The sequence below is a fragment of the Silene latifolia genome, chromosome Y, assembly GCF_048544455.1.
Source record: "Silene latifolia isolate original U9 population chromosome Y, ASM4854445v1, whole genome shotgun sequence".
Classification (NCBI taxonomy): Eukaryota; Viridiplantae; Streptophyta; class Magnoliopsida; order Caryophyllales; family Caryophyllaceae; genus Silene; species Silene latifolia.
Window position 1 is genome coordinate 65,877,075 of NC_133538.1, and position 72,089 is coordinate 65,949,163.

The 72,089-nt window shown below is 40.1% G+C and overlaps 1 protein-coding gene and 1 non-coding gene across 2 annotated transcripts; one reads left to right on the forward strand and one right to left on the reverse strand.

The window, feature by feature from the left end:
* Window positions 1-10,925: 10,925 nt before the first annotated feature.
* LOC141628245 (uncharacterized) lies at window positions 10,926-13,741 on the forward strand. Its single transcript, XM_074441410.1, has 2 exons — window positions 10,926-11,459; window positions 13,703-13,741. Exons 1-2 carry the CDS (start codon window positions 10,926-10,928, stop codon window positions 13,739-13,741), a joined length of 573 nt encoding a protein of 190 aa, XP_074297511.1.
* A 19,233-nt stretch (window positions 13,742-32,974) lies between these two features.
* Window positions 32,975-33,081, reverse strand: LOC141636801 (small nucleolar RNA R71). Its single transcript, XR_012541386.1, has one exon. It is a non-coding gene; the product is annotated as a small nucleolar RNA R71 (small nucleolar RNA).
* Between the last annotated feature and the right edge of the window lie 39,008 nt (window positions 33,082-72,089).

Below are 72,089 nucleotides of genomic sequence, written 5' to 3' on the forward strand. Positions count from 1 at the left end.
GTATTGACAACACTTAGGTAATTTATATGGTTAATGAGGTCTTTCTAATTCTTAATGCGGCTAGTCAATTTGCGGAACCTTGAAACTTGCGTGTAATTTGTTAGTTAATATTGGTAGTCGAGCAGCTCGCTACCGATTAAAAGTAAAGAAAGATAGGGAGTTTTTAGCGGCTAAATTCTCTACAGTTGACCTATTGTTAAACTGAATATTTGCTAGACAATCGACTCGTAACTAGAATATTATGAGCTTAAGTGAGTTGCTTGTTTCACTCCTACATATTAGAATAGAATTAGTTAATCATAGGTTACTTAAAATCACCGATTGAAACCCCCCCAATTTCATAAATATGTTAATAGCATGTGAATATGTAAGTTAGTTTGTAAATATTACTCCATAGTTAATTAGTTTTCCAATCTCTCTGTGGGATCGACCCTACTTATCCTTTACTATGTTAATATTTTTGAGATTAAGATAGGATTATAAATTATTAATTTGTATACGCTTAACGACACGTACCAAATTTTGGCGCCGTTGCCGGGGAGATTGATTAATTATTAATTTTCTATGTTTTGTATTAAATATCTATCTCTCTTTTGGTTGGATTTTATATTTGTGGAAATCATAAGTAGACGACATGTTTTGTTAATACTTTGTACATGTTGTTTTCTTATGTTCTTTCTACTTGTTTTTTGAATCCAGCTAGACTAGTCTGCAACCCCCTTATTTTGATCAATTTTAATTTGTTAAACTAATCCATGCTGGCATATATATATTGATCCCGAATAGAAAATTTCTCACTATTATGGACTCTTTGTTATAGTTACCAAATTAGCACCTCCTATTCCTTGAACTTAATTTTTATTTACAGAGTTGTTGGTGTCCTTGATTAACTATAAACGTAAGCCTTAATATTTTGTGGTTGATATGTTAATTAGGTTATGATTAGAATAATGAGTAAATACTGGGATGATCAAAGAGCTTGATTTGGGAATATAGTTAAGGATGCTTAGGGGACTATAGTCTGCTTTAGTTGTTGAAATTTTTGTAATCAATGGTTTGGTAGCAGTATAATGTTAATATTATTCAGAATCGGCTAAGCTGAAAGTATTGAGATGCGTTTGGGTTAAATGGTTCATCTTATCTTGGAGATGGTATGCTGGCTGATATTGTTGGTTTTGTTAGGCTGATGCAGTGACATGGTATTTTATGGTAGTTTGAATTGAGCAGAGTATGATATAAAAGAGTGTACATGAACTTGGGCAGTGAGTACAGGAATAAATTGTGGGTGAGTGACGTTTTTTTTAGGAAGCTTGGTAGTCTAGCTAACTACTTGTCTTCTGTTTTACGTTTGCTTAGCCCTTATCATCTCTCACTAATTGCTTATCGTCTGAATCACCCTTCTCTCTTATATGCTCACTTACTTTAATCAAAGTGTGGGGGAAGAAATATTTGAAGGTGTGGACAACGGGGGCCCACGGGGGCGCTTGGGAGGAAGAGAACAAGCGTTTGCATTTGTTGGAGTCGCCGCCAATTTTTATGGGAAATTGGAACCGTTCGAATACCTCATGTCATGTCAAGACACAAAGTAGAGACATGAACACTAAGCAATCGTTACCCTTAGCATTCTATGTCGAGAATGACTCTCGTGGATGCCAATGAACACGGATGTTCACAGAGATCTGGAGTAAGGGGTGAGGGTACGTATTAGGAAGCTCTTTTGATCGAACACCTAATCCCGCCCGCCTCGATAGCGGCCTCTACTAATGATTAGGGATATCATCTATACTCGATATATCGTCGATTATATGCATGCAATGCAACATCCAAGTTTTAATCCTAACATGTGAGGATTAGACTAAGTCGGTTGACAATTAGTTTAGCATACAATTGGGTCAAAGTAGGATTTAAGTTCAATTACATGTGAAAACATACAATGGATACGAAATACAATGATAAAAACAATAAATAAAATTACAATAATGAAAACTACAATAATTACATCGGGTTTAATGATTTATGTCGAAAATACCTTTAAAACGGATGATTTGAGAAAAAGAATAAAAGAAAGAATTAACGAACAGATCAGTAGGCGATAATACGATTAATAGTCAATTATACATAAGCTAATTAAACTGGGTCAAGCAACAATGGAGTTCAGAGGCAGAACTCAACCTCGACAGCGCGGCAGCAGATCGCGCCCTTTGGAAGAGGCGCGGCGATTCTTTGCGTCTCATTCTAAGGGTGAGTTCTGGCTGTGAAGCCGGAACTGCAAATTGTTAATATTCGTTGGTGATTTTAATTGTTGATTAATATATTTACTCGGATGAAAGTGATTAATAGGTTATTTACATGTGATTAACGGTCATAAAAGAAATAAAACATGGATGAGACGGATTAAAGACGGATTATTTACATGAATGAACGATTGATTAATGACATGGGTGAACAAAATAGGTTAAATATGACAAATTAACGACAAATTAATGACGAATATGGACAATGACAGATGAAAATATATCAAAGATCGAATTCCAGAAACCCGATATGAACAAATCGAATTCCTACAACCCGGATTGAGTTTAATGACGAAAACCCGCAAATATGAGATTATAAGGGATTTAAGCCGAATTTAAGTGACGAATTATACATATGACTGAATGATAAATAACATACATGAAATTATTAGACGATTATATCGAAGAATTAAAGAAAACAAACGAAACAAACAAAAGACAAACGAATTACAGAGGACGAAGGAAGAAGAAAGGAAGCAGGAACTGCGGCAGCCTCACGAAGAGGCGCAGCAGGAACTGTGCTCCTTCGAAAAGACGCATCAGTTGCTGCGTCCTTTCTCGACGGTTTGTCTTCTAGAAATCCGTAAAAAGAGGTTTTAAACACGGTTTTAAAAAATCGGTTTTAAAGAGCTGTTTTCGACATAAACTTTACAATAATGATGATACAAAAAGGTAAATAAACAATAAATAAAAGAAGGATTTACACCCTCAGACTTACATGTTTGACGAAACGAGGAGAAATAAGTTATCGATTAGTGATGCTCGACTCGAATGTAACGAAAGTGCCCTCGTAAGAGGAAAAAACGATTAGATTAATTAAGTTGATTGATGTGGAGTTGGTCAAATTGGTCGGTCATGCAAACGAGGCTGGTACTCAAAAGGATCCGAGCTTACGTGGTCGAATGTTCAAGCATGTAGACGCCAAAAAGTAAGAACAAAGGTCTAGAATGCAAAGGGAGAAGAGAAGGGCGGATACTCACGTGAGAAATATGAGGAGCGAAGGCTCCTATTTATACTAATCACGTGAAGGAATTAGGGTTTCGGAGAGACTTTGGAAGTGAATCTCGGAAAGATATGAAAAAAATACGAAAAATACGCAGAAAAGGACCTGGGAAGAGGCGTAGCAGTCACTGCCTCTCTTGGAAGAGGCGCAACACCTGCTGCGTCTGTTCCCAAGTGGTTTCCTCCTACGGAAGAAAGATTTCCGTGTTTAAGTTATAGAAGGACGGAATAATTTGGTTTTACTTAATATCTTGTATGAATATTACGGGAAATTATTTACTAAAGAATAAAGATTGTGAAATAATTATAAATATGGAATAGAAATATCCGGAACATTCCAGATCATTCTGACTCGGGATTTAATGATTATCAGAAAATGGAGACGGTTTTAGGCCCAGACTCCAAATGTACTTTAATTACTGTCAAAACGACCGTATCGGCACGTAGATGACAACTAAGAGGTAGAAATTAATATTTTAGCAATCACTTGACGACAAAATTACGAACTGTCACAAATCGTTCCGCGTAGCAAACATGCGGCCCAATCATCACCTGGTGGTTTGCGAGAGGTGCAGAAATGAGGAATCTACAGAGCACCCACTTTGACTGAGGCTTGGACAAGGCGAAAGTCAAAGTATAGCCATCAGGTCAATCGAAGATTACAACCTGACGACTATGGCGACGCGAGGCGGCTCAAGGGGTCTGAGCCAAGGACTTGTCGTCGGGAACATTTTAGAGTCTGTCGACTATTGGGGAGGGTCGTTTAAAGTCCATTAGACTACGTAAGGAATCTCGCCAGCCTTAATAAGAGATCATACCTGAGACTTCTGGACGAAACGGGACTGAAGGCGCTTCGGCAAAACTCTTTGGGCTTGAATATAACTTGGTGTCTGAAAATACGAAGGCTTATTCCTGAAGAAGGGCATCTGAATGATATGAGGAAACAATGATTCTGAGGAAAGACAACAGGACACAGTCTGGAATTGTTGGGAGAAATCTGTTGGTGTTCAGCTTCAAACAAACTTCGGAAGAATTAGGGGTCGATGTCTCGAGCGGGAAAGTCTATCCGCTTTCTCTCGTTGGGAAATATAATGAAGGCGTGTCGAAACACCTGTGAAGAAATAAATGCTCGCTGTAACAAGCAAGGTCTTGGAAGCGATAAATAACGTATGATAGTCTGCTGTTGGCTTAGAAATACGGGTCTGAACGAAAGATAATCGTCAAATGGACCAAAAAGATAAAATAGCATTGGGGAAGAGGCGCACCAAAGATGGGCCCACAAATAACGAACTCATAATGAATTTTTGAAAACTCGTATGGAGGGAACACCAGGAAGAGGTGCAGCAAGAGCTACGTCTCTTGGAATAGGCGCAGCGCCTGCTGCGTCTGTTCCCAAGGGTGCATTTTCTGCGTAAAAACGCGATAAACAGAGGGTTTGCAATTCATTTGTTTCGAAACACAAATCACACAATACTCTTTCAAATCTCAACCATTTCCGCCAAGGTTTGATCCATAAGCTTGCATTAATCATGACTAATGGAGGTATGTGTCTCATTCTTGCATTAATCTTCTATATTTGCTCAATTTGGATCGAAAAAATTAGGGTTTTCAACCCAATTATTTCGAAAATTTGGGGCTTTTTCCCCAAATACATTTGCCTTGTAAAATTGATACTAGAAATGGATAATTGGTAGTATAAGGAACATAACCACGTATTTGTTTCGAATTTTCGTTGAGTTTTGAGAATTTGAGTGAAATTGAGACGGTTTCACAGCTAGATCGTAAATTGCTTCGAAAATAGCCTTTGGATTGCCCATTTGCAATGAAACTTGATATTTGGGATCCTTGGATGATGGTTAAACTTCCTACAATCTCGGAATTTTGGTTTGTGACGGCTTTTTCAGGACACTTTTCTAGGGCATAATCGTCGTTATAACGAAATGCTGCCGAAATTTCGACTCGAACCCGGAACTAGGATTCAAATTAGGCTTGACTTCACCCTAACTACCACATGAGTGATCGTGTTTGTGAGAATATGGCCAAAGATGGCGAGAGAGGAGCGATTTCAGGACTTCCAAAGGCTCGAAAATCCCTTAACCAAGGCTCGTCGTCACGTGACGCGGCCTAAATTTGCTTTAATGTCGCAGGTGATGAGGCTTCTATTTCTGGGAGGGCTCTCATGGAGATAGACACTGCTGTTGTCGAGGAGGCTTTGGAGCAGGCCTTCACCGCCGCGGTGATGGCTGATGAGGACGAGGTCCACGAGGAGGAGGCTGTTGAGGAGGAGGAGGCCCCGAGGCGGGCCAACGTTGGACGAGGAGGTCGTCAGCTGAGGGAGCGCCCGCGTGGGATGAGACCTGGGAGAGTAGGCACCTGCTTGGGCTGCAGAGGGTTCTATCATTTCATTTGCTCATATCTTTTCCAACTTTCATTCAAAACTAAAGATAGCTTTTGTTTTAAATCACAATAGGAGGCCGGGAACATCAGGTCGTTCTCGGGTTACACGACAGCGATGGAGTGCTACGAGCGGCTGTCGGTGGAGGAGCGCGCCATGATCGAGCGTGGAGCGTTCGGTGCCTTAATGCAGGCTTGTAGGGATATCGCGAAGAGGAAGTTGCGGGCTAACCTTAGCCTGGTCCGCGCTTTCTTGGACCGATTCTGGGACACGACTTCTACTTTTCACATGCCTTTCGGTGAGGTGGGAGTCACTCTGGAGGACTACGACAAGATTTCTGGTCTGCCGTGTAGGACTGAGGCGGTGGAGTGGCTGGAGACTGCCATGAGGGTGGACTCGGCCGAGGCGAGGAGGTTGATCGGCTGAAACTTGTCGCCGAAGGCTGTTACAGTGCCGAGCTTAGTGCCCAGCTCCTACGTTCGAGACTACTTTGCGGGGAAGACCCCGGCGCTGGTGACGATTGACGGGAGGGAGTCGACTCCTCCTCCCTGTACTGCTGAGCAGAGGGCTTGCTTGTGGCTTTGGTGGTTTCTGTCTTCGATTTACCTCGGAGACAAGGGAGAGAGGCTGTCGACGAAACTTCTTCCCTTCACTTCTGACCTGAGCTCCCTAGGGCATTGGGACTGGGTCACTGCTGGATTTGCGGTCCTCATCCGCTTCATGGGAGCCATGGTTCGTCGTGAGTTGATGGAGAAGGGAACTTCTCCTGGTGCTGTCGGACCTGGACTGCTGCTGGAGGTATGAACCTTCATTTAGACTAAAATCAATTCTTTTCCTTATCAAATTATGAAAGATCGTTATTGACTGTCTTGTTTTACAGGCGTGGGTGTACTCTTACTTTCCGAGCCTCTCGCCCAAGAGGACGGAGCCGCTGGAGAGGGCCTATCCCGTCGTGAGGGATTGGGTGATGTGCAGGACGAGGAGCAAGCGTTCCTCTCTCGGTGTGTACCGGCGGGACGTGAACGCTCTTCAGCTGGACAGCGTGAGCATCTCACTTATATTCATTTTGCTTCTTTGTTGCTTTTAATCGATCATAAGAATGATTCCTTGTTTGTCTTGTCCCAGTGGGTGCTTAGGCCTTGGGCGGAGTACGCTGGAGCGCCCCCTTTTGTGGCTGAGGTCCTTCGTCCTAGGAGCTCAAGTCGGCTGTTGTTGAGGACGTCGATGGGTCCTGTGTGGTACTTGGGCGAGCGCTTGGCTCGTCAGTGCTCTCGGGACGTGTTGACGGTTCCCATCGATCCTCCTAGGACAATGTTCAGGGAGCCTTCTGAGGCAGAGAGGGAGGCCGACTTGGCTGGCGTTGGTGGTGTCGCCCTCCTTCTTCCTGGCGAGGACTACTCGGCGTTCCTCTACGGGAGGTTCACGTACTGGCCGGTAGTGGTGAGTATCTTTACTCTTCTTCTTTACTTGATTCTAAAACTACGATGAAAGATTATCGATTAATGAGAAATATTTGACTTTGCAGGAGGTTGAGGCGGCGGGCATCGAGCTCCCAGAGTATCCCGACACCCTCGAGTACACTGACGCGACTGGGAGGACGACGATCTCCGAGCTACGTGACTTTGACGTGGCTGTGACGGATGCTGGCCTGGATGACAAGCAGCATCTGATTCGGAGGGTGAGCCTCTGATTTGCATAATATTTGTGTAATAACAAATTTGATTGAATTTATTCAATTATTGAGAACTTCTTTCTGAAAATGCAGGTTGCGCCTTTTCGGTTCGTGGCGTTATGGAGGGTGGCCAACCGGCTGCGAGCTACTGCCGTCGAGGCACTTGTCGGCGGTCGAGGTCGTCAGGTATGAACCTTGTGCCTATTTCATTTTTGAATTTTAATTTCCCTTGTAATTGCTTGAAATGATTGACATGAGCCAATGTTGTTGTTTACAGGGGGACCGTGAGCTGGAGCGAGAGTTGGCCCAGTCTCGGGAGGAGACAACTCGCTTGTTGAGGGAGCTCGAGGTTCAGGACGCCGAGATTGCTGCTCTCGCGGCAAGAGTTATGGAGCTGGAGGGCGACCGGTAGTAGTCTTGTTTTGTTTTGTTTGTACATTGCACATTTTGTACATTTTGACCTTCATTTTGGACATTTTGGACTTTGCTTGGGGCTCGAGCCCCCAGTTTGCTGTACATTTCCCTTTTTTGATTGTATATATGACGGCCTGAGTGCCTTTGCTGCTGGGTTGTATTGCTTGTACCTGCAGGTTAGCTTTGAACAGGTTTGGTAGATGATGGTTTACGCCGTCATGCTGCCGAAATTTACATAGAAATCACACAAAACGTACATTTGTATATACATATGGCCTGAATTAGCGCAAAACGAATGACTCAACGGAATGCAAAAATGCAAAAAGTAAATGCAAAAATGCAAAAATTTGCTGGAAATGACCGGACGGTAGGGAGGGTTACCCCCTAAAAAAAGAAAAATAGAACCCTATAAGTTAGAAATGAAATGAAAAAGACGTAAAAGAAATATATAAATGAAATAAATATATAAACTTTGAAATGAATTAAATTGGAGTTGAAAATTATTTCCTAAAATGAAAATGTACAAGTGTGATAAAATGACGAAAATGTCGATATTGCCTCGAGATGCGTCCCCGCGGAATTAGGAAACACAAAGTATGGTAATTTCCTCGTGTTTACCAAAACAATAACCCGTAGGAATTGGAAATTATTCGTCACGGAATTAGGAAAGATCCAACGCGGAAAATCACAGAAACCTTGGTGAGGAAGAGGCGCAGCATGAGCTGCGTCCCTTTGAAGAGGCGCAACAGGTGCTGCGCCTGTTCCCAGGTGCGTCTGCTCTGGCAGATTTTAGGAAACAGAAATTAGTATAAATAGAGACGTCGATAGAGCTTTTATTCACATAATTCTTCCGTCTCTTCTTCATCTTATTACATAAAATTCTCAAAACAAGCACTCATCATGAATACTTTGGAGATTCGCCTAAAAGAGTGGACTAATGAGTTTTCCAACATGGAGAAACACGACATGGGCGCCTATAATCTTGGATCATTGTTGAGTTTTAAGCTCATCAAGGTTGTCAAACCGTTCTTGGATGCTTGTCTTGATTACTGGGACCCGAATTATCATGTGCTTGCGTTCCCTGGAGGCGATATTTGCCCATTTCCTGAAGAAATTGCTGCGATTGGTGGGTGGGACCCGAAACACTTGCCCGCTATTCCTTCTACTTCGCAAGGGTATAAAAGCAAATTTAGAGATTTGCTTGGATTGACTAGGCTTGAGGTGGACCGTCTAGTGACCTCGAAAGGACTGCGAATGTTGGAATTCATTGACCGATTCATTAACAGGGCCGACCCCACCGTTTCTTATGTTGCTAGGCGAAGGGCATTTGGATTTTGCTTGTTGCATGTATATGTCCTCCAAGGGCATGTTGATGAAGACTTGAGGGGTGATCCTCGTCTTTTGGGCCTAGTTGAGCAAATGGAGCTGCGCAGGAGCCCAGCTTGTTTATGCTTAGGAGAGATCTTGTTGGGCTTGGATAATAGGAAATCCAACCGTGACCTAACGTATTTGGGAAGTCCCGTTATCTTGCAGGTAAAAGAACATTTTATTCTTTTTTTGTTTTTTTTTTCCCGTTTATTTTGTTCTTTTCGGCTTTTTGTTTTTTTTTTTTTGATGTCTAATACCCGTTTTTGGTAGGTCTGGCTTATGGAACGGCTTCGATTGATCGAGCCCCCAGTTCATGTTCTTTCTTATCATGCTCGCTCGATTGCAATGAGGACCAGGTTGTACATGGTGGACTTCACTCGAGTCTGCGATTACTGGAAGAATAAACTGAAGAGTGATGATGGCCCCTTGATTAGGTGGATTGTACCATGGTGGCACCTCAAATTTGTCACTGGAGTGTCGTCTTTGGATCCTACCCGATCTGTCCGCATTCCTGGCTTGGAATTCATGGTGTGCATCTTCCCGGAAAGGCTAATGAGACAGGTTGGACTAAAACAGACGATCCCGAAGCTTAATACCGTCCCGCAGACCGCTGTGGTGCTTACTACTGACAGTCGGAGGGAGTGGGCCATTAAATGGGCCCAAAGAAACATGTGGTTCTTGAACTCTTCTGCTAATGCCTTATGGGTGTCGGATTCTTATCTGCGATGGAGGAAAGCTACTACTCCGAAAGAGTGCGAGAGATTGAGGAAACACGAGCCCGTTGATTACAAGGTGCGCAAGGTGGAAAAGGAGAAAGAGAAGCATCTGACCGAGGGAGAGGAAGAAGCCGGGTTTCGAGTTGTTCATCCTTCGAAGAAACCGAAGACTTCTCCTGCCGTGGAGATGGTGATTGGCAAGAACGGTAAGGCTAGGCCTCGAGAAAGACCTTTGGTAATTAGGTCTGAAGTGGCGCAAGAGCGTCCGGCTTGAGGTCGTGACAAGAAATATGACAAGAATGACAAGGGCAAGGGGAAAATGGAGGAATAGCCCTAGTTTTTTTATTATTTATTATTATTATTATTGTTGTAATAAAAAGGTGGGGTTTTTAGAATCCTAGCCTATTTTATTTTATTATGTGGCGTATTATTATTAGAAAATGAATGAAATAAAAAAGGTTAAATGGTTATGAAACCGTTGTCATTTTCTATTTATTATTCTTGTTGAATTCCAAATGCAATGCAAATGTCCTTCTATTTACATTTTAAAATAATGGGTTATATCCGGTGAAGGATTGCCTACGTATTCATTAAATAAATGAAATAAAAGCTTTGCGCGTAGTTCGAGTAAATGTAAAAGAATAATTGTTTTAAGCAAGAGCTTGTAATGAACTTAGAAAATAAGCATGAGCTTTTTACTTACTCTGAAGGTGCAAATTTAGTTTATTTGATGATATGAGGATGACAAATTTGTCAAAATGCAAGAGCAGAGTGACATTAGCTTATTTCAGCTTGGCCAGGGGCCGTTTATTTAGTGTTTTTAGGGTTCTAATTCAGATTTTTGAGGTGGGTTTTGCTTAATTGATCATATTATTGTTGGGTGGATTTTCCGGGGTCGTAATTGTTGTCTAAATTCAGATTTCTGATTAGGGTTTGCTTCAATTTAGCAGATTGTTTTCTGGGGGGTGTAAAGAGAGGTACTGCAAGCTTCTGTAGTTATGCTGCTTAGATTAAGGGCATTTACCTGTTGATTCAAGTTTTTGATTGATGAATATTATATAGAAATGTTTGATGGAAGCATGTCTGTGTCGATTCATACATTGAATTTTCAGGCAAATGTATTCAGGAATAGATCTTTTTCTAAGCATGGAACATTAAGGAAGACAAGAGTAACTCTAGCTATTGCTAATTCACCCTCTTCAATTCTGGTGCACATTGATGAAAGTGACAGTTCCCAGAAATGTGGAAGAAACACGGTGCCAAGCCCAAATATGTCGTTGCCAAGCAAAGATTTTAGTACTAGTTCCATGCTTAACCAATCGAATGCGATTGGTATAATAGGAGGCGTATGTGTTGGTTCTACTTTGAATTTCTTGCAGAAACTCGTGCAATGGGGATCAAAGGAGGGGAAAGAATGTCCTCCGTTTGTTCTTTGTTCCGATCCAAAATTGGGAGAGGATCTACTGATGTATGAGAGAAGTTCTTTTCCTTCACTTTACGCAAAAGTGGGGCCCTCTAATGTGGATCATACTCCGATTGTAGAGAATGTGGATCTACTGATGTATGAGAGAAGTTCTTTTCCTTCACAAGAGCGACACGTGAGGTTACGCGAGGCGCGTTTTTGTTCCTATTCTAGGCATAGTACCGTTTCAATTGGTCAAGGTTTGTCGGGTTGGAAAACTCATTCCCATCTAGATCTGTGATTCTAACCGCACCCCCTGGAACTATGGATTTGACTAGGAATGGTCCAGCCCAATTAGGTTTGAATTTTCCCCGTGGATCAACAGGCAAAAGAGCTCTAACCGATTTAAGTACTAAGTCTGCTTCTTTGATGTTCCTGGGCCTAACCCTTTTGTTGAAAGCGCGTTTGATACGTGCTTGATATGTTTGGACATTGTGCAAGGCGCGTAGCCTACGTTCATCCAGGAGGATGAGTTCTTCATATCTATCCCTCTTCCAGTCAGCTTCTGGGATTTGACTTTCGAGCAAGATGCGCAAGGATGGTATCTCTAACTCGACTGGTTGTACAGCTTCCATGCCGTAAGTCAAATAGAAAGGAGTGGCCCCAGTGGGCGTCCTAACGGATGTGCGATATCCCCACAAAGCAAAGGGTATCTTGCTTGGTCAATCTTGATAGTTGTCAATCATTTTCTTGAGAATTGTGACAACATTCTTGTTTGCTGCCTCTACCGCGCCATTAGTCTATGGTCTATATGGCGAAGAGTGGTTGATGCGTATCTTTTATATGATGTTTTATACCTCATTTTACACGCATTTCAGAGCTCATTTGTGTAGTTTAAGCTACCATTTCCCCTGTTTCCGTCTACTTCCGTGTTTTGTACATTATTGCAGAAATGTAAAGAATTCAACGGAAATCGAGCTAAATCCGTCCCCGAGTATCCTGCATTGCATTTTGTCGAGGAGTATTCACTTAAGGAACGAGCTTGGTGCGCATTTCAAGGCCCGAAAGACAAATCCACGAGATCATAGAAGTCAAGTACCAGCTAGAGCAGTCGATCGACCACTACCTTCAGTCGATCGACCAACTCACGGGCTCCAGAAGCTACTGTACACTGCTAGTCAGTCGATCGACCGCCCTGCTTAGTCGATCGACCACATCGCTGCTTCAGACGAGAATTAAAAGATCGAGGAACTTGAAGCCCATTGTGTTTAGGTTTTAATAATAAGTGTTACGTATATTTGCTATATAACGTAACCTAGTTTCCAGAGATTAGAAGGGAGAAATTTACCTAGTTTTACATTCAGTTTAGTTTATCAATAATTAGGGTTTGGAAATATTGTTTTGCAAAGGATTTTCGTTCGAGCTTTTAATCATTCCTCTGCAATTTCGGTATTCTTTCAGTTCTATTTCAGTTTATCTTTATCGCATTGATAGTATAGAAATTGCTAGCTAGTTTCCCAAAGCCGATATTATTGTTTTATGTTGTCTATTTGCTCAATCGTCTTAATCATGAATTCCGTGGATTTAATGGTGAATCTTATTGTTGTTATCATTCTTAGTATGAATAGCTAAATTATTCGTGCTAGGATGTAGGGGAATTATAGTGTAGGCGGCGTAGAATAGTGTGGACTGAATCGCGTGTCAGTCGATCGACTGACATACTTGGTCGATCGACTGACCTCGTGGGGTTTTACTTTCGTTTTAATTGTTTTAATTCTTTATTCGACGAATCGAGTGCACACGACTAGTTGAATGTTTAGGATATGACTGACCCATTAGATCGAGAGATAGGGACAGTTGTTAGATCACCAATTAAAATGACTAAACTATGCTGAGATCGAAAGATAGGTAAAGTTTAGATTATAAGTCACTTTTCAGGACGAGAGTTAGTATTAGTGATATTAGGGACTTATAGCGAGATCGAAAGATGCTATCTGTTAAGAGTGGACCAAGAGGACCTCTTGTTTCCCGCCTCATGTGTTTGATTTAGACCGACTTAGTTTGCTGCCGCCGAAACTATAGTGAACCGACCATCCTAGTACCCCTTCTTTTATCTGTTTTATCCGTTTATTTAGTTTATTGTCTTTTATTGCTATTAGTATAGACCAAATCAATTCAACCCCCACTTTCGTTACCTTAGACTAAATTAGACAATTAGAAATTACATTCGCCTCCTTGTTGTTCGACCCTGTTACCACTAGCTTAGGTTAGTTTTAATAGGAAATTATAAATCTTATTTTTGGTACTCACAACGACGGGTATCAAATTTTGGCGCCGTTGCCGGGGAGGCAATTGTTCTAATTTTTAGTTGTTTTTATTTAGTCTTTCTTAGTTTAAGGGACACCTGTTCCTTAAACTTTTCTTATATTCTTTTTGTAGTTTCTTCTTATGCACACAGTCACGGTGGTGGTGAACTAGTACCGTTCAATCCCGAGATTGAGAAATCCTTGCGCGAGTTGAGACGATCACAAAGGGTATTACCGACAGAGGAAGAGCCGAGTACTGGCGTCAAGCTACTACGAGAACGCTCTGTTCGAGGAAGATCCACCCACATCTCCTGCTTCTATTTCTTCAGCTGAGACAGTCACTTCTCCAGAAATTCTAGTCATGGCTGAAGAAACAACTATAGCAAGCCATTCTGAGCCGACAGCCGAAAATCTTTACAAGGGATTCGAATTTCCTGGAGCTCATAGGAAATTCGAACCAAAGCCTTCCTATATCAACCTAGTTGAGAGGAACGAGTTCGGGGGAGCTGCAAATGAAGATGCAGCCAAGCATATGGAGATATTTATCGATTACTGCTGCTTTATACCCCCGCCGACCGGTGTGACCCAGGACCAGATAAAGGAGACCATGTTTATATTCTCACTCCGTGATGCTGCAAGGGAATGGTACAGAGATCTGGACCGAGTCGCTCAATGGATCACCGACTGGAATTCCTTAGCCCTGGCATTTTACAAAAAGTACTTCTCTGCCTCGAAGACTAACGCCATTAGAGCTCAGATCACGAGCTTTAAACAAGGGCCGGATGAGAAATTTCATGAAGTATGGGTTCGTTTCAAAAAGCTGGTGCGAACCATACCGCACCATGGGAAAAATGGAGTCTTTGCAATCAGTTCTATAACGGGCTGTATGATGACCAGAGGGCTATTTTGGATTCTGCGGCCAATGGCGGATTTGCTGAAAATATGGGAGAGACTAAGGGGTGGAAGATCATTGATGACTTAGCCACCCACAAGGCTGAGTATGGGAATTCCCGGGGGAATCAAAGGAGGAGTCTTGAATCTCCTTCGTAGCCGCACTTGAAGCTCTCACTGCGAGATTTGATAAGTATGAACTGGGAGGAGCTTCAAAAGGAGGTATTTACCAAGTAAATCTTTGTGTCAGGACGGTCCTTTCGTCTACGAAGGTGTGGAGCCGAGGGACATGTCTCGGAGAATTGTCCTAGTCCTTTCGAGTCTTGTGTCGCCTTTCAACACTATAGGCAGACAAACACCTACTATGAGCCTAATGTTCATCCCAACTTGAGGTGGAGTAGCCAGAATGTCCTAAATCCAACTCCACCTCCGCAGCAGCAGTAGCAAGCCTATGTACCCCCTCATCATAAGCAACAACAATATCAAAAACCTCCCTATGTGCCGAAGCAGTAACAATCTCAAAATTTCGAGTTTGCTGAGTTGAAGAATATGTTGCAAAAGGAGTCCCAAGCTAGAGAGGCTGGAATAAAACTTTTAGAAAGCCAAATTGCTCAGTTGGCTAGCAAGAGTACCACTCGAGCCCCGGGACACTTACCGACTCAAACTGACCAGAAAGAGACCCTAAATGCCATTACTTTGAGGAGTGGGTCTACCCTGGAGGGGCCTGCTATGGTCGAGGATGCCACTGCAAAAGATGAGGCGAAACCGAGTCAGGATAAAGCTGTAACGAGTAATACAAAGAAAAAGGCGTCTACCAGGTATATCGATCGATCGATATACCCGATCGATCGATCGAAGTGCGGGTTCTGAGGAGCTTCTGGAACTGTAGATCTCAGTCGATCGACTGAGCAAGGTGCTCGATCGACTGAGGCCACTGCTGATATTGAGAAATTTTGTCGTCCAATGCCCAATAATTTGAGAGACCATTTGTTTCGGGGTACGACAACTCCGAAAGTATTGGGGCAAGACCCGAGTGCTGATGGGTCCGTCCCGATTCCGAAGTTCGACCCAATGTCGATCAATGGCTCACATTTGAGACGGTCTGAAGAGGGTTCAAGCTTCGATAAAGAGAAGGTGGTGAACTTTCAGCCTAAGTCCAGGGATGCCGGCATGCGTGATTTAGAGGAAAGGGCTAAGGTGCTTCTTACAGCCCCGTATCCAGAGAAACTAGTGCCGACAAAGGAACAGGTATCTTTCAGTAAATTTGAAAATGTTGTTTGTAGTCTTAACGTACAAGTGCCTTTCCTTGAATTAGTGAATCAAGCGCCCGCTTATATGAAGTTAATGAAGCAATTGCTTTCTAAAAAGAGGTCACTTGAAACCGTGCATACTGTTGCACTAACTGAGGAAACTTGCTCTTACATGACTCACACTGCACCCCATAAGCTAGAGGACTCGGTTAGCTTTTCCGTTCCTTGTAATATAGGTACCTTCTCTATTGAGAAGGCATTATGTGACCTAGGAGCTAGCATTAGCGTCATGCCCTTAAGTCTTGCTAGGAAGCTAAAATTGACTAGGTTTGCAGTCACAGACATGACAGTTCAGATGGCTGACCGATCTGCGGTCCGGCCTATAGGCGTTCTAGAAGACATCCCTGTGCAAATAGGGAAGTTTTTCTTCCCCGTAGACTTTGTAGTCCTAGATATGCTTGAGGATGCCCACATACCTATCATTCTAGGTAGGCCATTTCTACACACTGCTGGTGCAGTTATTGATGTTGGTTCTGGGACCCTGACCTTCAAAGTGGGGAAGCATTCTATTGTCTTCGCCCAAATAGCTAGGAAGAAGGACCCTATGTGGCCTGTCACCTGTAATACGGTTTCTGAAAAGAAATCATACTTTGTGTTTCCTGATATGCCTGTCTCTACTCCTATTCCTGTCATAACCCCTCCGCCCCAGATTGGGAGCAAATTGGAGGAAGATTTGTCTATTTCTGATATTGCAGTAGCTGGTTTGGGGAAGGAAGAGCCGCAAGTCGCTCCAGCTGTAAAGAAGCCGATCATTCAAAGAGGAGGTCTTGGTTGCCTTAGCTATGGCACTGACGAGGAAGTTGATGACGAGCCGGTCAAAGTGAGAGAGTCCGATTTTGATTCTGATGAGTCCTAAGAGATCATTGACTGGGGAGGTATAGAAGCTGCTCACCCGTTGAGTTCGGCGGATGTTGAAGCTAAGAAGGGTGCGGCCAAGAAGATAAGCACCGTTGAGGCTACCTCTAGTAGCCAGAAGCCATCGAAGTGGGCCATACCATGGCCATTCTTGATCAACTATTAGTTGATCAAATGCTTTATCAAACATTTACTTTATTGCTTTTAAGACTATTTACCGTATTTTGTCTGCGCGAGACTTCGCATTTATTTTTGTTGCTTAGGATTTTTAAGTACTTTAGACTTTGGTTTGGGTTTTGCGCAATTTTGGGCGCGTATTATTGTGCACTTGCAGGTTTTTAGACCTCATTAGCTCAAGTAATTGAGCAAATATGAAGAAATAAGAAGTTACAGCAGTATCTTCAGTCGATCAACTGGCAACATTTTTCGATCGACTGCGTTGCAGTTTCCAGGAGCTACTGTTCCTTTCACCCTAGTCGATCGACTGGGCTATGTGGTCGATCGACTGCCCTGCACTGCTGTACTTGTTCACGACCTCTCCTCTGCTGTGTTTGGTCGATTTGCGGAATTGAGGGAGTTTTATACTCCACTTTATCTTCCGTCATTTTCTTTATTTCTTCAATTTTTCTCAATTATGCACATAATACCGCTTCATCATTGCTTTCTCGATTTTATGCGTGGTACTTTGTTTATCTTTTCAGGTACTTATTAGTAGCACTACTGGCTACTGAAACCTCCTAGCTCACGTTGGTTTGGGGATGTTTCCTTTACTGCGCTTTAAGTCTTGTGAGTTTCTAAGTCTTCACTTCATGTTTTATTTATTTATTTTTTCTCGCAAATTCCCGTTTATCTTCTCTTCATTACATGATTTTGCACAATGTGGACATTGTGCGATTTGGTTTGGGGAAGGGTTTTGCGTCGCATATCACTTGCTTGGATTCACGTTTACATTTTGTTTTGCTTGCTTTTTCATTTCCTATATATATACAAAATTCAAAAAAAAATTAAAAATTTCATCAAATTTTTTTAAAAAAAATGCACGTTTATTTTAGCATATAGGTCGAGTCGGAACGGTAGTATTTCAATGATGACATTGCATTTGCACCTGTTTTTGCCTAAGCCTTGCTTGATTAACATGTTATTAGTAGAATCATATAAGTGCATACCTACGAGTTTTCGTTAACTGTTTGCTGAACTTGATACTTGATGAAGAGTCTATCACACCCGAAATACTCGAGGGGGGGGGGGGTGAATTGAGTATTTAAAAATTATGCCTACTTTTTATTTTATATCAAGGTAATTAATTACTTAAAGTTTATTGATTAAACTTTAACTAATTAATTAATTGATTATGAACGTAATGAAATGACTGAAACGAAAGATGCAAAGACACACGATATTTGAAGTGGTTCAGCTTCACACGTCGAAGCCTACGTCCACTATTCTCAATTAATAATTTTAGTACCTTACTCCGGATTACAAAATTATCAACCCAACTCGTATAGTTAACTCTAACTATAACTCGATTTGAATATCACTAGATATTCAATTTGACTATCTTAAGTTACTAAGAAAGCACTTGATTGTTCTTCTAAGTGTTCACACAATTGAACGAGTAAGAAACAATATGAAGTACTATTATCTTATGACGTAACCTTTAAGAAAGATAAGCAATTTGAAGAGCACGACTATTCGTAAATATTTTCTAAAACAAAACAATAAGACAATTAAGAATTAAACTCGAATATGTTTCGCAAAGTTTGTTGTATTTCGAAAAGCTTGGATAAATGAAGAATGATCAATTGTATTTATAGTAGAAGTGGGTACTAGGGTTTGCACGAAACCCTAGGATGCCGTGAGATAGGCGGCAAGGCTATAAGAGATAAATTTTTATCTCTTTCCTAATTTTAATCCAAGATATTATAGTTTAAGTAAATAAGATAAAAGTAAATCTTATTTAACAAGTAAAACTATATCTTTAAGATGTTAGGATAAGTAAACAAATCAAATCATATATTATAAAGATAGGGAAATATCTTAAATAAATATAAGCTAGATTTGATTAGATAGATTACTTAAACACAACCACCTCACACGCCCTAACAGTTTGCAGCTCACGACTGAAACCCTAGGCCCGTGTCCAATCTTGGATAAAACCTATCTCCTTGGATTAGGGTTAGATTCGATAGACTAGCAAACCCTAGGTAGCATGACGACCCATAAGTCGTTTTACTAACCAATAGGAACATGCAAGTTACCAATGATAATAACCCATAATTCAACTCTACCATATACAAAAGATTTCGAAATATGTTTAAAAGAATTTTATCCTTTGAAAAATGATTTTAAAACTATTAAAATCGTGCCTTTAAAATGCTACCTAAAGTTATAGTAGAAACAGCTATAACTTTAAGTTTGGTAAGTAAAGTTATAGGTGAAATAGCTATAACTTTACTTCCCAATACTCTTATCTTAAGATACCGTCATTAGATGAAGACCTATACTAACTAATCTTCCCGGAGATCTTGAAAGGATCTTCTCTTTATCTTGACCAAAAGCTCTTCATCTTGAGCTTTGTTAAAGACTTGATCTAGCCTTTTGCTTGAATGATCATCAACTTGAAACTTGTTACGATTTGCTTATGATGCCTTAAGAACTTCTAATGTTATAGCCCAAGCTGCTATAACATGACTTGAATGACGCTTCACAAATCTTCAATGTTATAGCTAAGAGAGCTATAACATTACTTGCTAAGCTTGTAAACCTAAGTTAATCTAACAAAGACTAAACAAGCAAGAGTATATAAAATAAAGCACACACTTGTCATTATCAAAACTTAATCATATATCTATATGGTCCAACAAATTCCCCCTTTTTGATGATGACAAGTCTCTTAAGATTTGTGACTAAGTGTAAGTTCCCCCTCAACATAATACTATAAAAAGTCATAGACAGTTGAACGCAAGAACAATCACTTATATACAAAGTATAGCATCTAAGGACCTTAAGATATTAAAGATTCCGACAAGGAGCAAGCTTAGGCAAATACTTAAGTCACGAAGATTTCTTCCCCCTCTTGACATCATCGAAAAGACGAGAAAAAACATAAAACAACTAGAATAATATTAGTCGAGACACAATTTAAGCATGCAACGAGATATTAGAAAACGAGAAAGTAATCTACATTAACATGCCAAAATAGAAAATAAGCATACTCCAAACCAAATTAGTCTAATTTCCAACTGGGCCGAATGAGAACAAGAGTTTTAAGCCAAATGGGCCGAATGAGAAGTAAGCCAAAATGGGCCGAATTAGACAATTATTCAAAATATAAAGTTTAACAAAAGAAAAGGTAATGAAAAGAGGAGGACGGGTTCAAGGAATGTCACGTTTCACGACATTGGAGTTGACATAACCGGGACGGGTCCTAAACTCAAGAGAGTCGAGACGATCAAAGCATGAACGGACATGATTAGCTTGAGCCGTGAGACACCTCTCAAAATTAAGCACCTTCATTGACAAGGGTTGAGTAGCCTCGTACACAACCCGCATATCCTCATGCATAGCCTTCCCTTCCTTCCACAAAGCCCCACCTTGACTAGCCAAATTAGCTAACGAACTAGAATGACGAACACACTCCTTTGCCGCCCTAGCCGCATCCTTAGCCATAGCATCCACTCGTGCTTAAAGCCCATGTAAATAAGACAAGACTTCACCATGATCCGAACCCTTCGAACCCGAAGCCTCACCGTTGTCTTTTCCCAAACCCGAGACAAACTCCACAACCAACTTATTTTGTGCATCCAATTTCTCACAAATACATGCCATAAACACTTCCAATTTTTGTTCAATAACCGAGACCACATCAGATGATTTCTCCACCACATTCCCTTTTGACAAAAACACCAAGTCGGGTCCAATAGCACCAACTTTCATCAATTTAAGATGAGTGTCACACATCTCATCTTTCACCCTTACACCATAACTAGAAATCCCAATCACCCCTTTTTGTTCCAAAAGCCGAGAGACCCACATGCCATAAGGCAAATCCAAAGTTGTATAAAATTTTTCCTCAGTGACACAAACACTAGTTTGAATGATTTTATGAAACACAAGACGAGGAACAATAACTTTGGTTCCCTCGAGCCACCTAGACAACAACAACATCTCATAGCTAGACAACTTATCACGACCACCCCTTCTCGGAACAACCGTGTTCCAAATGAAATTAAGAAGGAATTTCAATTTTGGGGTAAACGGCCCCGCAAGCATGTTACTAGACCCCGTAGCATCAACATCAAACGACTTCTTAATTTTAAGCTTCTCTTCCTCCGTCACATCTCCCCATTCCGCACTCGGATTTATTTCGATCCCATCATCAGGGACCGAAAACAGAGTACAAAAATCGGCAAGGGAGATTTTGACTTCGGTATCATTCACCACCGCATGCAACACATTATTTTTGACAGAGACGGAAGTATAAAATTGGATTACCTCTATAGGATAAACCGGACCAACAAAGGAACAAACTTTCTTCCATTCTTGAAAATTCAAGAAATCCTTAAAGAATTGCAAAGCTTCGATTTTTCCATACCACTTTTCGGAATAGAGACGACCACCATGAATACTGTACCTCATAACATTGTTGACACGGGTTCTTTCATCCGCGGTGAGTCGAAGCGTATCAAGCCCCTTTGATGTTGCATTCGGCATATATTCCTGAAACATTGTCCTTTGGGGACCTTCTTGAGTAGCTACAACCTCAGTCTCTTCCACCGAATCTTCAAACCCCACGGCCTTCTTTTTCCCTTTATTCAACTTCCGTCTTTTCCCTTCTAAGTTAGGATCAACCCGGTTATGATCGGGGTTATTTGGTTTTTGGTTTGATGAAGGTGAGGGAGTTTTGATAGGGACATAGGTTTTAGTGCATGAAGGTTTGGAGGACCCGGTCCGAGTTGTGGACCGAGTTGAGGGCGAGTGAAAACGGGTTGAGGGAGGAGTCATGGTGGTGAAAGGATTTTGGAGGTTGAGTGTGTAGAAAAGTCTAATAAGTGATCTTTGGGTTTTGTGTTTGTGATGGTGATGGTGACGGTAGGAGGGAGTATTTATGGGAGTTGGAATCTTATTATGGTAAAGAGATTTAAGGGAAGTAGGATAGTGGAGGTGGCGTGTGGAGAGGAGTTAGGTAATTTTTTTTTTTTTATTAAAAGATTTACCAGAAGATAGACAAGTGGTTAGGGTAAAAGATATGGTAAGATATATAAGGATAACGTAAGATATGGTAAGAGATAGACTTATGGAAATTTCGGTTTTGGCAGGAAATACGAGCAGTTGGTTACGACTCTTGGCTCATAATAAACTTAAAATATATATGACTAGAAAATGGAATATTCTCATAATATAATATAAAGTTGACATAAATAAAAGTGCAACTAAAAATACGGACACAGTCATACAATCTCGTCAAATCTAGTCAGTCATATAGAAAATAAAATTTTTGTGACAAGTTTAGTTGCCACCAATTAAACCAATTTCCAATCGTACAATCTCAAAACGTTCTCTAGCCAATGCTTTGGTAAAAATGTCAGCCCATTGTTTTTCTGCACTATAAAATTCCAGTCTTATGTTGCCCTTATCTACATGATCCCGTAGAAAATGGTGTCTAATGTCTATATGCTTAGTTCGTGAGTGCTGTGCAGGATTTTTAGATATAATTATAGCACTTGTGTTGTCACATAAAATAGGTATACACCCTACATTAACACCGTAATCACATAGTTGTTGCTTAAGCCATAAAAGTTGAGAACATACCAGTCCAGCAGCAATGTATTCGGCTTCAGCAGTAGATAATGCAACGGAATTTTGCTTCTTGGATCCCCACGTGATGATACACGGTCCAACAAATGTGGCTATGCCGGAAGTACTTTTTCTGTCAAGTGAACATCCTGCATAATCTGCATCTGAATACCCTATTAGATCGAAATTACACTCAAGAGGATACCACAGATATAATTTAGATGTACCAATCAAATACTTCAAGATTCTCTTAACTGCAATCATATGCGATTCTTTGGGGCACGATTGAAATCGAGCACAAACGCATACACTAAACATAATATCCGGACGACTTGCAGTTAAATAAAGGAGTGAGCCAATCATACCTCGATAAGTTGTCTCATCGATGGACTTACCGATTTTTCATCCAAAGTCAACTTCTTCTCAGTTCCCATAGGAGTTGGTTTAGAGTTAGAATTTTCCATACCGAATTTCTTGATTAGCTCCTTGATGTATTTTTGTTGGTGTATCATAATCCATTCAGGAATTTGTTGGATTTGGAGTCCAAGGAAGAACTTGAGTTCTCCCATCATGCTCATCTCGAATTCTGAGGTCATTAAATTTGAAAAATACTTGCATAGACGATTATTAGTTGAACCAAAAATAATATCGTCAACGTAAATTTGTACGACTAATAAATCGGAAACCTCAGTTTTCAGGAATAGGGTTTTGTCGACAGATCCTCTTTTAAAACCACTTTCTAGAAGATATTTTGACAATGTCCGTACCACGATCTCGGAGCTTGTTTCAAACCATACAAAGCTTTATCTAATTTGAAAACGTGGTTTTGAAACTTGCTATCGAGAAATCCTGGGGGTTGTTCAACAAAAACCTCCTCATTCAAATAGCCGTTTAAGAAAAGCTGTTTTAACGTCCATTTGAAACAGTTTTATTCCTTTATGAGCAGCATATGCTATTAACAATCTAATAGCCTCGAGTCTGGCTACAGGAGCGAAGGTCTCATCGTAGTCAATTCCTTCTTGTTGATTATACCCTTGTACAACCAATCTAGCTTTGTTTCGAACAATAACTCCTGTATCGTCTAGCTTGTTTCTAAATACCCATCTTGTACCGATGACCGTTCGATCTTTAGGTCTTGGAACCAAATGCCACACTTTGTTTCGTTCAAACTGTTGAAGCTCTTCTTGCATTGCAACGATCCAATCTGGTTCGGCAAGTGCTTCTTTGATATTTGTTGGCTCAATGGTTGACAGAAAAGAGTAGAAAGAGCAAAAGTTGTTAAGTCTTCTCCGAGTTCGAACGCCTTCATTCAAACTTCCTAGGATGGTTTCCATCGGATGGGAATCCTTATATTTCCATTTCTTAGAAATACGAGGCACATCTTCATCTGAACTCGTCTCGCCTTCTTCGAATGATTGGGGTTCAAGCCTTGTTCCCCCTGAATCCAAGTCTGGGGTTATAACAGAATCAGTTATAACTTTGGACTTAGTTTGTTGATTAGAAGTTGAAGTTATAGCTTCATCAGTTATAACTTTATCCTTCAATTGCTTGGATTGAGAAGAGGTTTTAGTATCATCAACTAAACTCTCAGTACTCTTTCCTTTATCATTCGAAGGGGTTCCTTGTTCATCATTTGTGCCCTTAATTTCTTTATCTTCCTCATCCAATTCCGGAAGTTCATCCCTGGATAATCGAAAATCAGGTTCGTTCAAATCTTCTTCTTCATCCTGTTCAGCTTTGTCAAACATATTATTCTCATCAAAAACAACATGAACACTTTCTTCGATGCATAAGGTTCTTTTATTAAAAACCTTATATGCTTTACTATGATTAGAATAACCGACAAATACCGCCGTCACTACGGGATCGAATTTGCTTAATCTATTTTTGCCATTATTATGGACGAAACATTTACTCCCGAAGCAACGTAGATGTGATATGTTAGGTTTACGTCCCCTAAGAAGCTCATAAGGAGTCTTCTTGAGAATAGGTATAATCAAAGCTCGATTATGAACATAGCATGCAGTACTAATAGCTTCAGCCCAAAAATTCTGAGGTAGGCCACTACACAATAACATCGTGCGTGCCATATCCTCCAATGTTCTATTCATACGTTCCACAACACCGTTTTGCTGTGGGGTTCGTGGTGCTGAGAAGTTATGCCCAACACCATTCTCCCTACAATATTGTATGAAAGCTTGATTATCAAATTCGGTGCCATGATCGACGAATGGAAATTAATTTTGATTTATACTTATTTTGGGCAAGTTTCATTAGAACTGCAAACTCCTCGAAAGTCTCATCTTTTGAGTTTAGAAAGATTGGCCAAACAAATCTAGAATAGTCATCAACTAGAACGAAGACATACCTGGATCCACCTCTACTTCTTACCTTCATTGGGCCACAAAGATCCATGTGCACGAGTTCTAGTGGTTCTTTGGTACTTACTATTCTCTTTGGTTTGAACGAAGATCTAACGTGCTTGCAACGGGCACAAGAATCACATAGAGTTTCTTGATCGAATTTGATTGATGGAAGTCCTTCAACCAGATCCCATTTCTTTAGCTTATTCAAGGTTGTTGAATTTATGTGAGCAAATCTTTTGTGCCAAAGGCACGGATCATCTGTCGTTACTTTCATGCATGTGAATGAATTAGCAGGAATGTTATTTAAGTCAATCATATAGACTTTCCTTCTACGGTGTCCTTCAAGCACAACACTACTCGTTCCTTCAATTATTATTCGACCACTAACAAGATAAACATCACTAATTGCATGAGAAGATGATATTCCAACTTTATTTACACCGATGATCTTACCCTTCTTGTTGTTACCAAATGTGACCTTACCTCCATCGAAGGGTTCAAGTGAAAGAAATAAGTTTATATCTCCAGTCATGTGCCTTGAGCATCCACTGTCAAGGTACCATAGATTGTTTTCTTTCACCACAACCTGCAAAATGATTAGATACAATTTTTAGGTACCCAAGCTAAGTTGGGTCCTTTGACGTTAGTCACTCTAAAAACTAGGTCTTTTCTAACCCAAACCCTTTTTATGACTTTACGTTTTGGAGGCGAATGGGTTTGTTTAGGAACCGTCTTGGGTTGAGTTATGGGTTCCTTATGTCGTGGTCTTTCAGGTTGTTTGGGGGGAGCTTTGGTTTTGAAGGGCTCAGGTGTTTGTTTTGATTTGGTAGCTTTCTTGAAATCGAAGCTCATATCGTAAAACCAACGATGATCATTGTTGCGTTTTTCACTGGTACTTGGTTCAGATGGGGTATTGACGCTTTCCTCGAAGATAGTGTCAGATGCTTTGACAAAGTTAATCCCTTTTCTTAAATCCTGAGCATATTTGACACAATTTTCTTGAATATGTCCAGTATGACCACAGTAATTGCAAATCAAGTATTCAGGTAAATTTGTATATTTTCTCCTTCTGAAGTCTCGTTCGGAAGGGGTTGATTCGCATTTAGAGTGATCTCTACGACCGTAGCACTCGTGTCCTAATCCCATTTTCATGTTATTATCTGATTGCTCAGTTAGGAAATTTAGAACACGTGTGCTACCTTCCCATTTCTCATGAACTTTTCTAGCATGCAAAAGTAATTCCATTAGGGACTCTATTTCTTTGTTGCATTTGGAATGGTCTGACTCTACGACTTTGGGAGGATGAGTCTCTTCATAATTGTCACGAAAGTTCTGGAATCTATCATTAAGAACTCGTACCATCTCGGTATGCGTTCTTTTAGTATTTAAAAGAACAGTCTTAGATTCCTTTAATTGCTGAGTTAGAGATTCAATCTCCTTATTTTGATCTGAGATTACGGCCTCTCTAGCCGTAGCCTTGGACTCAAGAAGCTCTTTGACTTTCCTCAATTCCAATGTTATAGCTTCACTGGCTGTAACTTTGGCCTGAAGATGCTTAATGTTGAGTTTTAGGTCTGAGGTTATAGCTTCATTAGCCATAACTTTAGACTCAAGAACCTTTTTCTCAGCATTTTTCGAATCAAGTTGTAGCTATATTAATTTGTAACTTTAGATTTGAGCTTTTTGGCCTTTGCCTTAAGGAGTTGATTCTCTTCAGCAATATCGAGAATTTGTTCTTTCAAATCTTTCAATTCCATCTCTTGTTCATGACACTTATCAAGAGATTGTTCAAAATATTCTATTAAAGCATTCTTAGAAAGTTTCTTGACACTCTTCTTAAGTTCAAGATAGCTTACCTCTTCTTCTTCTTCTGAATCGGAATCTCCTAGGAAGCAGCAGTAGGAGTCCACACTATCTTTATCATCGTCTAAGAAGAGGTCAAGACTGACGTTGCTTAAGCATAGGTTAGCAACTTCTTCTTCTTGTGATGCTTCGTCGTCCTCGGGGTCTAGATCTCCCCAGCAAGATGCTATAATCACTTGCTTGAATTCCCTTTTAGTCTTGTTACGTTTTGCTTTGTCCTTAATTTTCTCCCATGTAGGACAATCCTTAATCATATGACCAGATTCTCCACACTTGAAGCATCCTCTATTAGCAAACGTATTCTTTGACTCTGAAACTTTCTTATTAGAGAACTTATTATTATTATTATTATTGAACGATTTTGCTTGCTTATTTCTGAATATGCGTTTGTTGAACCGTTTAGCAAACAAGACCGTTTTGTCCTCTATTTCTACATCTTCTTCTTCCTTAGCAGAAGCTTGTAGAGCCATGCTCTTCTTATTACTGGACTCGGCCTCATCGTCATCCAGGACGAGTTCATGAGCCATAACAGCACCAATGAGTTCTGCATAAGGGAGAGAAGTGAGATCTCTGACTTCTTCCATAACCGTGACCTTGGGACGCCATTTCTTGGTTAAACTCCTAAGTACTTTTCTAGCAATATCCTCGGAGTTAAAAGTTTTACCAAGATTTTTGAGCTCATTGACTATAGTAGAAAATCGTGCTGACATGCTATCAAGTGATTCATTATTTTCCATTCTAAAGAGTTCATATTTTTGAATCAGCAAATCAATGCGATATTTCCTTACAGCCGATGTTCCTTCATAGGCCAACTCAAGACCATCCCATATTTCCTTGGCCGAAGTGCAAGAAGAAAAACGATCGAATTCAGTCGATGTCATGCCGTTTTGTAACAGGCTTATCGCTTTCGAATTTTTCTCATCCTTCTTGTAATCAGCCTCAACATAGTCTTCTTCCTTTTTCTCATAGGTAGTGCCTTCTGAAGATGCGACCAAAATTTTATGTGGTCCGTTCTTTATAATCGTCCATCACTCCCAATCATGTCCTTTTATGTAGTGTGTCATCATGTTTTTCCAAAGTCCATAATTCTTCCCATCAAAGACGGGACACTTAAGATACTTGGAATCCATTTCACACGTGTAAGGCAAATGGAATAAAAATAAAATAAAAAGATAAAGAGATAGACGGATCTAGCCTCTTTGCGGTTAGGCAATCAAGAGCACGAGGCTCTGATACCAATTGAAGAGTCTATCACACCCGAAATACTCGAGAGGGGGGGGGGGGTGAATTGAGTATTTAAAAATTATGTCTACTTTTTATTTTATATCAAGGTAATTAATTACTTAAAGTTTATTGATTAAACTTTAACTAATTAATTAATTGATTATGAACGTTATGAAATGACTGAAACGAAAGATGCAAAGACACACGATATTTGAAGTGGTTCAGCTTCACACGTCGAAGCCTACGTCCACTATTCTCAATTAATAATTTTAGTACCTTACTCCGGATTACAAAATTATCAACCCAACTCGTATAGTTAACTCTAACTATAACTCGATTTGAATATCACTAGATATTCAATTTGACTATTTTAAGTTACTAAGAAAGCACTTGATTGTTCTTCTAAGTGTTCACACAATTGAACGAGTAAGAAACAATATGAAGTACTATTATCTTATGACGTAACCTTTAAGAAAGATAAGCAATTTGAAGAGCACGACTATTCGTAAATATTTTCTAAAACAAAACAATAAGACAATTAAGAATTAAACTCGAATATGTTTCGCAAAGTTTGTTGTATTTCGAAAAGCTTGGATAAATGAAGAATGATCAATTGTATTTATAGTAGAAGTGGGTACTAGGGTTTGCACGAAACCCTAGGATGCCGTGAGATAGGCGGCAAGGCTATAAGAGATAAATTTTTATCTCTTTCCTAATTTTAATCCAAGATATTATAGTTTAAGTAAATAAGATAAAAGTAAATCTTATTTAACAAGTAAAACTATATCTCTAAGATGTTAGGATAAGTAAACAAATCAAATCATATATTATAAAGAAAGGGAAATATCTTAAATAAATATAAGCTAGATTTGATTATATAGATTACTTAAACACAACCACCTCACACGCCCTAACAGTTTGCAGCTCACGGCTGAAACCCTAGGCCCGTGTCCAATCTTGGATAAAACCTATCTCCTTGGATTAGGGTTAGATTCGATTGACTAGCAAACCCTAGGTAGCATGATGACCCATAAGTCGTTTTACTAACCAATAGGAACATGCAAGTTACCAATGATAATAACCCATAATTCAACTCTACCATATACAAAAGATTTCGAAATATGTTTAAAAGAATTTTATCCTTTGAAAAATGATTTTAAAACTATTAAAATCGTACCTTTAAAATGCTACCTAAAGTTATAGTAGACACAGCTATAACTTTAAGTTTGGTTAGTAAAGTTATAGGTGAAATAGCTATAATTTTACTTCCCAATACTCTTATCTTAAGATACCGTCATTAGATGAAGACCTATACTAACTAATCTTCCTGGAGATCTTCAGTAAAGGATCTTCTCTTTATCTTGACCAAAAGCTCTTCATCTTGAGCTTTGTTAAAGACTTGATCTAGCCTTTTGCTTGAATGATCATCATACTTGAAACTTGTTACAGTTGCTTATGATGCCTTAAGAACTTCTAATGTTATAGCTCAAGCTGCTATAACATGACTTGAATGACGCTTCACAAATCTTCAATGTTATAGCTAAGAGAGCTATAACATTACTTGCTAAGCTTGTAAACCTAAGTTAATCTAACAAAGACTAAACAAACAATTACAAGCAAGAGTATATAAAATAAAGCACACACTTGTCATTATCAAAACTTAATCATATATCTATATGGTCCAACACTTGACTTAGAATTTTGGCAAGCTACATCATATTTCTAAGATTTAGAGCCTATAACTGGTGATATCTATGACCAGTTTACCTACGATGTGAGTAGTACTCCTTATGAGGCATGTTACATAAATGTGCATAAATATGAACTTAGTCTGCTTAATACCTGTATGCATTCGGTTTGTGGTCTGTCGACACGTGTGATAGAGGTTTCCCTTTATTCGTTTTACCCATGAACTCCACATTGCCAAAAATATCCTTTTTGTCGTATTTACTACATCCTATATTTAGCCTGTCCTTTGTCAAGCTAGTAGTCTATGTTCTTGGGATTATTACTTAGTTTTGGTAGCATTTGCTCTTATTTGAGATTTTGTTGGGAAGATGAAATGAAGGAGGAAAGAAGTTGAAAGGAAAGAAAAATAAACAAAAAGAAAAAAAATGAAAAAAAAATAGAGTTCTGTACTGTTCATAGCAGTCGATCGACTACCAATTCTGGTCGATCGACTGAGGTTCGAAAGAAAAGAAGAAATCAATTCGCAAAGTTCATAATCCTTATCTTTTGGCGATTTTTGCTCCCATGTTGCATTAGTATCCTATGGGGAGTTAGTTGATTACTTTTATACCTAGAGACTGTGAGATTTGTGCTTGCTATAGCACCGTTTCGTTTGATTTTTGAGCATGAAGTTGGATGCTGTCATATGGTTCCGTTTTGGTACTAGCTTGATCACCTGTGCCTCCACTTTTCCATAAATGTTTTGCCTCTTCTTACCCATACCTCACATATCCACATATATACCTCGGCATGTGTCATGGTCTTCTGTTGGTTGGAATGCATATGTACGGTTGTTTAGATTGTTTTCATATTATATTGCAGGCATGTTCTTATAGGTCATAGTTAGGTGAGAGTCTGTACAAAATGAATTCTTTCTATTCTCTTATATATTCACCTGTGCTTATGTGTGATATGAGCGACCCGTGAGAGTCCAATTTGATAAGTCTCTATAGTTGACAGTTCAGCAATTTTCTAACGACTTCATAACTCGTTTGCATGATTCACATTACTAATTGATTGTTGATTAATGCATTAAAATGGTTTAGGCTTTACATGTTGTAATTCGCTCTGAGATTGAACTCGTTCCATTAGGTTTTAGGATCGAGTCTAGTTCTTGCTTAGGGACAAGCAAGGGTTTGGTTTGGGGAAGTTTGATGCGTGTCTTTTATATGAAGTTTTATACCTCATTTTACACGCATTTTAGAGCTCATTTGTGTAGTTTAAGCTACCATTTCCCCTGTTTCCGTCTACTTCCGTGTCTTGTACATTATTGCAGAAATGTGAAGAATTCAACGGAAATCGAGCTAAATCCGTCCCCGAGTATCCTGCATTGCATTTTGACGAGGAGTATTCACTTAAGGAACGAGCTTGGTGCGCATTACAAGGCCCGAAAGACAAATCCACGAGATCATAGAAGTCAAGTACCAGCTAGAGCAGTCGATCGGCCACTACCTTCAGTCGATCGACCAACTCACGGGCTCCAGAAGCTACTGTACACTGCTAGTCAGTCGATCGACCGCCCTGCTTAGTTGATCGACCACATCGCTGCTTCAGACGAGAATTAAAATATCGAGGAACTTGAAGCCCATTGTGTTTAGGTTTTAATAATAAGTGTTACGTATATTTGCTATATAACGTAAGTAACCTAGTTTCCAGAGATTAGAAGGGAGAAATTTACCTAGTTTTACATTCAGTTTAGTTTATCAATAATTAGGGTTTGGAAATATTGTTTTGCAAAGGATTTTCGTTCGAGCTTTTAATCATTCCTCTGCAATTTCGGTATTCTTTATGTTCTATTTCAGTTTATCTTTATCGCATTTATAGTATAGAAATTGCTAGCTAGTTTCCCAAAGCCGATATTATTGTTTTATGTTGTCTATTGGCTCAATCGTCTTAATCATGAATTCCGTGGATTTAATGGTGAATCTTATTGTTGTTATCATTCTTAGTATGAGTAGCTAAATTATTCGTGCTAGGATGTAGAGGAATTATAGTGTAGGCGGCGTAGAATAGTGTGGACTGAATCGCGTGTCAGTCGATCGACTGACATACTTGGTCGATCGACTGACCTCGTGGGATTTTACTTTCGTTTTAATTGTTTTAATTCTTTATTCGACGAATCGAGTGCACACGACTAGTTGAATGTTTAGGATATGACTGACCCATTAGATCGAGAGATAGGGACAGTTGTTAGATCACCAATTAAAATGACTAAACTATGCTGAGATCGAAAGATAGGTAAAGTTTAGATTATAAGTCACTTTTCAGGACGAGAGTCAGTATTAGTGATATTAGGGACTTATAGCGAGATCGAAAGATGCTATCTGTTAAGAGTGGACCGAGAGGACCTCTTGTTTCCCGCCTCATGTGTTTGATTTAGACCGACTTAGTTTGCTGCCGCCGATACTATAGTGAACCGACCATCCTAGTACCCCTTCTTTTATCTGTTTTATCCGTTTATTTAGTTTATTGTCTTTTATTGCTATTAGTATAGACCAAATCAATTCAACCCCCACTTTCGTTACCTTAGACTAAATTAGACAATTAGAAATTACATTCGCCTCCTTGTGGTTCGACTCTGTTACCACTAGCCTAGGTTAGTTTTAATAGGAAATTATAAATCTTATTTTTGGAACTCACAACGACGGGTATCAAATTTTGGCGCCGTTGCCGGGGAGGCAATTGTTCTAATTTTTAGTTGTTTTTATTTAGTCTTTCTTAGTTTAAGGGACACCTGTTCCTTAAACTTTTCTTATATTCTTTTTGTATTTTCTTCTTATGCGCAGGTCACGGGGTGGTGAACTAGTACCGTTCAATCCCGAGATTGAGAAATCCTTGCGCGAGTTGAGACGATCATCAAGGGTATTACCGACGGAGGAAGAGCGAGTACTCTGTCAAGCTACTACGAGAACGCTGCATTCGAGGAAGATTCGCCCACATCTCCGCTTCTATTTCTTCAATTGAGACAATCACTTCTCCGAAATTCCAGTCATTGCTGAAGAAGCAACTATAGCAAGCCATTCTGAGCCGACAGCCAAAAATCTTTACAAGGGATTCAAATTATCTGGAGCTGATAGGAAATTCGAACCAAAGCCTTCCAATATCAACCTAGTTGAGAGGAACCAGTTCGGGGGAGCTGCAAATGAAGATGCAGCCAAGCATATGGAGATATTTATCGATTACTGCTGCTCTATACCCCCGCCGACCGGTGTGACCCAGGACCAGATAAAGGAGACCATGTTTATATTCTCACTCCATGATGCTGCAAGGGAATGGTATAGAGATCTGGACCGAGCCGCTCATGGGATCACCGACTGGAATTCCTTAGCCCTGGCATTTTACAAAGAGTACTTCTCTGCCTCGAAGACTAACGCCATTAGAGCTCAGATCACGAGCTTTAAACAAGGGCCAGATGAGAACTTTCATGAAGCATGGGTTCGTTTCAAGAAGCTGGTGCGAACCATACCGCACCATGGGTTCTCATCCGGCACTTATGTGAGGACCGCATTCTCCATCGTGTACTTCTTCCATCACTTTTCGTGCCTGTGAATGATCAAGGCAACGTAGAATTACACCAAGAGGTGTTCTTTTGTATAACTCTCCTTGCATGAGAACGTATTGGGAAGCTAGTAGGCGTATAGCACGTTGTCCCCTCTTGTCCATATCCGGTGGATAGGTACCGTTGAGCTTGAAATTTAGGATTGCTTGGAACCAGGGTTCCTATGCAATTTCCTCTTGATCGGTGATTTGATGGACATAAGCTGGCTGTGACCGTCGTTCGATACATAAAGGCATTTCCACCATGTCGTCTGGCATATTAATCAAAGATGCGAGTTTTGCAAGAGCATCCGCAAATTGATTTTCTTCTTGAGGTAGGTGTAGATATGTCACGTGATCAAAGAATCGAGCAACTTGGTCTATTCTGGCTTGATAAGGCGCTAGGCTTTTGCTTTGGATTTTCCAAGATCCCGTAACTTGGTTGATGATCAAGGATGAATCCCCATGTACTCGGAGGTTTTTAATGCCAAAGCTCTCTGCCGCTTGTAGTCCAATGAGACAAGCTTCGTATTCTGCAGCGTTATTTGTCACCTCGAAGTCAAGTTTGCCAGAGATTGGTGTATGCTCACCTTCAGGAGAAATGAGCAACACTCATATTCCAAATCCCCTTAAGTTTGATGCTCCATCAAAGTAAAGGTCTCAGGAGTCTACATCAGTTTGGAGTATATCCTCGTCTGGAAATGACCAAGTGTCTATTGTTTGTGCATCATTGATGGGATTCTCTACGAAGAATTCGGCGACGGCGCATCCTTTTATTACTTTCAGAGGCACATACTTGAGATCGAACTCTGAGAGCATCAAAGTCCATCTTGCTAGACGTCCGTTGAGGACGGGTTTTTCGAAGAGGTATTTGACTGGATCCATTTTGGAGTATATTTTGACGGAGTATCTAAGCATGTAATGACGTAGCTTCTTCGTTGCCCACACAAGAGCGAGGCATGTCTTTTCGAGTTGTGAGTATTTGCACTCGTACTCCAAGAACTTCTTACTAAGGTAGTAGATAGCCCTTTCTTCGTTTCCTACGGTTTGAGGTAGCATGGCACCCGTGGCTATTTCGGTTACTGTGAGATATAAACTAAGAGGTTGATCTCGTTGAGGTGGCATGAGCACTGGTGGTTTAGCCACTATCTCCTTTATTCGATCAAATGCCTTTTGACAATCATCATCCCACACGGTGTGATCCGTTTTCTTGAGCTTCTTGAAGATAGGCTCGCAAATCATGGTGAGTTTCGATATGAATCGACTTATATATTGCACTTTTCCCAGGAATCCTCTTACTTCTATTTTCAGTTTGAGGTTGTGGCATTTCGATCAGAGCCTTGATCTTGGAAGGGTCTATTTCTATACCTCGTTGACTAACGACGTATCCTTAGAGTTTGCCAGATGTTACTCTGAATGTGCATTTCTGAGGATTGAGCCTCATGTTATACTTTCGTAGCCTTGCGAAAAATTTGCGATGGTTCGCAATATGTCCTTCTCTATCCTTGGACTTGACAATCATGTCGTCTACGTATACCTCAACTTCTTTGTGCATCATGTCATGTAAAAGTGTAGTTGCGGTGCGTTGATATGTGGCTCCGGCGTTGATTAACCCAAACGGCATTACCGTATAGCAATAGGTTCCCCATTGAGTGACAAATGCGGTCTTATGCATGTCTTTTATGGCCATCTTGATTTGGTTATAACCCGCATACCCATCCATGAAGGATAGTAATGCGTGGTCTGCAGTATTATCCACCAATATGTCGATATGTGGTAGAGGGAAGTCATGTTTAGGACTTGCTTTGTTTAAGTCCCTAAAATCAACACAAACACGGATTCTCCCATCCTTTTTGGGTACAGGTACTATGTTGGCTACCCAGTCAGAATACTCAGAAACTTTGATGAACCCGGCTTTGAATTGCTTATCAACTTCTTCCTTAATCTTGAGAGCCCATTCCGTTCTCATTCGGCGAAGCTTCTGTTTCAATGGGTAGAAACCTGGCTTAATCGGAATTCTATGCTCGGAGATATCCCTGTCGATCCCTGGCATAGCTTTGTAGGACCAAGCGAAGACGTCTTTGAACTCGTTTAGGAGGTCTATGAAATCGGCCCTTTCGGTAGAACTCAAGGTAGTCCCTATCCTAAGTTCTTGGGGTTCTAGTTCGGTTCCTACGTTGATGGGTTCAGTGTCCTTTATTACTGGTCCCCCTTCCCCTTCCTATAGTATTTCTTTGGCTACGTAGGGAGGTATTTCAATTGAGTCTGGGTCTTGGTCATCCTCAGTATCATCGTAAACAGAATTGCACTCAAGATAACACAAAGAGTAAGTAGAACCTGATTTATTCATATTAAAGTTTGAGAAAAGTTGAAACAAAGAAGCCATCTGCTCTGCGGTCAGCGGCCGTAAAGGGACAGTGGTTGGGACATTTCCTGAACTACTGTTACTACTCGAGGCTAAGCTAGGAGAAACAAAGGGAATGGGGATGACGACAGGAGGAGACTCCTTAGTGACTTCTCTAGACCCTGAGTCTGACTCCGACTCCGACTCTGACTCGAATTCATCGTCTTCTGGTTCTCCTTTGAACATCTCTCCTTCTCCAGTGGTGAGCTTGAATAGTCTTCCTTGATTGTTGGTTCACTTGATTGATTTTCTCCATCCTTTCTGTTGATTCGCATTTGTTTCTGTGATTAACGCGGTAGGGTTGAAGTGATCGTCTTGAAGTATCATGGTAATGATCTCATCCTGCGCGGCTCTAACAAATCGATCCTCTCCAAACAATAAACTAACAACTTGTTCGTCTAAGCAAGGTGCTTGGCGGGCTTTGACGGTAGGAACCGTTTCTGGAGGGATGAAGTAGCAATCGTGAAAGATCTCGATTCCGGCTAGCTTCCTCTCGAGATAGTGCCAAGGTTCGGGAAATCCGTGAAAGAGTTCTAGGCTTCCTTCCTTAACTAAGTATCCGTTTAGGGTAGGGAGATAGGGTCGCATTTGGACTCCTACGTACTTACGGTTTTGAACTTGAGCAAGCATCTCGAGAACTTCCTCTTTGGTGGGTTTGTACCCTAGTCCAAGTGGTATCCTTTTTGAGTTGCCTTCCTTGTATGGTGTGAAGGTGTTTCTTCGGATGGGGTTTAAAGGCATTCCAGGGAAGTATCCCTGGGCTTTGAGTATGTGGTTGACCACCAAGTTGGAGTAGGGATCATAGTATAAGGGTGCCAATTCACTTTTTATGACACTTATGCTTTGGAAACCTCCAAGTTCATATACTGGGTCTACAAGGACTTGATTGTTTGACTTCTTTTTTATTATTGCCTTGATAGGTGATGAAGTGATCGTCACCACTTTGCCATTTAGTGGGATTTTGATCTTTTGATGAAGGGTGGATGTGACCGCTTTGGAAGCGTGAATGCAAGGTCTTCCTAGAAGTATGTTGAAGGAAGCCTCAATGTCCACTATTTGGAAGTTAACCTTTCGCTCAATTGGCCTTGTGGCTATGGTTAGGTTAACGAGTCCTACTACCTTTCGTCGTGTCCCATCATATGCGCGAACACCTTGATTGGTAGGGGTCCAATCCGACTCTTTCATGCCTAATTTGTATGCCGTTTTGAGGGGTATGACGTTGACCGCGGAGCCATCATCTACCAAGGTCATTGGCACGTTCTTCTTTAGACAAATGATGGTGATGTAAAGAGCCAAGTTGTGACTAGCGCCAAAAGGTGGCAAATCTTCGTCTGAGAAAGTAATAGGATTACTTAGCTTCGGTGATTCTTGGAAGACCAAGTTGACTACATCTTCGGGTGTGGAGTTATGTGCTACATTTAGCTTGGTCAAGGCTTGCAGTAAAGCTTGGCGATGTGGGAATGAGCTTGCTACCAATTGCCAGACTGAAAGATCAACCTTTGTCTTCTGTAATTGCTTGAGCAAATGATCAGTGGAGTCATCTTCGTTATCATTTGGTGTGACAACGTTGGTTGGACCATTTTGAGTAGTGCTTTGATATGGACGCTCCGAACGAGTTAGGTGGTACACATCTTGGTCTTCGCCATTTTGGACTATTTCTTTGACTAGGTAGTTTTCAATGAGGTACTCGTCCTCATCGTCATTGGCCCATACTCCATTGATTGTAGTTAGTTCTCTCATTCTCATGATCTCGTCTCCTAGTCGTGTGATTTGGTCGACTAGTTTATCAACCACGGCGACTATTTCTTGCATAGTAGCATTTTGAGAGAAGATTAGTGGCACATGCTCCTTAGGTGTTGCGTTATGTAAAGTTGTCACCATATTTTCTAATTCCCAAACTTGTCTATCCACACTTCTTGCCCATGTGATGAAATTGGAAATGGTAGGAGAGATAGTGGAGTAGAATCCTTCATTCTCAATTGCGTGGATCTCATCTTCAATTGGAGAAATGAGGTGTGAACGATCTAAGGTAGATTCTTCACTTGTGATCACTAGAATCCCAAGAGGGTTCTGAGTGTTGTTGGGTTTACCTCCCAGCGGTATTGGTAGTCGACCATCTTCAATCATGTCTTGAAGCACATTTTTCAATTTGTAGCATTTTTCTGTGTCATGCCCCTTGCCCCTATGGTATTCAGAGTACGAGTTCTCGTCCTAGAACTTGGATTTCTTTTCGGGTTCGGGAGTAGGTCCTATGGGTTGGAGTTTGCCTTGCTTCATTAACCTCTTAAGAGCGTTGGAGTAAGTATCCCCAAGGTTTGTGAATTTCCTTGGTGGGGTACTTTTCTTGGATGGCTCAAGAAGGTTAACTTCATTGGTCTTGCTAGTGGAGCCGTATGAACGACTTGTTGAGCCTTGATATCCTCAATCTACCGTTTTGGACAAGAGCCCTTTACAGATGTCATATTCTATCCTTGTTCCTAGTACGGTTAAGTCCTTGAAAGTTTTGATGTTTTGATATCTCAAATGATTGACATAGATGGGTTTAAGATTATCTACGAACTTCTCCACAAGGGTAGCCTCATCTGGGCGTTCAACTAGTTGGGTACTAGTCTTCCTCCACCTACTTAGGAAGTCGGTGAATCCTTTTTTGTCATTTTGGTTAAGAACCTCTAGAGTGCGCATGTTAACTTGGATCTCGGCATTATCCACATATTGTTTAGCAAACTCGATCGCGGCATCTTCCCAAGTAGCGATCTTCTTGTGTTCTAAAGAGTAGAACTATTGCTTTAGGATGGTGTCAAGAGATGAAGGAAAGATCCTTAAGAACATCTCGGGTTTGATGCCTTTGATAGACATGTAATCCTTGAAGGCACGGATGTGGTTCAAAGGGTTCTCGTGCCCCTTGAATTTAGGGATATCCGTCATATTGAAGTTGGTTGGCAATTTGGAATTGACGGCCTCATACTTGCGGTTGTTCTCCCTATAAATGTCATCCCCTTTAAGGTACATCAATTGCTCCTCTAAGTATTGGAGTCTTTTCTCGGCTACAGTCATTCCCATGAGAGGATTTTCGTCCTTGGATTCACTCGCGAAGTCACCCACTACTGCACTCTCGAGAGGAGGCAATCTCCCCTCTACGGCATAGATCCGGCCCTCGATGGTGTCAAGGCGATCGTACACTTGGTCTTGAGTAAATTGGATCTGTGCTAGTGCGGCTAGGATTCGATCATTACCATCTTGAAGTTGGTTGAGGTTCGTATCACTGGTTCTAGGCATCTTGAAAACTGGATAAGAGATCGATGACGAATCAAAACACGATCGACCATTCTAAGACACTTGCAAAGAGAATAAATGTTTTGACTCTTGAAGTGGGTGTGTGCTGATGCCCGTCGTTGTGTGCACCAAAGATAAAATTTATAATTCCTATTAAAACTAACAGAAGCTAGTGGTAACAGGGTCGAACCACAGGGAGGCGATGCAATTATTAGTCATCAAATTTTAAGTCCAAGGTAACAAAAGTGGGGGTTTGATTTGATTTGGTCTAAAGCTAAGGGCAATAAAAGAACAGTAAACTAAGGTAATTGATGAAAACAGATATTAAAAGGGTGCTAAGATGGTCGGTTCACTGTAGATTCGGCGACAGTATACTAGGTAGGTCCAAAACAAACACGTGAGACGGGAAAATAAGAGGTCCTCTCGGTCCACTCTCACAGGTAGCATCTTTCGATCTCGCTACAGGTCCCTAATATCACTAATACTGAATTTCGTCCTGAAAAATGACTAAAAAGGCTAAACTAACTTATCTTTCGATCCCGTTAATCTAGTCGTCTTAATTAGGTAAGCTATCTCCCTTCCCTATCTTTCGATCTTTATTGGGTCGGTCAAATCCTAAACATTCAACTAGTCGCGTGCAATCGATTCGTTAAACATAGCAATTACATTAATTAAAACGAAGGTAATCTCACGAGGCCAGTCGATCGACCAGGGTGTGCGGTCGATCGACCATGGCGCGATTAGGGTCTTCCTATTCTAATGCCGCCTAACCTACAGATTCCCTACATCCTAGCACAGGCTATTTAGCTACTCATACTGGAAATGATAACAATAATAAAATTGACTAATAAAACTACAGAATTCATGATTAATACGGCTAAATAAACAAATAACATAAGACGATAAATTGGCTTCGGGGGATCTAACCTAGCAACCCTATACTACGAATGGAAGCAACAAATTGAATAATAAAATAGAAGAATACCGTGTAGAGGAATTGTAAAGGGAAGATCAGAACCGAATGCAAAACAGAAACTTTATTAAAGAACGAACTAAACTATGAATGTTGAATTGTATTTCGAACTGACTGAAAAAAACTTGATAGAAAACTTGATGATTATTCTGAATGCTAAAGCTACGTTATATAGGAATACAACGTAGTTCTTATTCCTTAACCTAATATACAATGGGCTTTGAAACTCTCGATCTTTTAATTCACGTCTGGAATAGCAGCTTGGTCGATCCACCATACAAGGCAGTCGATCGACTGCTCTTCGCTGAAAAGTGGCTACTAGAACTCATGGGTTGGTCTATCGACTAAGGGCAGCGGTCGATCGACTGAAGTAGCTGATACTTGACTTCTAACTTCTCGTGGACTTGTCTTTCGGGCCTCGAAATGCGCACCAAGCTCGTTCCTTGAGTAAATACTTCATGTCAAATGCAATGCAAGATACTCGGGGACGGATTTAGCTCAATTTCTACTCATTTCCGCATAAATCTGTAATATTACATAAAAATACGGAAGTAGACGAAATGGGGCAAATAGTAGCATAAACTACACAAATGAGCTCTAAAATGCGTTTAAAATGGGGTGCAAAACATCATATTTAGGACACGCATCAAACTTCCCCAAACCAAACCCTTGCTTGTCCCCAAGCAAGAACTAGACTCGATCCTAAAACCTAATGGAACGAGTTCAATCTCAGAGCGAAATGCAGACCGAATAACCTAAACCAATTTAATGCAATAACCAACAATCAAGTAGCAATATGAATCATGCAAACGAGTTATGAAGTCGTCAAAAACTGCTGAACCGTCAACTGTAGAGACTTATCATTATGGACTCTCACGGGTCGCTCAAATCACTCAAATAAGCATAGGTGAAAATATTTAAAAGGTAGAAAGAATTCATCTTGTTAGTGACACTCACCTAACTACGACCTATAAGAACATGCCTGCAATATAATATGAAAGTAATCTCTACAACCGTACATATGCATTCCAACCAAACAGATGACCATGACACATGCCGAGGTAAATATGGATACGTGAGGCTATGGGCAAGAAGGGCTAAGACGAATTTGGATAAAAACAGAGTTAAAAGCCAAGCTAGTGACTAAGGGAACCAAATTAATAAACCATCCCAAATTCTTGCTCAAAATTCAATCGAAACGGTGCTGATAGCAAGCACAAATCCCACAATCTCCATAATTAAAGAACTCCCATAAGATATAAATGAAACATGGGAGCAAAAATCGCCATATAATAGAGACTTTGAATTATGCGAAATGATTTTTTTCTCTTTTCTTCTCGGGCTGCAGTCGATCAACCAGAATGGGTGATGCGTGTTATTTATATGATGTTTTACATCCCATTTTACACGCATTTCAGAGCTCATTCTTGTAGTTTATGCTACATTTCTCCCTATTTCCGTCTACTTCCGTATTTTGTACATTATTGCAGAAATGTGAAGAATTCAACGGGAAATCATGCCAAATCCGTCCCCGAGTAATCCGCATTGCAAATGACGTAAAGGAATCACTCAAGGAACGAGCTTGGTGCGCAATCCAAGGCCCAAAAGACAAGTCCACGTATTTTAAGAAGTCAATTAGCAGCTCAGCCAGTCGATCGACGACCACCTTCATCGATCGACCAATGCTCAGTTCGAAGCTACTTGTTTTTGAGGAGCGATCGATCGACCAGCATTACGAGTCGATCGACCAGATTTCGATTACAGACGTGAATTGAAAGACCGTGAATCTTGAAGCCCGTGAAGTTTAGGTTTAGGAAATAAGATGTTGCGTTGATTTCTATATAACGTAACATAAAACCATCAGTTTGGATATCAAAGTTTTTTTCTAAGTTTCTTTCACAATACAAGATTTTCGGTTTCGGTTTATTTCGAGTAACTAGGGTTTGGGATATCGATTTTAGCATTGGAATTCTGCCTTTGTTCTCAATCCTTCTCTTAAATCTCGGTATTAGATTCGCTCTAATTTTAGTTTATTGTTTTACTTTCATTATTAGTATAGGTTCGATAGTTAGTGCCCCAAAGCCAATTATCGTGTTATCATTATTGTTATTTACTTTAAGCATGAAATCAGTAATCATTATTAGCTTTGTTGTTGTTATTACTTTCATCATGAGTAGCTAATTCTATAGTGCTAGGATGTAGGCGATTTATGGCATAGGCGGCATTAGATTAGGGAAGGTCGTTTTTTCGCGTGTTGGTCGATCGATCGACCTTATCGATCGATCGACGACGACCTCGTAGGGTTTATATTCGTTTTAATTGAATTTAATCTTGTATTTAACGAATCGAATGCATGCGACCATTTAGATACCTATTTCTTGGTGACCCATTAGATCGAAAGGTAGGGGAGGTTATTAGACCATCAATTAATTCGACTAAACTGTGCTAAGATCGAAAGATAGGTATAGTTTAGACCGTTAGTCACTTTTCAGGACGAGAGTTAGTATTAGTGACATTAGGGACCTATAGCGAGATCGAGAGATGCTATTTGTTAAGAGAGGACCGAGAGGACCTCTTTATTTCTCGCCTTACCTGTGTTTGATTCAGACCGATTTAGTTGCTGCTGCCGAAGCTATAATGACCCGACCATCCTAGTACCCTTCTTTTATCTGTTTAAATCGTATTTTTAGTTATTATCTTTGTTTGCTTTTAGTCTTAGACCAATTCAAATCAACCCCCATAATAGTTACCTTAGACTGAACATAAATCAACTAAAGTTTACAACTGCCTCCTTGTGGTTCGACCCTGTTACCACTAGCCTAGGTTAGTCTTAATAGGAGATTATAAATTTTATCTTTGGTACTCACAGCGACGGGTATCAAATTTTGGCGCCGTTGCCGGGGAGGCAATAGTCCTAATTTTAGTTGTTTTTATTTTTAGTCTTTCTTAGTTTAAGGGACATCCGTTCCTTAAACTTTTCTTATATTCTTTTTGTAGTTTTTTCTTATGCGCAGGTCACAGGGTGGAGAATTAGTACCGTTGAACCCTGAGCTTGAGAGATCCCTGCACGAGTTGAGGCGAACACAAAGAGGATTACCGACAGAGGAAGAGCTGAGTACTCTGTCAAGCTATTACGAGAACGATCTGTTCGAAGAAGACCCCAGATCTTCACCGTTTCCACTTCTTCACCGAGACAGTTACTTCTCCAGAAATTCCAGTCATGGCCGAGGAAGCAAGTATAGCTAGTTATTCTGAGCCGACAGCCGATAACTTATATAAGGGGTTCGAGTTACCAGGAGATGCCAGGAAATTCGAACCAAAGCCTGCCTATATCACTATGGTTGAGAGAAACCAGTTTGGGGGAGCTGCAAATGAAGATGCAGCAAGGCATATGGAGACTTTTATTGACTACTGCTGCTCCATTCCCCCACCAGCTGGCGTGACCCAGGACCAAATCAAGGAGACCATGTTCATCTTCTCCCTTCGTGATGCTACAAGGTAATGGTATAGAGATTTGGACCGGACCGCTCAGGAGATCACTGATTGGAATACATTGGCATTGGCGTTCTACAAGAAGTACTTTTCTGCTTCAAGGAAGATCGCTATTAGAGCTCAAATCACGGGCTTTAAACAAGGGCCAGATGAGAATTTCCATGAGGCATGGGTCCGATTCAAGAAGTTGGTGCGAACCATACTGCACCATGGGTTTGAAAAGTGGAGCTTGTGCAACCATTTCTACAATGGGTTGTACGACGATCAGAGGGCCATTTTGGATGCTGCTGCCAATGGAAGATTCGCTGAAAATCTGGGAGCAACCAAGGGGTGGAAGATCATTGACGATCTAGCTACAAACAAGGCCGAATATGGGAATTCGAGAGGGAACCAGAGGAGAGCTGCTGAATCTTCCTCTGTTGCTGCACTTGAGGCTCTCACCGCGAGATTTGACAAGTATGAGCTAGGAGGAGCTTCTAAAGGTGGGATATACCAAGTCAATGCTGTGTCAGACGGTCCCTTCCTTTGTGAAAGGTGTGGAGTTGAGGGCCATGTCTCGAAAAACCGCCTAGCCCCTTTGAATCTTGTCTCGCCTTTCAACACTATAGGCGGACAAACACCTACTACGAGCCACCGCATCCAAACTTGAGTTGGAGAAGCCAGAATGTTTTGAATCCAACTCAACCTTCGCCACAGCAGCAGCCATATGTCCCGCCTCATCAAAAGCAACAGCAGTATCAAAAGCCCCCTTATGTGCCGCAAGAAGAACAATCACGTAACTCGAGTTCTCCGAGCTTAAGAATCTGTTGCTAAAAGAGTCCCAAGCAAGAGAGGCCGGGATGAAGTTACTTGAGAGCCAAATTGCTCAATTGGCTAGTAAAAATAACACTCGAGCTCCGGGACACTTACCCACTCAACCCGAACAAAAGGAGACCCTAAATGCCATCACTTTGAGGAGCGGGTCCACCCTTGATGGTCCTGCCATGGTTGAGGATGCTGTTGAGAAAGATGAGCCGGAAACAAGTCAAGAGAAAGCTTCAACGAACAAATCAAAGAAAAAGACGTCGCTGGGGTATTTGACGATCGATGAAGTACCTAGTCGATCGATCGAAACACGGGTTCTGAGGAGCTTCGAATCAGACATCTCGCCGATCGACCGAGGACAAGTGGTCGATCGATCGAGATCGCTCGCGATCTTTCAAGAATTTCGTCCTTTAATGCCAAATAATCTACGAGACCACTTGTTTCGGGGAACCACCGTCCCGAACATTTTGGGGGCAGACCCGAGTGCTGATGGGTTAGTCCCGGCTCCGAAGTTCGATCTAATGACGGTCAACGGTTCTCATTTGAGACGGTCTGAGGAGGGGTCTAGCTTCAACAAAGAAAAGGTGACGGACTTTCAGCCTAAGTCCAAGGATACCGGCACACGCGACTTAGAGGAGAGGGCTAAGGTACTCCTTACAGCCCCATATCCGGAGAGACTCGTGCCGACGAAGGAACAGGTATCTTTTAGTAAATTTGAGAAAGTTATTCGTAGCTTAAATGTTCAGGTACCCTTCCTTGAATTAGTTAACCAAGTGCCAGCATACACTAAATTTATGAAACAACTGATGTCCAAAAAGAGGTCACTTGAAACAGTGCACACTGTCGCACTTACTAAGGAGTCTTGTTCTTATCTGTCTCACACTGCGCCCTATAAGTTAGAGGATCCGGGTAGCTTTTCCGTTCCTTGCAAAATAGGTACCTTCTCAATTGAGAAGGCATTGTGTGACTTAGGGGCTAGTATAAGCGTCATGCCCTTGAGTTTAGCTAGGAAACTCAAGTTGACCCGGTTTGCTATCACAGACATGACATGATTCAGATGGTCGACCGATCTGCGGTCGAGCCTATAGGAGTCCTAGAGGACATACCCGTCCAGATAGGGAAGTTTTTCTTCCCTGTTGACTTTGTTGTCCTTGACATGCCTGAGGATGCCCATATACCGATCATCTTAGGTAGGCCATTTCTGCACACTGCTGGTGCAGTTATTGACGTCGGTTTAGGAACCTTGACCTTCAAAGTTGGGAAACATTCTATCATTTTTGCCCAACCTGCTAAAAAGAAGGATGCCATGTGGCCTGTTACTTGTAATACGGTCTCTGAAAAGAGATCGTACTTTGTGCTTCCTGAATCGACTGTCCCTATTACTACTGCTGTGTCAACCCCTCCGCCCCAGATTGGGAGCAAGAAGGAGGAAGAATTTGTTGTCTTAGATAATGCAGGAGCTGGTTTGGGGAAGGAAGTGCTACAAGTTGTGCCAGCTGTAAAGAAGCCTATCATTCAAAGAGGAGGTCTTGGATGCCTAAGCTATGGGACCGATGAGGAAGTGGAAGATGAGCCAGCCAAGGTGAGACGGTCTGATTTGGAGTCTGACGATCCCAAGGAAGTCCTTGATTGGGGAGGTGACGAAGCTGATCAGCTGAGCTCTCCGACTGTCGAAGCTAAGAAGGGTGCAACTGATAACATGAGCACCTATGAGGCTACCTCTAGTAGCCAGAAGCCGACGAAGTGGGCCATACCGTGGTCCTTCTTGATCAACTATTAGTTGATCAAGTTCGTTATAAACTTCATTTTATTTGCTTTCGAACAATTTTATTGCTTTTGTGTGCGCGAAACTTCGCTTTTATTCTTTTTGCTTAGGATTTTTAAGTACTTTAGACTTCGTTCTGGGTTTTTGCGCAATTTTGGCGCGTACTATTGTGTATTTGCAGGTATTTAGAGCTTGTTAGCTCAAATCATTGAGCAATTACGAAGAAATAAGACGCATTTGCAAAGAAGAGTGTTTTGATCGATCGACGGCACCATTGGTCGATCGATGAATTGCGATTTACAGAGCTACTGTTCACGCCCACCTGGTCGATCGACTGATCTCAGTGGTCGATCGACCACTGCTGCCGCTATATTCGTTCACGACCTCTCCCCTGCTGTGTTTGGTCGATACGCGGACCTAAGGGAGTCTTCTACTCCACTTTATTTTCCGTCGAATTATCTATTTCTTCTATTGTCTCACTTGTGCACAATTTTTACGCTTCAAAATTGTTTTCTTCGGTCTTATGTGTGGTTTTTAATTGCCTTTTCAGGTCTTTATTGGTAACACTGCTAGCTACTGAAACCTCCTAGCTCACGCTGGTTTGGGGAGGTTTCCTTTACTGCGCTTAAAGTCTTGTGAGTTCCATATCGTTCCTTTATGTCCTGCTTAGTTGTTTTCTCGCAAATTCCCGTTTCTCTTTTCTTTCATTACATGATTTTGCACAATGGGGACATTGTGCGATTTGGTTTGGGGAAGGGTTTTGCGTCGCATATCATTTGCTTGCATTCACGTTTATATTATGTTTTTGCATTATTGTTTCTTTATTCATATTTAAACAAAATTCAAAAAAAAAAAATTTGATAAAATTTCAAAAATTCAAAAAATGCACGTTTATTTTAGCATATAGGTCGAGTCGGAACGGTAGTATTTCAAGGATGATATTGCATTTTGCACCTGTTTCGCCTGAGCCTTGCTAGATCAACATGTTATTAGTAGAATCGTAAATGCATATCTACGAGTTTTCGTTACATTCTCGCTGAACTTGAGACTTGACTTTGAAAATTGGCAAACTACTTATATATTCTGAGGTTTAGAGCTTATAACTGGTGACATTCATGACCAGTTCATTTAGGAATGTGAGTAGTACTCCTTATGAGACATGTTTCCTTAATTTGCATGAATATGAATTTGATCTACTTAATACCTGTATGCATTCGGTTTGTGGTTTGTTGACACATGTGGTAGAGGTTTCCCTTTTCTCATTTTACGCATAAGCTTCACACTGCCAAAAATATCCTTTTTGTCCCATTTACTACATCCTACATTTAGCTGTCCCTTGTCAAGCTAGTAGTCTGTGTTTTCGGGATTGTCACTACGTTTTTGGTAGCATTTGCTCTTATGAGATTTTGTTGGGAGAATGAAAAGGAGGAAAGAAAAAAGTACAAAAAAAAGGGAAAGAAAGAAACAAAAGAAATCGAAAGAAAAAAATGAAAAAAAATGATTCGAAAAGAAAAAAAAAATGAGTTCTGTACTGTTCATGCAGTCGATCGACTCGACCTTTTGGTCGATCGACTGAGGTTCGAAAGAAAGAGAAAGAGATCAATTCGCATAATTTAATCCTTATCTTTTGGCGATTTTTGCTCCCATGTTTCATTTATATCCTATGGGGAGTTTGTTGATTTGAATAGTTTCGAGACTGTGAGATTTGTGCTTGATATAACACCGTTTCGTTTGATTATGAGCAAGAAGTTGGATGTTGCCATTTGGTTCCGTTTTGGTACTAGCTTGATCACCTGTACCTCCACTTTACCATAAAATGTTTTGCCTCTTATTACCCATACCTCACATATCCCATATATACCTCGGCATGTGTCATTGGTCATCTGTTCGGTTGGAATGCGTATGTACGGTCGTAGAGGTCATTTTCATATTTTATTGCTGGCATGTTTTCATAGGTCGTAGTTAGGTGAGAGTCACTACAAAATTAATTCTTTCTATCTTACATATATTCACCTGTACTTATTGAGTGATTTGAGCGACCCGCGAGAGTCCAATTTGATAAGTCTCTATAGTCAAAGGTGCAGAGATCTTTAACGACTTTATAACTCGTTTGCATGATTCACATTACCAATTGATTGTTGGTTGTGCATTAAATTGGCCTAGGCTTTACTTGTTGCATTTCGCTCTGAGATTGAACTCGTTCCATTAGGTCATTAGATCGAGTCTAGTTCTTGCTTGGGGACAAGCAAGGGTTTGGTTTGGGGAAGTTTGATGCGTGTTATTTATATGATGTTTTACATCCCATTTTACACGCATTTCAGAGCTCATTCTTGTAGTTTATGCTACATTTCTCCCTATTTCCGTCTACTTCCGTATTTTGTACATTATTGCAGAAATGTGAAGAATTCAACGGGAAATCATGCCAAATCCGTCCCCGATTAATCCGCATTGCAAATGACGTAAAGGAATCACTCAAGGAACGAGCTTGGTGCGCAATCCAAGGCCCAAAAGACAAGTCCACGTATTTTAAGAAGTCAATTAGCAAATTTCAACATGATCGATCGACGACCACCTTGATCGATCGACCAATGCTCGGGTTCCGAAGCTCAATTTTGAGGAGCAGATCGATCGACCAAAGATTACGGTCGATCGACGATTTCGATTCTGACGTGAATTGAAAGACCGTGAATCTTGAAGCCCGTGAAGTTTAGGTTTAGGAAATAAGATGTTGCGTTGATTTCTATATAACGTAACATAAAACCATCGATTTGGATATCTAAGTTTTTTTCTAAGTTTCTTTCACAATACAAGATTTTTTTTAGGTTTATTTCGAGTAACTAGGGTTTGGGATATCGATTTTAGCATTGGAATTCTGCCTTTGTTCTCAATCCTTCTCTTAAATCTCGGTATTCGTTTCGCTCTAATTTTAGTTTATTGTTTTACTTTCATTATTAGTATAGGTTCGATAGTTAGTGCCCCAAAGCCAATTATCGTCTTATCATTATTGTTATTTACTTTAAGCATGAAATCAGTAATCATTATTAGCTTTGTTGTTGTTATTACTTTCATCATGAGTAGCTAATTCTATAGTGCTAGGATGTAGGCGATTTATGGCATAGGCGGCATTAGATTAGGGAAGGCTGTTTCGCGTGTTGGTTGATCGATCGACCTTATCGGTCGATCGATCGACTCGTAGGGTTTATATTCGTTTTAATTGAATTTAATCTTGTATTTAACGAATCGAATGCATGCGACCAGTTAGATACCTATTTCTTGACTGACCCATTAGATCGAAAGGTAGGGGAGGTTATTAGACCATCAATTAATTCGACTAAACTGTGCTAAGATCGAAAGATAGGTATAGTTTAGACCGTTAGTCACTTTTCAGGACGAGAGTTATTATTAGTGACATTAGGGACCTATAGCGAGATCGAGAGATGCTATTTGTTAAGAGTGGACCGAGAGGACCTCTTTATTTCCCGCCTTACCTGTGTTTGATTCAGACCGATTTAGTTGCTGCTGCCGAAGCTATAATGACCCGACCATCCTAGTACCCTTCTTTTATCTGTTTAAATCGTATTTTTAGTTATTATCTTTGTTTGCTATTAGTCTTAGACCAATTCAAATCAACCCCCATAATAGTTACCTTAAACTGAACATAAATCAACTAAAGTTTACAACTGCCTCCTTGTGGTTCGACCCTGTTACCACTAGCCTAGGTTAGTCTTAATAGGAGATTATAAATTTTATCTTTGGTACTCACAGCGACGGGTATCAATGGGTAGTCGATCGACCGTCCTCTACAGTACAGACGCATCTTTTTTTCAAAACATCATTTTTTTTTCTCTTCTTTTTCTTTTTTCTTTCCTTTTCCATCTATTCCCAACTTTATCTCAAAATGAGCATTAGCTACCAAAAAAAATGAAGTAACAATCCCAAAACGTAAACTACTAGCTTGACAAAGGCAGGCTAAATGTAGGATGTAGTTAACGGGACAAAAAGGCTATTTTTGGCAGTGTGGAGCTTATGGGTAAAATGAGAAAAGGGGACCTCTACTAAATGTGTCAACTAACCACAGACCGAATGCATACAGGTATTAAGCAGATTAAGTTTATATTTATGCAAATTTATGTAACATGTCTCATAAGGAGTAACTAATCACAATCCTAGATAAACTGGTCATGAATGTCACCAGTTATAGGCTCTAAACCTCAAAAAATGATGTAGTTTGCCAAAATTCTAAGTCAAGTCTCAAGTTCAGCAAGTAATTTAACGAAAAACTCGTAGACTATGCATATATGACTTTACTAATAACATGTCAATTAGCAAGGCTTAGGCATAAACAGATGCAAAGGCAATGTCATCATTGAAATACTACCGTTCCGACTCGACCTATATGCTAAAATAAACGTGCAATTTTTTTGAATTTTTGATTTTTTTTGAATTTTTGGTATAGATAAGGGAAAATAAATAACAAATGCAAGACAAAAATGTAAACGTGAATGTAAGCAAATGAGATGCAACGGAAAACCCTTCCCCAAACCAAATCACACAATGTCCCCATTGTGCAAAATCATATAATGAAGTAAAAGGAAATGGGAATTTGCGAGAAAATTTAACTAAACAAAACATGAAGTAAGAACTTGGAAACTCACAAGACTTTAAGCGCAGCAAAAGAAAACCTCCCCAAACCAGCGTGAGCTAGGAGGTTTCAGTAGCCAGCGGTACTACCATAGGTACCTGAAAAGACAAACAATACCACGCACAAATCCGAGAAAGCAATGTGGAAGCGGTAATTATGTGCAAAAATTAAAAACGGAAGAAAATAGAAATATGGCGGAAATTAAAGAGCAGGGAAGACTCCCTCAATTCCGCAAAACGACCAAACACAGCAGGGGAAAAGTCGTGAACAGGAACAACAACGACAATGGTCGATCGACCATAGCAGGCAGTCGATCGACCGGAATGAACAGGAATAGAAGCTCCTGGAAGTCGCAGCTCAGTCGATCGACCATAGGGGGTAGTCGATCGACTGGAAAAAACTGCTGTAACTTTCTGATTTCATAGAATTAGCTCGATAACTTGAGCTATCAAGGTCTATAGACCTACAAACACACATAATAACGCGCCCAAAATTGCGCAAAACCCAAAGCAACAGTCTAAAGTATATAAAATCCTAAGCAAACTTATTAAAATGCGAAGTCTCGCGCACACAAAAGCAATAAATAAAAAGTTCAAAAGCACTAAAAATGTATAGTTTTTGAAAACGCCTTAATCAACTAATAGTTGATCAAGAATGGCCACGGAATGGCCCACTTGCTCGGCTTCTGGCTACTAGAGGTAGCCTCAATAGTGCTCATCTTCTCAGCTGCACTTTTCTTAGTTCCAACATCCGCAGAACTCAATGGATCAACATGTTGGACATCTTCTCACTCAATGACCTCCTCTTACTCGTCAGAATCCAAGTCGGACTCCGTCACTTTGACTGGCTTCTCATCAGGCTCCTCATCCGTGCCATAGCTAAGGCATCCTAGACCACCTCTTTGAACGATTGGCTCCTTCGCAGCTGGAGCAACATGTAGCTTTCCCTTCCCCAAACCAGCTTCTGCAATATTCAAAACAGAAGAATCTTCCTCCAATTTGCTCCCAGTCTGGGGCGGAGGTGTCACAACAGGATTAGGAACAGAGATAGGCATATCAGGAAGTACAAAATAAGATTTCTTTTCAGAAACCGTATTGCAAGTTATTGGCCACATGGGGTCTTTCTTCTTAGCGGTCTGAGCAAAGACGATGGAATGTTTCCCTACCTTAAAGGTCAAAGTCCCAGAGCCAACATTAATAACTGCACCAGCAGTGTGCAGAAATGGTCTACCTAGTATGATAGGTATGTGGGCATCTTCAGGCATATCTAGCACAACGAAGTCAACAGGGAAGAAGAACTTTCCTATTTGCACAGGAATGTCCTCTAAGACTCCTATAGGCTGGACCGCAGATCGATCGGCCATCTGTACGGTCATGTTGGTGACTGCAAACCTATTCAACTTCAGCTTCCTAGCAAGACTCAAAGGCATCACACTAATACTGGCTCCTAGGTCACATAAGGCCTTCTCAATAGAATAGGTGCCAATGTTACATGGGACTGAAAAGCTACCTGGGTCTTCTAGCTTATGAGGTGCAGTATGGGTCAAATAAGAACATGACTCCTCAGTTAGTGCGACAGTATGCACAGTTTCAAGTGACTTCTTCTTAGACAATAATTGCTTCATAAATTTCATGTAAGCAGGCACTTGATTAACTAATTAAAGAAAAGGAACTTGTATGTTTAAGCTACGAACAACATTTTCAAATTTATTAAACGATACCTGTTCCTTCGTCGGCACCAATCTCTCCAGATAGGGGGCTGAAAGTAGCAACTTAGCACTCTCCTCTAAATCTCTCTTGCCGGCGTCAGTGGATTTAGGTGAAAATCCACGATCTTCTCTTTGTTGAACCTCGAACCCTCTTCAGACCGTCTCAAAAATGAGCCATTAACCGTCATCAGATCGTACTTCGGAACAGGAACTGACCCGTCACCATTTGGGTCTTGAATCAATATTTTCGTAGTAGTCGTACCCCGAAACAAGTGGTCCCTCAAGTCGTTAGGCATTGGAGGATGAAAAGATTCACTATCAGCAGCGCTGTTAGTCGATCGACCAGGTTGGCCAGTCGATCGACTGACTTGAACAGGACCAGAAGCTACTATTTGTCGCGGACTGGTCGATTGACTGGGTATGTCAATATTTTCGTAGTAGTCGTACCCCGAAACAAGTGGTCCCTCAAGTCGTTAGGCATTGGAGGATGAAAAGATTCACTATCGCATTGTTACTGTTAGTCGATCGACCAGTTGGCGATCGATCGATCGACTTGAACAGACCGAAGTTTTGTTTGTCGCGGACTGGTCGATTGACTGGGTATGTCAGTCAATCGACTGACATACCCGGTAATCGTCTTTTTCTTTCCACTGTTCGTTCCAACTTTCTTCTGACTCGGTTCCGCCTCATTTTTTTCAGCAATGTCCTCGACCATAGCGGGCCCATCAAGGGTAGACCCACTCCTCAAAGTAATGGCATTAAGGGTCTCCTTTTGATCAGTCTGCGTCGGTAAATGTCCCGGAGCTCGAGTTGTATTCTTGCTAGCTAATTGGGCAATTTGGCTCTCCAACATCTTCATCCCGGCCTCTCTAGCTTGAGACTCTTTCAGCAACAAATTCTTCAATTCGGCAAATTCGGAACCTTGGGACTGCTGCTGCTGTTGAGGAACATATGGAGGCTTTTGGAACTGTTGTTGCTTATGAGGGGGCACATAATTTCCGCCGATCTTTCTTCTTTGTGGAGGTTGAGTCGGATTCAAGACATTTTGGCTACTCCACCTCAAGTTGGGATGGGTATTCGGCTTATAATAAGTGTTTGTCTGCCTATAATGTTGAAAGGCAGCACAAGACTCAAAGGGATTAGGACAATTGTCTGAAACATGTCCCTCAGCTCCACATCTTTTGCAGACGAAAGGACCGTCTGAAATAGCATTCACATGATAGATCCCTCCCTTTGAGGCTCCTCCCAACTCGTACTTATCAAACCTCGCCGTGAGAGCCTCTAGTGTAGCTACAGAAGGAGATTCAGCACTTCTCCTTTGATTTCCCCTGGAATTCCCATACTCAGCTTTATGGGTGGCCAAGTCATCGATTATTTTCCACCCCTTAGTCTCTCCATCATCCTCCTGGAACCTACCACTAGATGCAGCATCCAAGATAGCTCTCTGATCGTCATAGAGCCCATTATAGAACTGATTGCATAGGCTCCACTTCTCAAACCCATGGTGCGGAATGGTTCGCAGCAGTTTCTTGAAACGGACCCACGCCTCATAAAAATTCACATCCGGACCCTGTTTAAAGCTCGTGATCTGAGCTCTAATGGCATTCGTCTTCGAGGCAGAGAAATACTTCTTGTAGAATGCTAGGGCCAAAGAATTCCAGTCAGTGATCCCATTAGCAGCTCGATCCAGGTCTCTGTACCACTCCCTTGCAGTATCACGAAGGGAGAATATAAACATAGTCTCCTTCACCTGGTCCTGGGTCACACCGGTTGGTGGGGGTATGAAACTTCAATAATCAATGAATATCTCCATATGCTTGGCTGCATCTTCATTTGCAGCTCCCCCGAATTGGTTTCTCTCAACCAAGTTAATGTAAGAAGGCTTCGGCTGGAATTTTTTGTCTTCCCCTGGTAGTGCGAATCCTTTGTAAAGATTCGCAGCTGTCGGCTCAGAGTGACTGGCTATACTCGCTTCTTCAGCCATGACTGGAAAATCTGGAGATGTGACGGTCTCAGCTGAAGAAGTGGAAACGGGAGATGAATGTGGATCCTCCTCAAATAGCTTGTTCTTGTAGTAACTAGACAGAGTACTCAGCTCTTCCTCTGTCGGCAATACTCTAGCTGATCGTCTCAACTCACGTAAAGTTTTCTCAATCTCAGGATTGAACGATAGTAATTCACCACCCTGTGACCTGCGCATAAGAAGAAACTACAAAAAGAATATGAGAATAGTTTAAGGAACATATGTCCCTTAAACTAATATAAGGACTAAAAATAAAACAACTAAAAATTTTAAACAATGCCTCCCCGGCAACGGCGCCAAAATTTGTTGCCCGTCGTTGTGTGCACCAAAGATAAAATTTACAATTCCTATTAAAACTAACAGAAGCCAGTGGTAACATGGTCGAACCACAGGGAGGCGATGCAATTATTAGTCGTCAAATTTTAAGTCTAAGGTAACAAAAGTGGGGGTTTGATTTGATTTGGTCTAAAGCTAATGGCAATAAAAGAACAGTAAACTAAGGTAATTGATGAAAACAGATATTAAAAGGGTGCTAAGATGGCCGGTTCACTGTAGATTCAGCGGCAGTATACTAGGTAGGTCCAAAACAAACACGTGAGACGGGAAAATAAGAGGTTGTTGAGTTTATGGATTCAAGTACCTAAGAGGGGGAGGGGGTGAATTAGGTACTCTTTTAAAAAATTTAACTTCAACTTTATTGGATTAAAGTAAGTTAAGTAAACAAAAGAGATTAGATGATACTTTGAATAATATTGAAAGATTGAACAAGTATCACGATGAATGTTTGCTGAAGTATGAAAGCAACAATCGTTCTGACTGTATCTATTTGTCTCAGTTTGTGGAGTATTACTGCAGGCCAAATACGACAGTGTGATGAACTGTTACTTCTAAGTTTAAGCGAAACAAACAAACAAAGTGAAAAGGCAGCGGAAATAAAATAAGCACTTGAACACGAGATTTTTGAATTGGTTCGGCAAGAAACTCAAGTGCCTACGTCCAATCTACTTTTTATTACTTTCCTTTAGTGATCTACTCCGAAAACTAAAAGACCCTTGTAATAAAAGACGCCAACCTACTCCGGTTGCAAAGCTAGTACAAGAACTACTCCGTTCTAGACAAGCTAACTCGCAATCTACTCCGATTGCCAAGAGTTAAAGGACTACTCCGTCCTAGAACTCAATACTCACAACCTACTCCGGTTGCCAACTCACAACCTACTCCGGTTGTCAAGAGTTAAAGACTACTCCGTCCTAAACTCTACTAACACACTTAAAATGTAAAGGATCAAGTTTCCACTAACACATTCTTAACAAAGAATAGAGGTGGACAACTTTTACAAGATCAACACTTTTAAGCAAGAGAGTTTAGTATAGAGAAGCAACAGTGGCCACGACTGTAGAAACTGAAAGACACTTGAAGACTTTTAAAGGATTTTGCAAACAAACACGATTTTAAAGCTTTGAAAATGATTTGCAAAGTTGGAAGAATTAATTCAGAAAAGTCTTGGGGATTTAATGAGGAGGATGCACGGTTTATATAGAGGAGGTGAGTGAAGGGGTTGCTAGGGTTTTGAAGGGTCAAAGACCTCACATGTGAAGACCATTTGCAACCACCTAATAACTTGCACCAAAAAGGAGTCTTTTGCAAAGGTAAGAATAGAAAAAGAAGGTTTGAAAGACAACCTTAAATGCTCATGCTTTTTCAGAAAAACAAAGGATGTGAGACAAGTCACATGATGACAAGTTAGCACCAAAATGGCAAAAAGCAATTTTTGTTTTCTTAAAAACCAAAGGATTGAATTTGCATAAAGAGGAAACATTTTGAATAATTCAAACCACTCTTTAAAGAATACTACCTCCTTAATAAAATCAGATTTTTATCTTTGAAAATATAAGTCACGTGAAAGCATTTGAAAGAAAAAAGAAGCTTCAAGTTTCTACGAGTTGTGGCAAAGTCCACTCACCAGATGCGTGTTAAAGCAACAAGTCATCCTGGACTGTTTCTATTACTCGCTATACTTAACTTTCTCACTTGTACATTAGATGACACACGACTAATTACAATGGGATTAGTAACAACTTCAACACTTCTTAATCCAAGCTTGATTACATCATTAATCCTGAAAAGGTAAACTAAGATGACACAAATCAAATGGGCATGTTATCATCAACATAAGGAACCCAACAAATTCCCCCTTTGATGATGACAAGCCCCAAACGAATGTATAAGCAATGTAAACACCTTAATTCAAGATTTTAAGCAAGCAAGATCAAATGATAGAGAAGGGACAATATTACCTTACCTAAGGCAAAAGTTAGAATCAAACTACCATGACAATTTTACATTGCCCCAAAACAAGATTCAAGACTAAGAAGGTTAGACAAGACATTAGTTTAATCAATATGCAAAGAGATTAAGAGCATGAGTTTACCTTTTCCCCCTCTTGACATCATCAAACGGATAGGGATGTCAAAAGCATTAGAGTGCAGATATTTCACAAGAAAACACAAAAAGACACATGTAATTGTAACAAGGTAACAAGGTCAACATAAACAAAGATTAAACATAAGTTAATCAAAGTTCAACACGGCTAAATAAAGTTTAACATACACCACCAAGCATCAAAATAGCAAGTAAAGAAAAATAGTCTTAGAAGGGCACAACAAGGTGGGACAAAAGATGTAAGGCAAAAGACAAGTGTGATTATGGGCAAATTTAGGGGTGCGGAAGTTTGGTCATCATTTTGGAGGATAATGAAGAGGATTGAAAAAGGTGGAGGTTTGACAATGAAGGGCCGAGTCACGTCATCTCAATGTTGCATTGGATTTTGTTATATTGAAACCACCAAGGTATGCATCGATATACCTTCTCAACATATGATGAAAGAGCATCAACTTCTCATATTTTCCTTAGTACACGACATGTGATGGGGGAACATCAACTTCTTATATGTTGCTCTCATTTCATGAAAATTCTTGACAAATTTGATCTTGACCTTTGAGCATAGCAACAGTGGCATACACCGTGACTTCCTTTCTATTTCTTCCAAATTTTTGCTTTCCTTCTTTTCTCAAGACCGTCGCATTTTTCAATTTCATCTATCTCGTTTCCAATAATCACTTTGACATTTCACATATTGCCTTCCCTTTTTTTTTTTTTTTTTTTTTTTTTTTTTTTTTTTTTTTTTCAACCAACTTCAATTTTTAATTTCATCTATCTCCGTTTTCTAACCAACTTCCCGATCATCTCTTGATACATATGTAGAACATAGACCTTTGCGACGATGAAGAAGCTTTCTCCTTTCTTTTGTTAGCTTTTTTCCGGAATCGGTAGACTTAGTCAGATTCTCATTTAAATCAAACTCGGTTTCTTCTTCAATATCTTCAACAACTACCATAACCGGTTCAGAGGAAGAACTTGGGACAATAGAGCTTTTCTTCCGACCACCACGTGTGCGCCGTCCTACCATTGTGGAGATGGGAATGTCGTCGGATGATGGAGGGTCAGTGGGGTTCGGTGATGGTTGAGGGTTTGGTGGATCTGGGTTTGTTGAAGGAGTCGTGTTTGAGGTTTGAGGTGGGAATGCGTAGGAGATTTTGGTTGGGGTCATTGTTGGAGTTGTGGATGTCGGTGGGTGTGATGTGACAGGTGGTGAGGTCAAGTTTGTTGGTTTGATGGGTATGTGGGTATTGAAGGATGTCTTGACCATGGTGGGTTAATAGGTAGGTAAGATGAGGGAGTTTAGTGGATTTGGAGATGAAGGGTTTAGTGGATTGGGATGTTTGGACGGGTAGGCGTGGAAGGTGGGTTGAGATAGTAAATGGCCCATTAAATGTGGTAAGTGAGGTGGTTGGCCCAACTAGACAAATTTAATCACTCGAAATAAAAACGCAAGGTAGCATATAATAAACGTAAATTTAGATATGAGGTTGAGTGATTACCGACTCACAAATACGGTGTCAATTTTTGGTCCAAACATGATGTCAATGCACTTAGAACACTTAATAACATATATCCAAATTTAATTTAATCAATTAAGGAATTTTGTAATACTCACACTAAAAATCACAAGCTATTAATTAACCCAATTTCTAGTCTAAATTTCTCAAAATGTTCTCTTGCAAGTGGCTTAGTAAAAATATCGGCAATTTGATTTTCGGTCTTGCAAAAGATAAGTTTAATATGTCCTTTTTCCACATGATCTCGAATAAAATGGTGACGGATATCAATATGCTTAGTTTTAGAGTGTTGAATAGGATTTTTGGAAATATTTATTGCACTCGTATTATCACACATTAAAGGAATGGAGTCAAAAATAATACCAAAATCCAAGAGTTGTTGTTTTACCCAAAGGAGTTGAGAACAACAATGTGCCGCGCTAACGTACTCACTTTCGGCCGTAGAAAGAGCTACCGTGTTTTGTTTCTTTGAGGCCCAAGAAGTCAAGCAAGGACCCAAGAACGTTGCAATTCCGGAGGTACTCTTTCTATCCACCGTGCACCCCGCATAGTTCGCATCCGAAAAGCCTATAAGATCAAAAGGACAATATAAGGGGTACCATAGGTAAAGATTTTGTGTTCCAATCAAATACCGAAGAATTCGTTTAACGGCTTTGAAATGTGATTCTTTCGGATTTGCTTGGAACCTAGCACATAAACAAACACTAAAGAGAATGTCGGGACGACTTGCGGTCAAGTAAAGAAGTGAGCCTATCATACCTCTATACACCTTATCACTAACATTCTTACCGAGTTCATCTTTGTCCAATTTGGACCCGGCTACCATGGGTGTATCATGAGGCTTACCATTAGTCATCCCAAATTTCTTAAGCATTTCTTTGATGTACTTTTGTTGATGGATCATGATTCCATCCTTTGATTGCTTAATTTGGAGCCCAAGGAAGAATCATAGCTCACCCATCATGCTCATTTCAAACTCCGATTTCATTAGTTCCGAAAAATATAAGTAAAGGAGTTCATTTGTTGCACCAAATATAATGTCATCAACATATACTTGTACAACCAACAGTTCGTCTGACTGTTGCTTCAAGAACAATGTTTTGTCAACGGAGCCTCTTTTAAAACCATTCTCAATAAGAAATTTAGACAATCTATCATACCAACATCTTGGTGCTTGTTTTAAACCATAAAGAGCTTTGTCTAATTTGAAAACATGGTTAGGCAAATCATTGTTCTCAAAACCCGGTGGTTGCTCTACAAAGACATCTTCTTCCAAATATCCATTTAAGAAAGCGGTTTTGACATCCATTTGGAAGAGTTTAATGCCTTTGTGAGCCGCAAAACTATAAGCAATCGTATGGCCTCAAGTCTAGCTACCGGTGCATAGGTTTCATCGTAATCAATACCCTCTTGTTGGTTATAACCTTGCACCACTAGTCTAGCCTTGTTCCTTACGATTTCTCCCGAGTCATCAAGCTTGTTGCGAAAGACCCACCTAGTACCAATGACGGTACGATTAGGCGGTCTAGGGACTAAGTGCCATACCTCATTTCTTTTAAATTGATTGAGCTCATCTTGCATGGCAAGCACCCAATCTGCATCAGTCAAGGCGACTGTCACATTTGAAGGCTCAATTTGAGAAAGGAAGGCATTATGAGCACAATACTCATTGAGGTGAGCGAGTTTGTTGACGGATGATCTTGTTCGAATTCCCGAGTTGAGATCACTTGTGAGATTAGTGAGTGGATGAGAGCTTTGATGTTTCCACTTCTTTGGAACAAAGGTTTCTTGTTCCCCCTCTGCTGCATCAGTCACAGTGACTGTTTCCATTGGCCTGGAAGGTTCTTCATCCTCACTGTTTTGGTTTTCTTCAGTTCTGGAGGTAGAAGCAACAGTCGTTGGGTCTGTTGCTTCCAGAGAGGAATCAGAAATACTACGTGTTCCCCCTGAGTTGTTGCTCTCCTTTGATGGCGACAGTCTCTGTGTCTGTTGCAATTCAGTGCTGGGAGCTTCTTCATCCGTGAACACGAAGTCTTTTCGAACAAGACCAATCTCAAATTCATCATCCTCATCCTCATCATCATCATCCATGTTTTGTACCTGTCCAAGCACACTAGATTCATCAAAAATGACATGGATACTTTCTTCAATTAACAAGGTTCGTTTATTGTAAACTTTATAGGCCTTGCTATGATCGGAGTACCCAATAAATACTCCTTCATCACTTCGTGGATCGAACTTACCCAAATTGTTTTTACCATTGTTGTGAACAAAACATTTGCTTCCAAAACATCTAAAATATGAAATATTGGGTTTTCTTCCACGTAATGATTCATAGGGAGTTTTATTTAAAATACTCCTTATCATGACACGATTATAAATGTAGCAAGCGGTATTTACCGCTTCGGCCCAAAAGTTCTTAGGCAACTTACTAGTTAATAACATTGTTCTAGCCATTCCTTCAAGGGTTCTATTCATCCTTTCAACCACACCATTTTGTTGTGGGGTTCTAGGAGCCGAGAAGTTATGGTCTACACCATTGTCATCACAATAAGCACCAAATGATGAGTTTTCGAATTCGGTTCCATGATCGGTTCTCATTGAAACAAGTTTTAAACCAAGTTTATTTTGAATCTTCTTTAACCAAATTAGAAACTCATCAAATGTCTCATCCTTAGAGCTTAGGAAGAGTGCCCAAACAAACCTAGAGTAATCATCAACAATGACACACACATAACGACTACCACCTCTACTTCTAGTTCTCATTGGTCCACACAAGTCGATATGTAAAAGTTGCAAAGGTTGAGATGTACTCATAATTCTTTTGGATTTGAAGGAACTTTTAACATGTTTACCCCTAGCACATTCATCACATACTTTATCAATTTCAAATTTTATATTAGGAATGCCTTCAACCAAATCAAGTCTTTTAAGGGTATTAAGAGTTTTTGTACTAACATGACCAAACCTTTTATGCCATAACCAAGGATCATTGTTCATTACACTCATGCAAGACATGGTGTGACCGGATAGAGAGTTCAAATTAGTTAAGTAAACATCTTTGACACGTCTTCCTTCGAGTATTAGTTCATTAGTAGTGGCATCAAAAATTCGACACATATTGGCACGAAATTCAACAACATTACCCTTATCACAAAGTTGAGAAATACTAAGGAGATTATGTTTCAAACCTTTGACAAGCCGCACATTGTCGACACAAAGTAAGGATGACTTACCAACTTTTCCAATACCAATTACTTCACCTTTCTTGTTGTCACCAAACCTTACCGTGCCACCATCATATGCTTTAAGTGAGAGGAATTGGCTTCTATCACCCGTCATGTGACGAGAGCATCCACTATCCAAGTACCAATTGCGGCCGCCTCTCACCAAGCCCTACACAAGATTAGTTTTTGAGTTTAGGAACCCAAATGAATTTGGGTCCCTTTTTGTGATCAACATAACTTGTGGTGTCTTTCTTAATGTTCATTTCATTTAAAGCTTTGGTGTTCTTGTCAATGTCATCAAAACGTTTTGTACATCCATTAAAAACATGACCATTGTCACCACAATAATTTCAAATGATATATTCGGGAAGACCTACATACTTCCTTCCTCTAAAATCGTTTTTAGGCTTCTGGATGCAACAGTCAGTCTGACTGTTCCATTTGAACCCCAAACCAGCAACTTTATCACATTTCTCGGTTTGATTCGTGAGGAAGTTTAACACGGTTTGACTTCCTTCCCATTTTTCAGTGATGTTCTTAGCATTAACAAGTTCATTGGTCAAGTCATGGACACGTGAGAGGAGATGCAAATTCTTTTCTTTTTCTCTCTTGAGTTCATCATTGTTATCACTTTCTATTGACAATCTTTTCTCAACAATGAAGTCATGGGTGTGGTTATTGAGTTTAGACACAAGATATATGATTTTTTCTTTAGACTCTTCATACTTAGATGTCATCTTGTCAAGTCTTTGGTTTAGATCAACGATTTCATCGGATCTAAGATGAGGAGAAGAGCTAGAAGTGCTACATTCGGGCATACCCTTTTGAAAGAAGGTAAGCCTATCATGAAGATCTTCTATTTCATTCTTGAGACAAACAACCTCACTCTTAAGACACTCGTTTTCATTTTCCAACCATTCACTCTTTCTTTTAAACTTGTCTAAATCGTGGTCAGAAGCAACAGTCTTAGACACTGTTTCTTTTAAGTCTACAACTTCAACTACAAGGTCATAGATCTCATTTTCAAGATCATCTTTGTCCTTCAAAAGATCATCACGTTCCTTGGTTAGAGAGGAAACTTGCATCACCAAGGTAGTGTTGACATTTTCAAGGTCAGAGACATCCGTGGGGGTCAACCTAAGACGCTCAAGTTCTTTAGTCAAATGTTTGTTTAACTTGTTGACTCTTTTGACTTCATTATATGCCTCGAGATGTGTGAGTGACGCGATCTGTTGCTTTTAGTTCATTTTTCAGATTAAAGTTCACTTGAGCAATTTCCTCAATCTCATTTTGCATTATATCAAGCTTATCATTTTGAGACCGACATTTATCAAGAAGATGATCAAGAAGCTTACATACTTTCTCTTTGGAGTAAGTTCTAGCCTTGGCCTTTAGATGATTTACCTCGTTGTCGGAATCGGAGTCGGAATCGTCGGGGTTAGCGATGAGGCATCTTAAATGTTCAAGTTTTGAGGTTTTTGAGACTTTTTCTTTACCATGATTTGCAAGACACATTTTAGCCTCAAGTTCCTCCTCGATGAGTTCCTCATCTTCCTCGGAGTCGGACAATCCCCATATAGCACTCATGACTCTATGTTTATAGTCTTTTTTAACTTTTTCTCTTCTTTCCTTAGATTTGATTTCTTCCCACTTGGGACATTCTTTAATTTGATGAGTTTTATCACCACATTTAAAGCATCCCACGGTGGAAGTAGGTCGTCTCTTAGGAAAGCGTTTTTTCGAGTAATTATTAGTGAACCCTTTGTTTCCTTGACCATTGACCAACCCGGCTAAGTTCCTTGTGAACATAGCAAACTCGTCTTCCTCCTCATCTTCTTCATCACTTGGAGAAGATGTGAGGGCGAGACTCTTTCCCTTTGATGACTCACTAGAATGCTTATCGAGGTTAAACTCGTGAGCCATTAGTGATCCCATTAGTTCATGAAGAGATAAGGTTGACAAGTCTTTGGCTTCCTCTATGGCGGTGACTTTAGGTTGCCATTTAGGAGTTAGACTACGAAGGATTTTTCGAATGGTGTCCTCGGACTCGAAATTCCTTCCTAGACTATTAAGCTCATTAATAATACAAGAAAAACGAGAAGAGAAACTATTTAAAGACTCGTCCTTTGACATTCTAAACATCTCATATTGTTGCATGAGAAGGTCAATACGGTGTTTTCTTACTTGGGACGTCCCTTCATAAGCAAGTACAAGAGAATCCCAAATAGATTTTGCCGTAGGACACCCGGAGATTCGACTAACTTCCCCCTCACCAACACAACGTTGAAGAATCGACATTGCTTTGGAATTCTTTTCGGCAAGCTTGAAGTCGTTCTCATTGTAATTTCTTTCCTCTTTTGTCTTGGTGAAACCGTTAAGAATATCGGTTTCCTCAATGACAAGAGGTCCATTTTGGATGATGTTCCAACATTGATAATCGATACTTTTGATGTAATGTTCCATTTTGAGTTTCCACCAACCAAAATTCGAACCGGTAAAGACCGGGATCTTGGAGTGTTTCTCGGAATCCATTACCCACGAATCAAACTCTAAGGCGGTTAGCCTCGATCAAGAGCACGAGGCTCTGATACCAATTGTTGAGTTTATGGATTCAAGTACCTAAGAGGGGGAGGGGGTGAATTAGGTACTCTTTTAAAAAATTTAACTTCAACTTTATTGGATTAAAGTAAGTTAAGTAAACAAAAGAGATTAGATGATACTTTGAATAATATTGAAAGATTGAACAAGTATCACGATGAATGTTTGCTGAAGTATGAAAGCAACAATCGTTCCGATTTGTATCTATTTGTCTCGGTTTGTGGAGTATTCTGCGAGGCCAAATACGACAGTGTGATGAACTGTTACTTCTAAGTTTAAGCGAAACAAACAAACAAAGTAAAAAGGCAGCGGAAATAAAATAAGCACTTGAACACGAGATTTTTGAATTGGTTCGGCAAGAAACTCAAGTGCCTACGTCCAATCTACTTTTTATTACTTTCCTTTAGTGATCTACTCCGAAAACTAAAAGACCCTTGTAATAAAAGACGCCAACCTACTCCGGTTGCAAAGCTAGTACAAGAACTACTCCGTTCTAGACAAGCTAACTCGCAATCTACTCCGATTGCCAAGAGTTAAAGGACTACTCCGTCCTAGAACTCAATACTCACAACCTACTCCGGTTGCCAACTCACAACCTACTCCGGTTGTCAAGAGTTAAAGACTACTCCGTCCTAAACTCTACTAACACACTTAAAATGTAAAGGATCAAGTTTCCACTAACACATTCTTAACAAAGAATAGAGGTGGACAACTTTTACAAGATCAACACTTTTAAGCAAGAGAGTTTAGTATAGAGAAGCAACAGTGGCCACGACTGTAGAAACTGAAAGACACTTGAAGACTTTTAAAGGATTTTGCAAACAAACACGATTTTAAAGCTTTGAAAATGATTTGCAAAGTTGGAAGAATTAATTAAGAAAAGTCTTGGGGATTTAATGAGGAGGATGCACGGTTTATATAGAGGAGGTGAGTGAAGGGGTTGCTAGGGTTTTGAAGGGTCAAAGACCTCACATGTGAAGACCATTTGCAACCACCTAATAACTTGCACCAAAAAGGAGTCTTTTGCAAAGGTAAGAATAGAGAAAGAAGGTTTGAAAGACAACCTTAAATGCTCATGCTTTTTCAGAAAAACAAAGGATGTGAGACAAGTCACATGATGACAAGTTAGCACCAAAATGGCAAAAAGCAATTTTTGTTTTCTTAAAAACCAAAGGATTGAATTTGCATAAAGAGGAAACATTTTGAATAATTCAAACCACGCTTTAAAGAATACTACCTCCTTAATAAAATCAGATTTTTATCTTTGAAAATATAAGTCACGTGAAAGCATTTGAAAGAAAAAAGAAGCTTCAAGTTTCTACGAGTTGTGGCAAAGTCCACTCAGCTGTATGCGTGTTAAAGCAACAGATCATCCGGATCATTTCTATTACTCGCTATACTTAACTTTCTCACTTGTACATTAGATGACACACGACTAATTACAATGGGATTAGTAACAACTTCAACACTTCTTAATCCAAGCTTGATTACATCATTAATCCTGAAAAGGTAAACTAAGATGACACAAATCAAATGGGCATGTTATCATCAACATAAGGAACCCAACAGAGGTCCTCTCGGTCCACTCTCACAAGTAGCATCTTTCGATCTCGCTACATTTCCCTAATATCACTAATACTGACTTTCGTCCTGAAAAGTGACTAAAAAGGCTAAACTAACTTATCTTTCGATCCCGTTAATCTAGTCGTCTTAATTAGGTAAGCTATCTCCCTTCCCTATCTTTCGATCTTTATTGGGTCGGTCAAATCCCAAACATTCAACTAGTCGCGTGCACTCGATTCGTCAAACATAGCAATTAAATTAATTAAAACGAAGGTAATCTCACGAGGCCAGTCGATCGACCAGGGTGTGCGGTCGATCGACCATGGCGCGATTAGGGTCTTCCTATTCTAATGCCGGCTAACCTACAGATTCCCTACATCCTAGCACAGGCTATTTAGCTACTCATACTGGAAATGATAACAACAATAAAATTGACTAATAAAACTACAGAATTCATGATTAATACGGCTAAATAAACGAATAACATAAGACGATAAATTGGCTTCGGGAGATCTAACCTAGCAACCCTATACTACGAATGGAAGCAACAAATTGAATAATGAAACAGAAGAATACCGTCTAGAGGAATTGTAAAGGGAAGATCAGAACCGAATGCAAAACAGAAACTTTATTAAAGAACGAACTAAACTATAAATGTTGAATTGTATTTCGAACTGAATGAAAAAAAAACTTGATAGAAAACTCGATGATTATTCTGAATGCTAAAGCTACGTTATATAGGAATACAACGTAGTTCTTATTCCTTAACCTAATATACAATGTGCTTTGAAACTCTCGATCTTTTAATTCACGTCTGGAATAGCGGCTTGGTCGATCGACCATACAAGGCAGTTGATCGACTGCTCTTCGCTGAACAGTGGCTACTGGAACTCGTGGGTTGGTCGATGGACTAAGGGCAGTGGGCGATCGACTGAAGTAGCTGATACTTGACTTCTAACTTCCCGTGGATTTGTCTTTCGGGCCTCGAAATGCGCACCAAGCTCGTTCCTTGAGTAAATACTTCACGTCAAATGCAATGCAAGATACTCGGGGACGGATTTAGCTCAATTTCTACTCATTTCCGCATAAATTTTCAATATTACATAAAAATACGAAAGTAGACGAAATGGGGGAAATAGTAGCATAAACTACACAAAAGAGCTCTGAAATGCGTGTAAAATGGGGTGCAAAACATCATATTTAGGACACACATCATGTGCCACTTGTGTTGAGTGAGCTTTGAAGAAAAGACAAGGCTTTGAAAATGTATATCCTAGTCAACTATAGTGTAGTTGTAGGAGTTGACTCGAAGTGAGGTTTTAAAATGGGCTTGGGCCCGAATTTTGACTCAACAAATGGACAGAGTTTTGACAGGGTTTTGCGCTAATCAATGGCCTCTTTTTTTTCGAAATTTCTGTTTAAAAAAGGGTTTTTATTTTTTAACAAAAATCGTCATGGTTTCGTTTAGAAAAGGTGATCACGTAAGGTACAAAACATTCATACCAGCATTATAACGGGATGCTGAGTGCATTTAAACGGGTTTTGGTTTAAAGGGTGGGTTGCCATACCGAACAATCAAACCCGAAGTCTGTGGAGAGGTTCGTACCAAACAAGAGTAAGGCCGATTCCTAGTCCATTTCCTCAAGTAGTGAAGGTCCTTGATACAAACAAGAGTAAGCATCATGGTATGGATGACGTCAATCGCTATCCATCCTTAGGCCCAAATAAGAATTACGACCGTTTAAACGGGACGATTGGTCGAATGGGTTGGGTTGTGCCTAGGAAGGCCGAATAAAACGGTCTAGGAAGACCGAGTTATGAAAACCGACAATTGTCTTGTACAAATTATTCCCTAACCTTATTCAAGTTTCACCCTTGGCTACACGTAAGTGTATTATTCCCAGCGGAGTCGCCAAACTGTGGACAACGGGGGCCCACGGGGGCGCTTGGGAGGAAGAGAACAAGCGTTTTCATTTGTTGGAGTCGCCACCAATTTTTATGGGAAATTGGAACCGTTCGAATACCTCGTGTCATGTCAAGACACAAAGTAGAGACATGAACACTAAGCAATCGTTACCCTTAGCATTCTATGTCTAGAATGACTCTCGTGGATGCCAATGAACATGGATGTTCACAGAGATCTGGAGTAAGGGGTGAGGGTACATATTAGGAAGCTCTTTTGATCGAACACCTAATCCCGCCCGCCTCGATAGAGGCCTTTACTAATGATTAGGGACATCATCTATACTCAATATATCGTCGATTATATGCATGCAATGCAACATCTAAGTTTTAATCCTAACATGTGAGAATTAGACTAAGTCGGTTGACAATTAGTTTAGCATACAATTGGGTCAAAGTAGGATTTAAGTTCAATTACATGTGAAAATATACAATGGATACGAAATACAATGATAAAAACAATAATGAAAATTACGATAATGAAAATTACAATAATTACATCGGGTTTAATGATTTATGTCGAAAATACCTTTAAAACGGATGATTTGAGAAAAAGAATAAAAGAAAGAATTAACGAACAAATCAGTAGGCGATAATACGATTAATAGTCAATTATACGTAAGCTAATTAAACTAGGTCAAGCAACAATGGCGTTCAGAGGCAGAACTCAACCTGGAACAGCGAAGAGATCGCGCCCTTTTGGAAGAGGCGCAGCGTTGCTGCGTCTGTTCCAAGGGTGAGTTCTGGCTGTGAAGCCGGAACTGCAAATCGTTAATATTCGTTGGTGATTTTAATGGTTGATTAATATATTTACTCGGATGAAAGTGATTAATAGGTTATTTACATGTGATTAATGGTCATAAAAGCAATAAAACATGGATGAGACGGATTATTTACATGAATGAACGATTGATTAATGACATGGGTGAACAAAATAGGTTAAATATGATGAATTAACAACAAATTAATGACGAATATGGACAATGACAGATGAAAATATATCAAAGATCGAATTCCAGAAACCCGATATGAACAAATCGAATTCCTACAACCCGGATTGAGTTTAATGACGAAAACCCGCAAATATGAGATTATAAGGGATTTAAGCTGATTTTAAGTGACGAATTATACATATGAATGAATGATAAATAACATACATGAAATTATTAGACGATTATATCGAAGAATTAAAGAATACAAACAAAACAAACAAAAGACGAACGAATTACAGAGGACGAAGGAAGAAGAAAGGAAGCAGGAACTGCGGCAGCCTCACGAAGAGGCGCAGCAGGAACTGCACTCCTTCGAAGAGGCGCAGCAGTTGCTGCGTCCTTTCTCGACGGTTTGTCTTCTAGAAATCCGTAAAAAGAGGTTTTAAACACGGTTTTAAAAAATCGGTTTTAAAGAGGTGTTTTCGACATAAACCTTACAATAATGATGATACAAAAATGTAAATAAACAATAAATAAAAGAAGGATTTACACCCTCAGACTTACATGTTTGACGAAATGAGAAGAACTAAGTTATCGATTAGTGATGCTCGACTCGAATGTAACGAAAGTGCCCTCATAAGAGGAAAAAACGATTAGATTAATTAAGTTGATTGATGTGGAGTTGGTCAAATTGGTCGGTCATGCAAACGAGGCTGGTACTTAGAAGGATCCGAGCTTACGTGGTCGAATGTTCAAGCACGTAGACGCCAAAAAGTAAGAACAAAGGTCTAGAATGCAAAGGGAGAAGAGAAGGACGGACACTCGCGTGGGAAATATGAGGAGCGAAGGCTCATATTTATACTAATCACGTGAAGGAATTAGGGTTTTGGAGAGACTTTGGAAGTGAATCTCGGAAAGATATGAAAAAGATACGAAGAATACGCAGAAAAGGACCTGGGAAGAGGCACAGCACCTGCTACGTCTATTCCCAAGTGGTTTCCTCCTGCGGAAGAAAGATTTCCGTGTTAAGTTATAGAAGGACGGAATAATTTGGTTTTCCTTAATATCTTGTATGAATATTACGGGAAATTGTTTACCAAAGAATAAAGATTGTGAAATAATTATAAAATATGGAATAGAAATATCCGGAACATTCCAGAACATTCTGACTCGGGATTTAACGATTATTAGAAAATGGAGACGGTTTTAGGCCCGGACTCCAAATGTACTCTAATTACTGTCAAAACGACCGTATCGGCACGTAGATGACAACTAAGAGGTAGACATTAATATTTGAGCAATCACTTGACGACAAACTTATGAACTGTCACAAATCGTTCCGCGTAGCAAACATGCGGCCCAATCATCACCGGGTGGTTTGGGAGAGGTGCAGAAATGAGGTATCTATAGAAGGTTTTAAGTTATATTTGCTTTCAGTTTGATAATGTTGCTGGTACATTGAAGAGCTGCAACCTATACCAGTAGTTGGTTGCTCGGTTAATATTGAATGAACTAATAGATATTGATAGCAGGATGAACAGACAGTAGAGAAGATGCCTGATCTTGACGATAATATTGAATGATGATGAAGTGATGGAGGAAACAGTAGGCTGGAAATCTGCAATAGTGACATTCTGAACTGAAAACTATGGTACTAATTGATGCTATGAGTCGAGTGACACTTTGAATGACAGGAAAGGAAATTTAAGGTGGAAGACGTATAATTTGCTGGTGTGTTGTGGACTTAGGTTTGAAAAAATATAAAATGTTCAAGTTTGTGTGAGGAGATATTATTGGAAAGCTGATGCAAACTGTGAATGGAAAATAAGTTTGAGCTTATTTTTGAGAGGAGTGAGTTTAAGTTATAATGGCGTTGCTAGTAACATTTGCAGCTGGCTATTTAGGAGCTGACTGATTTTTAAAGATTATAGAACTATGTCGAGCCATGACATTAAACTAAGCGCTTCTTGGGAGGCAAACCCAAGCTTATATTTTTATTGCTTTCATGTGTGTTTAATATTTATATGCATCTTTGTTGTCTTGTTGGGTTAGCTTAAGTTGCCTCCCTGAGTTTTGCAACCTTTGTAGGGGGATGTCAATAGTGTCGGTTGCACAAAAAAATAGTTTAGGTTAAAAATAAAAATTGCTGCTTAGCTTAAGTATCATGGGTTATTTCGCTTCCCCCATATTTCACGGATCTTGGTCGAGTGTTTTATTTTGCAGGGAATCTGGCCATTGATTGCTGAGCTGCTTTGTGATGGAAGTCGTGGATAGAGCCAGAGAGCCCTACTGGAGTCTGCGTATACTTGGATGCCCGTGACAAAAAGTTGACCAAAAAAAAGAAAAAAAGAGCTGAAGCATCTTGACATGGCTGCTTTTAATCGAATCCGCTAAGTACCTTTATCCCTCTTATTTTTATTATCTATCTCATCGAGGGCGATGTCGAGTTTAAGCGTGGGGGAGTGGCAAGGCCTAAAAATTGGGTTTACTTAAAAAATTAATGGAATTATGGTTTTGTGTGCTGAAATTGCAGTTTGACAGGTTTTAAAATTTTGGATATGTCCATTTTTAGGGAAGGTGCTGTCAAAATTTGGCAGAAATTGGTATTTGACAAGTTAAAAAGACCTTGTTTTTACGGGACTAACAAGACTAGCGAGTCGACGACGAACTCTAATCTAACATCTTCTCAAAATACTAACTTTTAAAACTAGTTTTACTAATATTAGTAGTATACTAAATAAACGTATTGAATTCGTGTATACATGAGTTTTTCCTCCATTTTGAACTTGGATTGATTAATTAAGTGACATACATATTTTAAGTCTCCTTTAAATTAGAGTTATAAAGCACTTACTTTGGCTATCTTTATTACACTTTTTTTTGACTCTAGAGTGTGGAGGAAGCCGGTCTTATTAACCAATTTACTTTCATAGGTGACTCTCTCTCTAAGTTCTTGACCTCAATTCTATTCGGTGCCCGAGTGATTAGACCCTTAGGGGAACCCAATCAATGTTTTAGGAGAATGCCTAATGACTTGTCCGGATGGGCGGGATCCATTGGTCGAAAGCTCGCTACAAGGGACACTGGATATATCCACGGATACGGAATGTGGATGGTGGAGAATCAAAAGAAAGAAAGAAAAATTTTTTGAAAAACACAGAGGAAAAAAACAGAAAAATAGAAAAAAAATGGAAAGACAATGAATGAAAGGAAAAAAAACGTGGACACTAAGATGGTGGATGTGTGTTATGGTGGTAAGTTAATTAAAGTATGACGGATACACTTGAATGCTCGGGATAACATCCTCGTACTTAATTTACAGAAAGTAAACCCCCTTTCCCTAGGACCTTAAATTGCCGAACCCCTCCTCTAAGAGTCAATACACTTGCACATGCGCACGTAGGTAGTTGGACCGAGTGTATTGCTAATGCATTTATTTATCATTATAATTTAGAAGCGGTTTAAAATATTTATGTTGGCTAATTAGTTGGTTGTATAGTTTAGAGTGGAGGCAAAATTTGATATATGTTGCTTTCTAATCTAACTACAAATGTTTTCCGTTGACTCACTAACTTAAAAAAATGATTTTGGAAAAAATTTTAGTTTGTCGTCGATAAACTTTATC

What these genes read in the sequence shown, in the direction of transcription:
- LOC141628245 (XM_074441410.1), top strand. Translation starts at nt 10,926, where the DNA reads ATGTTTGATGGAAGCATGTCTGTGTCGATTCATACATTGAATTTTCAG. An exon ending in TTCCTTCACAAGAGCGACAC is followed by an intron (nt 11,460 to 13,702) that starts GTGAGGTTACGC and finishes TTCTTTTTGTAG; the next exon opens with TTTCTTCTTATGCACACAGT.